Source organism: Tenrec ecaudatus, chromosome 3, assembly GCF_050624435.1.
Source record: "Tenrec ecaudatus isolate mTenEca1 chromosome 3, mTenEca1.hap1, whole genome shotgun sequence".
Taxonomy (NCBI): domain Eukaryota; kingdom Metazoa; phylum Chordata; class Mammalia; order Afrosoricida; family Tenrecidae; genus Tenrec; species Tenrec ecaudatus.
Window position 1 is genome coordinate 215535188 of NC_134532.1, and position 70220 is coordinate 215605407.

The following is a 70220-nucleotide window of genomic DNA, read 5'->3' on the forward strand; positions in this document are numbered from 1 at the left end:
CCACTGAGCCACCAACCCAATTTATTATCTCAAGTTCCCTTGTGCCAACAGCCCCACCGGAGCTCTGGGCATCTCTGTAAGGAGCGTTGCCCCCACAACAGTCTCAGGCCGCCTGCCAACCATGTCACAAACCCTGTCCTGCATTCCTGGAAGATTCGGCACTGGGGCAGGAGCCTTGTAGAAACTGCTACAACACTGCAATAGACTGGCCCTGGCCAAGGTTCTCCCCACTCATCCTATTTTTCAATACAAAGTGGGGTTTTGCGAAGGTTGGTTTCAACACCTACGCCTCCCCGCCCCCCAGGCCGTGTAATTCCTGGCACGGTCCATAGAAAGAGGCAGCGGGCGTCTCAGGTGCAGACACCCATTTCCTAGAAGCAAATCCTCACTTTCTCCGGAACGGGAGAGGCTTGGTACAGGGGCTAGGGTCCGGATGTTGACAGGATTCACAGCTTCATGCCAATTTGCTCCCAGCAGAACCAGGGTCTCTCCTTCCTCAGTGCCATCTACACCTTTGTAACATGTAAAGCCCCAGGCCCACTATACGGCAAGGACTCAGGTGCCATCCCATTTTACCGATTCTGAGCCCAAGTCAGAGACCCAAGTGTAAACAGATTGCCTTGCACACCCCCATTTGTCCCAGAAGATGTGAATCAGAGTGGGGTTCCCATCAGGCTTAGGTTTCTGTGCCCACTCCTCGATTGCTGGAGAAAAGGGGGTAGGGTAGGGGGGTGTCTATCGATTCCCAGGGCTGTTAAGACAATCTTGAGGACGAGTGAGTCAGAGAACATGTATCATTACGAAAATGGGACCAAGGAAAGGGATCATCTCAGAAGCACATCAAGTGCCAAGTGACAGAGCTCCAAGCTTCTGCATGTGCCACAAGGAGAGCCTTCTCAGTCAGAGCCGACATTGCTCACAAGCGAATCCTGAGTGTGTCCTCACACGAGTAGCTGAAGCGTAACGTCAGCTAAACACGAGATGCTAACAGTTGAAAATGGCAGATACTAGTGGGGGAGAGGGCAGTTTTGGAAAGTGGGTAAGTGCAGAGCCTTCTGACCAACCAGAGGAATGACCAAGCCCGCATGCTGGAAGAACTTAAAAAAACTACAATTGAACAGGGAGAGAGAGGGGTTCATTTGCCCTAAACTGCCTATGATGCAGCGAGATGACATCACCATTTGTTTTCCAGTCCTGATGACCAGTCCACTGCTTTCATCGGATCAGGCTGAGGGGCAGCTCCCCAGCCTGTAATGTCCAACACTGGACAAGGAATGGTCCTGAACAGAGGGTTGAGGGAGGGTGTCTGAGCTGGGACCCGAGGGTTGGGCACATCCACTGAACATTAAGGCTTATTCTGAGAACCCCTCCCACAGCTGGATGCCCATGGTGGCAGACATTGCAGAATCCTGTGCCCTGGGGCAGAGCCCAGCTGAGGAGCTGAGATGGAGGAAGAAGCCTCCCCTAGATGGCGTTGTGCAGAGCTGCCTGAGGGTGCAGAGCTGGATGGACCTGGCTGCCCAGGGAGGGAGGTTCAGTATCTGAAGCCACAGCAGGCCTGCCTGCCAGCACCTGGAGGAATGATTGTCCCCAGGCTGTCCTGACCTGGCCCAGGTATTTTCAGAAGACTAAGTTTGAGGGGCAAGGGTCTTGGAGACCCATCGCCCCACCCCTCCATCTCATCATCATGCTGTTTGCATTTCAGTTATTTCCTGGTCTGTCGATATGAAAGCGTTGGGGGGTCTCATTGCAGGCGTGGTACTTCCCGACAGCTGGTATGGCCATAGCAAGGAACCCTTCAGCCCAACAGAGCAAAGGACCCTGTGCAAGAGCGGCCAGCATCAGAAGTGGAGCCAGCTCGGGTCTAGTTTGACCTCTGCCCTCACAGGAGCCAGCTTTGTGGTGACTTATCGTTTGGGGGCAGGGGGCAGAGGGGTACTTCAGAGGACATCAAGCTGCATGGTGGCCAAGCTATTTGAATTAAAAAGCCTCTGGGGATCTAGAGCCATAGGGAAGATCTGACCCCAGAGAGAAAGCCACTGCCAAGGTGCAGGTAACCAGATGGCATGTTGCCCATGAGAAATCCAGCCTCGGCTTCTCGGTCTCGTTATTGTGAACTTTGACGACCACTCCAGACCCTCCACCCCACCCCCACAGGCTTCCATGCCTTCATCCAGCTTGCAGAGTGTCCCCCGCCATCCTCCATTCATGCACAGCCTGCACCTCTGCATGCACAGGCCCCTGAGCAATGATGCCAACCCAAGGTAGCCCTCTGGCGAGGACCGTGCAGCACATGCATTGGCACACGACCCAGGCTTGTGTACGACTCTTGACACGTGATCAAAACCCAGCCAATAAAAATTCACTATAAAGAACCAACAGGCTGTCTCCGCCAGCTTACGGGGCCACCGCACACCTTTTGACTAGCCCTTAGCTGACCGTCAGACCCTGCAAACCTAGTGACGACGATGTTGTCAGACCAGCCCCTCAGATCAGAAGGATATTGGACTATGAGCGAGTCAGTACCAACTCATAGCCACTCTGCAGGGCAGAGTAAGTGTCCTGTGTATTTCAGAAGAGCTCCTCTTTGTAGGAATAAGGAGCCCACCTTCCTCCAGAGGCGCAGCAGCTGGTCTTGAACTGCCCGCCTTGGGCGGCTCTCAGGGAGGCAGGCGCTCCATGACCTGCCTGCAAAGGTCTTTTCATTTGCTGACGGGGCTCAACTGCAATGAACGTCCGCAATTGAACATGCTATCATGAACACGTATGAAGCACGTGTTATCGGGGGACCAGTCGTTTGAAGGGGATGTCAGGCTATGGAGAGGGGCAGCAAAGAGCAAGCCCTGAGAAGATGGAACCACCACTCAGTCCTGCGTCACCCTCACTGTCATTACGCATGTTGTTGGGGCCGCACTGTCAACTCTCCTACTGTCTCTAGGGCCGCTATGAGCTCGTAATGACTTCACGTCCCCTAAAGGTGACCTCACCCTGACGAATAGTTGGGGGAAAGGGGGGGGGTTGTGCAAGGGGAGCAGCCATTATTTCTGCTTGGCTCTGCCTGCCCTGGCGTGGCCAGCCCCCATTTGGCCTGCATTCTTGACAAAACTTAGTGTGGTCTCTGCCCGAGGGTGCTTTCTGCTTCAGCCTGTTGCAGCAGCCCCACCTCCGCCTTCTGCCCCGCTAGCATGCCTTTAGTCCCCTGAAAGGACACAAGCCAGGGCTCTCAAGCCGCAGCCATGTGCCTAGCTTCTCCAGAGGCCGGACCCACCAGGAACAGCAGCCAAGCTCTAGACACCTCCGGAACATTTCCCCCGAAGAGCAGCTTCCACTCATGCACTTGGATTTTCCCACAACTCCCCAAACTCCCACCACTTCATGGTCCCAGTTGAAGCCTGCGTTCAGCACCAGGAAACAAGAACCACGTGTCTGCCTCCCTAACTGAAACCCTGACGAAAACACGCAGCTTTTCCCAAAAAGGGGGCAAAGCAAGGGCTTGTCACATCCTCCCCATGCAATTCTAACTGATGTAGACATTGAGGTTGACAGAAATCTCCCAAATCTTCAAGATCCTTAAACAGCAGGATAAAAATATTCATTACACCCAGTGGCAGCTTCCATTAATTAGCAAGGACTGACTTAAGCAATGTGTGCTCCTGAGCAGAGATTTAGCCGGCAATGAGCTTCACTTACTGGGGTGGTCAAGTAGGTTGTTAAAAGCAGGATAGGGACCATTCTCGCAAACTACCCCCCAAATCAGAGACAGATGCAGTTACATGGACAACCGCAATACCATGGTGCGAGACTGGGCTCTGGGCCCTACCCAGCCCATCTCACAGGCACTCAGACCTCAAGGGGCAGCTTACACAGCCGGGCACAGGCAGAGCCACCGGAACCTCACCCTTGCTTCATCAGTGCCCCGTTTACTAGAGCATCATGATAGGAGCATGCACAAAGGAAATGTCCGATGAACACGCTCCTGTCCTGGCATCACAGCCAAATCCCTGACCCTCTGAGGGGAGGACAGCGTGCACAGACCGACGGGGCAGTTTGCCAACAGCCAGCTCCCTCCCTCCATGGGGAGGAGGGGGTGCGCCCTCTCTGAGGGGCTTGTTTCAGGTGTTAGTGCTGCTGTGGATTCTCATTTCTAGTCCAGTGTGACATCGCTCCCTCTCCTCTGCTAACTATGAGCAAGGGCTGTGAGACCAGGTAGTGGGAGGCAGTCAGCCCAGGCACAGGGAGGGGGGGAAATTCTTAAATGATGTCACTGGATCAGAGATCATGGGCTTGGTGCTCTGTTCACGCCATGTCTAGACCATCTCAGTAATGCATGCACGTTCGCATCAGACACTGAAGGTGACATGTGGACTTTGTCTCCATCTCTGGGGACCCTGACAACTCAGGATCACGTTGTGTCGCCAGAAAAGCAATTGATGGGAGGGGGTGGGGAAGGAGAGGTCACTGAACTCTTCCCAACAGAAGTGACGCCTGCTGTGTGCAGTGCTGGGACCCCAAGAGCACAGAGCTTCATGGTATTAGCCAGAGCTTTCTTTATATTCTGTCCTATGCTCTTCCTCTTCCCAGCAGAATCAGCAGGACAAGGGCTTCAATGAGGACCATCCGGGCTGAGCTTCAGGACACCAGGCCACACCTGAGCCACAGGAAGGCCACTGGCATCATGGTGCCTGAGAACAAGTCTGTGTCTGAGCATCTCTAGAGCTTCTTTTAAAGCTTGGGGACGTTAGTAATCACCAACGACGGAGAGACCACCACTCCTGGGAGTGAGTCCCGTAGTACACCCCCTTGGAATGCAGGCCTGCTAGACCACCTCTCCACATCCAATACTCTCCACTTCTTACCCAGCTAAGTGAACTGGGCAACAGGAGAGACTGAAAACTGGGTCTCTCCCATTCCTCCAGTTGATCCCTTACTGATCAGCTTCAGCACTGGGACAGAGACGAGCGCCCCTTCCGGAGCCCCTTGCCCAGTCATCCCTGATAAAGACCAAGCAAGCACACCAAGGTGGCTAGAGACCACAGAAGCGTGAAAACTCACATCCTGAGACAAGGCCAAGTTGAGTTCTCAGACTGTCAAGCTCATTTAAGACCCACCTAGTTTTCCTGGCCTAAGAGATGGACAAAGCTCATGTCTACCATGAGCAACAGAAGGCTGGCAGTCAGTTGTGAACCCAGGAGCATGTCACATGTTATGCCTCATCTCAACCCGCTCAGGCCCAGAGTGCGCTTGCACAGGTGTGTAAACACATTTTGGGGTCAAACAAGTATGTTGCTGAAGAGCTGGGGGGTCCTGTTACATCTCTCAGGGAAGAGATACACCTCGGTCATTGGCTTTGCTCGAGAAAGAATTCACGCTGAAGCCTGGATTGTGAGCCAAGTGAGTGTTGAGAGTTAGGAGCAGTGTCAGCTTCTACAGTAAGTGGGACACAAGCCAGACCGTCCTCGGCACAGTTGCAGGACGGCAGCCCGGCTGCAGCAGCCACTGGGGAAGAGTGCTCGAGCAAAAACCCGTGGCTTTTCAGGGATCCCGTTGGGAGGCCTGGTCGGACCCATTGGCAGAATCAAATTCACTCGGCTTAGACGGGCCAATCCAGGTATAACGCCCACCTAGGTGTACCGCCTCTTCCTGAGCATGTGTAATGGACGTCCCGGTCCCTAGGCTAAGAGTTCCATTCCACTCTGTGCATTGCTCCAGTGTTTCATTGCTATGTTAGCACAGGTCTCTGCCGCCCAGGAGACGTCTGGCTACAGAAAAGTTCAAGGTCTCTCGGTAATATTACTGACTCACTAGGGCACACTTAAAAACTGCCGTGGGAAAGTGATCCAAGATTGGGCTCATCTCCCAGGTTTAAAATAAGCTCAAAATGGTTATCTTCCAAGCTTTGCAACACGTTTATTGTGGGATGGCTGCCCCATGTACATGTGTTTGAGACACGAGCCCAAGACTAGGACTGCCTGCTGATGCCACAGCTCCTCACAGTGGAACCCCCGTGGGCTGGCATTTTCACTGCACACCAACAACTGCAGCTCAGTCTTGGCAAGGTTTGGGGGTTCAGTGGGGATGAACCAGATGTACATCAAGGACATCAGCAAACTAAAAGCGCTCATCTTTCCCTGAGCTTTTTTAAAAAAATCATTTCATTGTGGACTCAAACAGCCATCAAAATCCATCCCTGAGCCTTTTAAAGCAAGATGCAAGGCAACGAAGCCAGATTTGGGGTGAGCTAAACAGGAAAAGGCCTTGTTTTACCAATACAATCCAGAGAGAACAGACCTCTCATCAGAGCATTGACTTCCAAGGGGACCCCCACCCCCTGGGCCAGTTCAATTTAAAGCAGAGCAGCAGCTCATAAGATAGGGGGAGATAGTTCCCCAACAAACGAGTTAAATTGTTCCCCGTGAAGGACACAAGATCACAAGAGGCTCATTCTGAAGCAGCTTATCACCCACAGAACAGCCACTGGGGAGAGGAATGGCCAGGAAATGGCTCCTAGGGATGGATTTCAACTCCATCCTCATGCACCTGGCTCTTGAGTAAGCAAGGACAGTCCTAGGAGAGTCACTGGGAAGCCTGCACTGCAGCCCTCATCCTTCCTTTAGTTTGTTCCCAAGCCCCAGTCAACACCGGAAGGGACCTATGATTCCCTCGGGAGGATCTCAATTTGGTGGGATCACCGAGGCGAGGGTTTCCTTCAGGAAAGCAAGGAGACATCACCCTCAGCCCTGTCTAGAGGCAGCGAGGGCATTGGAGAACCAGCTGCTCATCTTCAGTGTTATAAGCAGACACTGGTTTTCATTACCCATCAGCATGGCTCCTTGCTGTGGGCACCAGCAGTGTCCTTCTGTCTTGGGATGAAGGGGGCCTGAGCCAGTGCACGCAAACACCCTGGAAGGCTGCTGACAGACAGGCCAACCTGCCACTGCCTCTCGTACCAGGAAGGACAAGAATCCAGCCAGGGTAGAAATCTGCGCGGCAGAAAAGGGCGTGGTTTGCTTGACAGCAAGCAGCAGGCCCTTAAATGTTCACCAGCATTTGAAAACCAGTTCTATTGCTGGCCGTAGCCATTTCCACCAGCTCCTCTTGTAGGATGGCTCACTGGGCTCCTGCCCCGAATTGTACCACCCCCCCCCAACACCCAACCCCATGTCCTACCATCCAGGCTTGAGCCCTGGTGTGCTGTCGTTTACACACTGGACTTCCATGCTAGTGTCAAGACTTGTCCGTTCAAACTAGCCGCGCCAGCTTGCTCCCTGGGCCAGAGGCAGCTTTCAGGCCCTCGTCAAGATCTGTACTGTGAATACTACAAAGAGTTGGAATCAACTGGAAGACAGGATTGGTTTCGGTGGCAGCATGGGTCAGGCACTGAACCACAGGGAGAAAGGGTAACTGCTGGTGTTAGGGTCAGATTAATGTGTGCCACCCCACCCTGCCTTCTCCAGCACGATGATGCCATGGCCACTGAGCCACCCTATCTCCAGCTGCCTCCAAGATGGCCAGAGGTTGCTGAAGTTCATGTTCTGCCTACTTCCAACTATTAGTGAGCCCATGTGATGTCCTTTCAAAATCCTCAGCTCCGTGTGGCTCACACATCGTGCTGACCACACACACACACACACAAACACATTCCAAAGCACACCTGCAGTTTCATAGGTCGGGACATCACACACTTGGATGAGGCCACTGACCACTTTCCAGGTAGTTGCCACGCTCAATGCACCGAGTGCCCACGGGCAGTCCAAGGGAAGTGGACGTGCAGCCTTTTCTACCCTAGAGTTTCTCTCCATTGGCCACTTCAGACAACAGGGGCAAGCCAAGGCCGCCCCCCACATGGTCACAGCTTTTGAAATTTCTCCCCACGGAGTCCCACACACACATTTCCCTTCACCCTTACGGTCTTCCCCATTGAAGCTCACAGGCCTCCCTGAGGGTGAGCACGTTACAGGCAAGCCCTGTAACAGGGAGCTTGGGTTTCGGCCATAGCCAGCCAACCCCCCTCTCCAAGTGCCGACCCACCTTCCCACCCAGCCCCGGCCCGAGGATGAAGAAACCCCTGGTATCATCATGACAAGATTCATAGGGTGCTTCCTGCTTCAACACAAGCCCGGGCTTGGCTTCTGCCCAACTGATGCCCTGCTGAGATGGGACAGTGTCCCCCCAAAGCACTTGCAATTTACCTCGTTCACAGCGAGGAACACCCACCCAGTCCCCAGAGTTTTAACTGCCTGTCGGCTCCCAGAGTCTGCTGGGTTTGTTACCTGGAGCCTCTGTGTGGTGCTGCCTGGGGTGGGGCAGCTGTCAAGGGCTAGAGAAGCCCAGTGGACAGACCCCCACTACATCCACTGTGCTGAGGACAGCAAGGGTGCCAGCAATCCTGACAACTGGCTCTTAGGCTACTCCGGACAGAACACGGGAAAGCCCATGGGGCAGTGAGACCAGGGGGGCAGCTTCCATCCTTCCCATTGAAATGAGCCCCACAGGCCCTGAAGCTCAGCCCATCTCACCAAGATGCTCCTCTCAGAAACTCTGCCCACATCATTAAAGCACTGCATTTGTCCCTCCCTGACCACCTGATCGGATAGCCCACCAAGAATGACCCCAGCAAGAACAGCCTCTTGAAAGACATGGCCAACATGCTTGTGGTTTAACAGCAGGCTAAGGGTGGGGGGCTTCTGGGTCCATTCAAGCTGTGCCTCACCTGCCCCTCCCCTGGAAAGCTTTCTTTGCTCAGACAGAGGGTGCGGGTCAAGTCCGCCTTGATGGCCCAGATGAACTCTCCATCCCAGCTCAAAGCAGCAGCAGCCTTTCAAAGCCACTTCAACAGGTCGAGATGTCCCAACTTAACTTTTCATCCCAGTACAGGCGGCAGAAGCCCTGTAAAGACCAATTGATCTGGTTGGGATTTACACAGCTCCATCTGTGAGCTCGCCCATCACCTAGCCACAGGGCCTTGAAGGCCATGCCCCATGTATCAACAAGTACAAAGGGGGGGCGGGGGAGAACTGCCAAGTCCAGGACAAACTAGAGATCAAGGCTAAGAAGTGCCTAGAGCTCAGCTGTGGCAGATTTTAAAAAGCCGCCTTCTCACAGACACCCCAACCCCCCACCCCCCCACCCCAATGCTGTTCTCCTGACATGCCCAACCAATGCCATGGCGAATGGGCCAACCCACAGGCCCAGGTAAACCCCACCAGTTCAGCAGGAGCTAAAGTCTCATGGGTTGGGTTGGGCTTCATCCCTACTCCATGAACAGATTCACACCGAACATTAAACCAACCCAATCAAGCAGCTTGCATGAAGGAGGACATGCACAGCTTAGCATGGCCACAGGGACCAACACAGCTTCAGCCAGGGGCTTCCGGGCCATGCAAGGACACTTGATTTCATTACCTGGACAAGCCATTAGCTGTTCCTGGGTGGCAAGCACTAAGAGGCTGTCTAGACCATTAGAACACCACAGCTCTCGCCCCAAGCTGGAGGGTGTAGACATTCTACTGTCAAGATGAAATGCTCAACACTTTCATGCAGCCGATGCAAACTCAGTGAGCCTGTGAGGAGAGGCTAGAGCACCCTGCCCACCCGTGGCTTTCTCAGATGGAGGGGACAGGAGGAGTTAAGTCTCGTGTCGCTCACTCCTGCAGAGGAGCCAGTGGGTCCTGACCTTGCTTCTAGCGGTCAAAAGCAGGACACCATTGTGGTGCCTTCTTACCGCCATGCAAATGAGACGCAGCAATTCTCATTTATCATTCTATTGGGAGCTCTTACAGATATTAGCAACCCGTCGTTTAATTACATCTAGCAGAATTGTGTAACTGCTGCCACCAGTTTCAAGACTTTTTCTTCTTACACTCAGCATTCAGCTCCCTTTATACCACCCCCCTCCCTCCCCCGGAACCCCTAGGGGTATGTGTTTTTTCTGGCATGCAAAATGAGGTACACCACCCACCTCACACCAATGTAGATCTCAAAATTCAAAAACACACTGGAGAGCGCCAAGAGATTGCATTCTGGCACTGGTGGAACCATCCAACTACATACAGCCCGAGGTAAATGGTATAGCACACCTGCCTCAGTCGGGGGAATAAATAGTCGTGAGATCCCCCTATTGACCACACAGGAGCATGGACATGTGTGTTCACACCCATGTTTATTGAAGCACCATTCAGATATCAAGTAGAGGGGAAGAACTTGAATGAGTGCACATTGGTTTTAGAACAGGCATCCGGTCACCACTGTGGTACACACACACACACACACACACACACACACACACACACACATTTTGAAGAATGAGGAAGCCACGAACCGCCACATGGCATCGGTGACTTTGGAAGACATCGTGCCAAGTGAAAAAGCACCGAAAGGAGAAATACTGAATGGAGCCACTGTTAGAAATCAAGATAAGACCACTTTGAGGATTAGCGGGCACAGGAAAGTAGAGGCACAGGCTTACAGGGTAAGGCAGTTAAGAACGTGGACAAAGGGAACTACGTGTGGCAAGGAAGGGAAGGAGGATGGGCCGGTGGGCAGGGGGGAGCTATTGAGAGTTCTGTCTAAATTGAATATAAATTCACTGAGATGTAAGCCACCTAAATCACAAGTTAAAAAATCGAGCACATTTTTATAAGGACTTATCCAGATTTTTCTCCGAAGTCCAGGCAATAAGTCATCTCTAAAAACAACCCAATGTTGTTGACCATGCAGTCAGTGCTCAGGCTACCTCTATCTAAAAGTGGACATAGTGACCCACCAACTTAGGATGAACATTGAACTGAGCAAAACTGAAAAACACCCTCTAGTTTAATTATGTGAAGCCTCTTGGGGGTTTTGCACTGGGCTGCGACCTCAAGGTTCAAACCCAACAGCCACGCCAAAGGAGGAAGACAAGGCAGGCAGTGTCTGTCCAGAGTAGCAGCTACAGGTCAAATGCAAGGCCAGCCCTGAAAGACAGCCAGCATCTGGCTCCTTAGGAGGCACGAACGGCAAGACTTCATCTGACGCACTTAGAGGCCTCTTCAGAAAGACCAGTCACAGAAGTACATCATGCTCGCCGCCTTTAAGGTGAGAAGAGGCAGACCTGCAGCCAGATGGATTGACACAGGGGCTGCCGTAACGGGCTCAATCACAGACGGGCACAGGGCCGGCTGAATGTGTGTGTTACGCTTGCAGTCCAGGATAAGTCTTCAAAAAGGGGGAGGGAGAGCTCAATGTCCCACTCCCTCTCCTCTGAGGGCAAAGCACCACTCCCCCTTTCTCTCAGCACATCCCTGTATGTCCCAGGAACGCACCGTGTAAGGAACATGGCTCACATTGCTGTGTGCGTGCCAAGTTCCACATCCACAAGGCGCCATTCTGGAGGATCTGCCTCAATATACAGGTTCCCCAGAATGTGATGCTCCCCGCCCCACCACCATCACACTCCCTTGCTGGTAGTGAGCAGAGACCAGCATCTGCACGCCTGACATGGCGAACCTTAGACCACAGCACGTGATCACTCACAGCTGAAGTTAACCCATCACTAGCTTCCCTCACATCTTTCCCAGACGCAAGTGACGTTCTATCTGGGACCACATACTCAATATGGGCCACGAGCCAGCCTCTGCAACTGCAGAACTGCCCTACAGGGGGGTGGGGGGCGAGTGCAATAAGGTAGCATCCAAAGGGCAGTGTATATATTTTTTAATTTGCCAAGATTTTAAAAATCAGCAGCAAAAATTTGCCAAAAATAAAGCCCCTGGCATTTGGAATTTCAAAACCATTTGTGGTTTCTGGAGGTCAAGTGTACCGGGCAAGGGCACGTTCCCTGCAGGGGGCAAGAGCAGCAGCAGGCAACCTCGTTAGGCAAGCATGGTTTTGTGTGTAGAGGCACAAACCGATTCCATGACTTTACCCTTTCTGCCCCTTACAATTGTGCTTTCCAACACGGCTGGTCAACAACCACTGCCATTCTGAAGACAAACATATGCCCACACGGTTTCCCAGGAAATCTGTCAGTGATCCTCTAGCAGTTGACCTACTTCAGGAACGCTGTGATCAATCAACTTCTGTGCTTTAGTCCCTGGAGACGGTCTGCCAGTGTGCACTGCAAGCTTTACAGGGAGACCTCACCCAGGAAGGAAAACCACTCAGCTGGTGAGTCCATGGGAGTACTGTGCATCTCCCACAACCTTGGAGATTTTAAAACCTGTTATCTGCCAACACAGCCGCAGATAGGCAAGGCATGCACAACCATCAGTGTCTTTTCTGCCCTGAGCTTGGTTCGGTCCATCCATCCAGGGAGTTTCAGATGGTCACTTAAGCACACATCAGCAGACACGCTTCAGGAGTCTCAGCTACAGGATTGGGGGTGGGGGGGCTCCTGACAGGTAGGACACACCGTGGATGGCCCTGTGCACAGAACCACGCAAGCCTCGCTACCAGCCGTATGTTCTGTGCTGTGACCCAGTAGACTAGTCCTCGGGGCAGAGTCCCCAGGCAGTCCTCAGCCAAGACACCTCAGAAGACTTCCTCCACCCCCAGCACCACCCTTGGGCAGAGAGCAAAGCTGTCCCTTGCTGGTTCAACCCTGCAGGTTCCACCACAGCCCAGGGCAGCCTATTCCCTGCCCCTCGATGTGTAAGCAACGGCTCCAAGATGGACCACATTTGTCTCTTGCATACTTCTCCAACCAAGAGCGCCCCCCCCCCTTTTTAATTTCTTTAATCTACCCTCCTCCTCCTGTCCCCCCCTCCGGTCCTGGAAACCCTTGTTATTGGAGAGTTCTGCCTCCACTATGTGGAGATGTGCAGAGCCTAGCTTAGTTAGGAGCAGTTTGGACAAAGGACGTCGAAGGATTCTGAAGTCCACCTGGCTGGCACCCTGTGGGCACTCAGCATCTCTCACCGCCTGGTCAAGGGGACGTTGGCCATGTTGTAGATTCAAGGGAATAAACAATCAAGATCCTCCCTCATCAAGATCCGCACATTGAATCCAAAGTGAGTTTACTAACGTACAGCTCCACAGCTCCCTCTGCACAGGGCGCTTTAAACTTGGGTTCATTAGTATCAAAAACAAGGAAATGACCAGGAGACACACCAGGTTCATTTGCTACCTCAGCAATCTTCCCTGAAGACCTGTGGGCTTCTGCAAATCACCCCCTACACCCCCCCCTCCCTTTGGTGATAAAGGTTGTCCAGATTCATGCGCATTCCAAACCAAACACCCCTGCACTACAGCCCTACCCCTTTCCCACACGCGGGCATAGTGCACACCCCAGAGCAGACTGCCCAGGACCCCTCTCCCCACATCCCCTCCCCATGCACGAGGGCCAACAGCATCGTGGGCTTGGAAAGGTGTAGTGCAGGCCTGAATCAGGGGGTGGGATTTCTAAGGCCCAGCTTTTCTTGAAACCTTGGTTTTCTCCAGGACAGCAATTGTTGTTAGTCACTGCAGCACCAGAAGCAATCTGCACGGAGGGCATAGAAGTGTCCAACCGGGCGTGGGCCTGGGGAAAGGAAAACCTTCTAGAGGTTAAGGGGCTCAGCTAGCTGGGGACGAGCCGCACGGCTGTTGTCACTCGGGACGTCAAGGCAGAGAGCACACCACCCTCTAGGGCTGGGAAGGAAGTTGGGGTGCACTGAACACCCTCCCCACCAACAAGGGCAGGACAAGGGCAGAGGAGATGTCTTGAGGGAGACACTTCTTCCAGTGCTCCAACACCCAGCCCAGGTGACCAAATAGGAGGTTCACCCTGAACCACCCCCATGTCTGCTTCCCAGACAGATTTCCAAAGAGCCTTAGACCATGTTTTTGAGCCACCAAATTCAAAAGGTTGTGCAAGGAAGCCCGTCCCTACGTTGCTTATGAAACGGACAATAACCTTCAGTCACCCATCTAAATGTCGTTTCAGGGTCCTGCTAAGGCTCAGGGTCAGCCAGGGGAAGGCTGCCAGCTGCCGGGGAAGAGGGCATCCTGCTCCCATCTAGAGCTTTCTACATTCAAGGAGCAACTTAGTGCTGCCTGGAGGAGCGAAGGATGTCCAGACATACATACTTTTGGGACATGTGATGAGAGAGCGGTCCCTGGAGGCGGGCATCATGCTTGGTAGAGGGGCAGCAGAGGAAGGCCCTCCAACTAGTTGGAGCAGACACTACAGCTGCCACAATGAGCTCGAGCACAGGAACAATTCTGAGCATGACACAGGATCCCAGTGCCTGTCTTGTTGGGCCCATAGACCAGGACCGACTCAGTGGCACCTGTATCTCAGTGTTCCCTCCTCTCCTCCAAATTTGTACTTCCCAGTCCTTGGATCAGTCTGGTGTGCTTCCGTGGGGATGTAGCTGACAGATGGCCGCTTACTGACAAGCCCCTAAGACGGCAGCCACACGCTGCGTGACCGTTACTAACATCTTTTTAGTGATGTTTTATGACAGCAAGTACCCAGCAGTAGGGCCATGTCACGACAGGGACAGAACACTGGCTTCTGCCCTGGCCAAGGAAGACAAAAGGACTCAGCACTAGCCTGGTGAACACTTGCACCTTGAGCAGGCTGGCCCTCAGTGGAAATTCCAAGGCAAGACAGGACACCAGAGAACCCTGAAGCACTGCAGACATGCTGACTCAGAGCAAACCACAGCCAGACAAATTTGAAAAAGGATGTAGGAGGATTCAAGGACAAGGCCAAGGACAAACAGAACTGATCAGTTTGCCATCTACAACCTTTCCTCCCCAGAGAAAGCCCCTCCCCCTCCTTTTTTATCAACTGTGGAGGGGACGGCAGGACGCCTGCTTCCCTGGAACAGAAGTGCATCGTATCTAAGCTGCAAAAGTCCTTTTCAACTCCAGACCTGGGCTGCATTTGAATTTACTGCTTTAATAAAATGGGCAAATCCGATCCTGTCCTATAGTCTTGCTGTGAGTTGGCATCTACTCCGATCTTTCCTCATTGTCTCCGGTTCACTTTAGAGACACATCGCAATGGAGATGCATTTAGGCCTGCCCACTTGTAACTGCATTATTTGCGCCCTTGTGGAGTTGAAGTTTCCTATAGATTTCAGAAACAAGTTTCCTGATAGCTCATTGGCAAACATTTTCCCTGGTTTGGGTACTCCCAATTTGACCAAGTATCTTTCACGCATCCCAGGAGTCTTCATGGGCTCTTTTAACTTCGGTAACTGGAGCCACCAAGTGGCTGCACCCCCAGAACTACACTGGAAGGGTGATTTTGAAGATCAGCAGCAAGCCAGGCCTGTAGCTGCACTTAAGGCGGAGTTTAAAATGACCAAGCCCCTCCTCAGATAACAAAGATGAGGCATTCTACGGTGAAAGATTCATGGTTTCAGAAGTCCACAGGGGCAGATCTCACTGTCCTGTAAGATTGCTGGGAGTCAGAATCCACTAGATGGCATCTGCCCCAGGTTTGCCTTCTTGCTTGTGACCCGTGTGGAGAGTTGGTTTAGCTTGTGCTAAACTGGATTACTGGTAACACCATCAAGTGCAGGGTTGTGCTAGGTGGCTGGAGGCAGAATTAGGGGTTGTCCCTCTACATGCCAAAGCCTCCACCCTCTCCCACCCCCATTACAGGAAGTTGGAAGCTGCTTAAGGCTGGAGGGCATCAAGCTCCCTGCCAGGAAGGTGTGGTACACCTAGGTGGGCTTTTCACCTAGATTGGCCCCTCGGCCAGGTGAATTTAATTCACCCAATGGGGTCACCCAGGTTCATCTACCACACCCTCCTGAGAAATTCAAAAGGCAGGATTCCCCTTCTCCAGCAGCTTCTAGGCAGGCTGTACAGGTGAAGGTCCCTGAAGGTGCCTGTGTAAACACCTGAAGCTTCTGTTTTATAAAACTCACTTGGAGGCCGCCATCACTAACGCTGCCTCCCAGACCACCGCCTTTCCTGCAGGTCGCAGCTGCCGACCCGCCATGGCTCAGTACAAGGGCGCCGGCAGGAGGTGGGCCACGCCACGCCATGCACCTCCTGAAGCAGTGCGAGCAGGTGGAGCAGATGAAACAGCGCATCGCTGACGAGAACAGCATGAAATGCAACATCGACAAGAAGTTCTGGGCCCATTACGACGCCGTGGAGGCAGCACTCACGTCCAGTACTGTGGGTCTGGTGACCCTGAACGCCATGAAGGGCAAGCAGGAGGCACTGGTGAAGGAGCGGGAGAAGCGGCTGGCTAAGGAGGAGCAGTCGAAGGAGCTTCATTCAGCTGAAGCTGCGGGAGAAGGAGCGCAAGGAGGAGGCTAAACCGAAGATCTCCGGCCTGCCCTTCACCGTGGAGGAGATGGACAGGGAAGAGGTGGTCACCAAGACGAGGAAGCTGGGCAAGAACCCGGATGTGGACACCAGCTTCCTGCCTGATCGAGACCGGGAGGAGAAGCTGCTGCGGGAAGAGCTGCGGCAGGAGTGGGGAGCCAAGCAGGAGAATTTAAAGAGTGAGGAGATCGAAATCGCCTTCAGCTACTGGGACGGCTCTGGGCACCGGCGCGCCGTCGAGATGCAGACGGGCAGCAGCGTGCAGCAGTTGCCGGCCCGCGCAGAGCAGCTGCTGTCCGTCAAGGACCCTCACTATCCCGCACCATCGCAGCTTCTCCGACTTCATGGTCACCGAGGCCACGGGGCAAGAGTGGGCCCCCCTCTAACTTTGTTCACGACGACGTGCGGGTGCTGAGCGACGCCACTGTGGAGGAGTCGCAGCCGCACGCAGGCAGGGTGGTGCTGCGGGGCTGGTACCAAAACAAGTACATTCCCCACCCCCCCAGCCGCTGGGAGCCCCACGACCCTGAGAAGTGGGACAAATACACGATCCGGTGAACACCCGGGGGACGGGGAGGCCTGGCCTCGTCTGGCTTCCCCACCAATTCCTGCTTTCTCGTTGACAATAAAAAGTGCCCTGTCCAGAGCTGGGGCTTGTGTTGTAAAACAAATAAAACTCAGGTGCTAACTCTTGTGGCTGGGGGAAGCCACGTGGCGGCAAAACACAAGCCCACGTTATCCCAGAATCTGCTGCGCATGAAGTTCATGCAGAGAGGCCTAGACCGGGAAACCAAGCAGCAGCTGGAAGAGGAGGAAAAGATCAGTGAGGAGCACTGGTACCTGGATCTGCCGGAGCTTAAAGAGAAAGAGAGCCTCTTAGTCAAAGAGCTGAGTTTTTTGCAATGCGAAGACCTTCTCTATAGAAGAATGTCCTTCGGAGGATTTAATCCTGAAGTTGAGAAACTAATGCTGCAGATGAACTCCAAGAGCAGAGCCCAAGAAGTTGAAGATGAAATCATGGAGGTCGATGTGTCAGATGAAGACATGGCTAGAAGATACGAAAACCTGGTGGGGACTATCGGAAATAAGTTCACCAAGAAGAGACCGAGCCAATTACAACGATGATGAAAATGGGAATATGAAACAAGATGTTCTTAAACCCCAAGATTGAAGTGGCTGCCTGCAGAGGCGCCTCAGGAAGAGCAGCCTTTTGGGGAAGCTCTGCTTCTTGCGGTGTCATCTTTGGAAAATACTGTTCCCAAAACAGAAGTGTGACACACATCCTTTTGTCCGATTGGGGTTTGTTGAGAAGGGGCTTTACACTGCCTAGCTTCAAATGTACATATCATTTTCATGAAGATGTTTGTGACCTTGGATTTTTAAAAATAGAGCTCTATGAACCCTGTCCCCCCTTCCATAAATCTTACTGTTTAAAAACCTAACTTGGATCACAATCCAGGTTTCAGAGTGAATTCTTTCTCGAGCGAAGCTAAGGACTGCCAATTTCACCCCTAAGAGTCAACACTGCATGAGCACTACCCCACCCCCACCCCTCTGCTGCAGGCCCACTTCATCCATTTGACACTTGCTGCTGCACTTTCTGAACCAAAGAAGCCTCGGTGGGGTAGTGGGTCATGTATTGGGCTAACTACTAGGAGGCCATTCAAACCTGTCAGTGCCCACACCACCCACCCCTCCCAGAGGCAACAAAGGCTTCCATTACTCATACGGGAGCCCCCTCTTTGGTGCCATGGTGATTACCCACTGAGCTTAGATCCACAAGATCTGAAACTTAAAAACAGCCCCTCTGCATGTAAGAGACCAGGGGTGGAAGAGGTTCTACTCCTGTTCAACACTTGTGGAAACACAGGCAGTTCCACCCTGCTGTAAAAGTCTGTAAGTCAGCATTGAGATCCCAGTATGTATTTCCATTGTCCAAAAATGGGCTTTGAAACACACAAGGTTTGATTTACACCACAGACGAACTCAAGGGCAAGTCTTTGGTTTGTTCAGGGGAAGACTGCTTTCTCTGCCCCCCCATCCCTTGTGCCAGTTAGTATTTGCCACACAACTTCTGGCTATCAGTTCATGAAGCCTATGCAGGCCATGCATCCTAGTGTTTACTGCTGAATAAAGAAAAGGCCAGTACAACACACACACCCCCCTTTTCCAGGGAAGGTTTTCACTGGTCTCAAGGACCCCTCAAACTTTTGGAGCACCCCCTTGTGTCCCAGGGCATGCAAATAGCCAACAGGAGCATGCTAACACCGGTCAACTCCGCACCCAGGTGAGCACAGCCCCGCAAGGTTGGGCAGCCAGCTCAAGCAGAACAGGAACCTGAAACGCTGCAGCTGCACTGTCAGCCTCTGACAGCAACCCCCTCCTCTCGTACCCCAACTCCTCTTGAAGTGGAAAATAGGTTTCCCAGCACCCCAAAACTTGTTTCACTTGAGATCCCACGCTGTTTTGCAGTCCCTCTTTTCTAGCAGTGTCCGAGCCAGAACTACCTGAGATCAGCTGCGCAGTAAAAGCCCAGTTAGGTCACTTCCCCCTTGGTTGGGAGTTAAAAAACACTTCTTAAATCCCTCCCCCACCAGACTAGTTCTTCCAACCAGTAACAGCCCTTACGGCTGCCCTCCCCCATGTTGTGCCTCTGCCTGGGGAATTCCGGTTTTCCTACAAGGACCACCATTTTTAAAAGCCCCTTACAAGCTCAGTCTTCACAGTGCTTCATGAGAAACGGCAAGTCATCTGGCTTGAGTATGGGCCTTGCACCAACTGTGCACAGCCATTAACACAGGAGAGGTGGGAGGAAGGAGATCGCCCTTTTCAAAAAGGCAGCTAAGAGCAGGAGACACTTATTGGTAAGTCTGCTGAATACAGCAGACCTGAGCAAGCTAGCCAGGTGAGCTGCATGGGGGAGGCCAGGGAGGCCCAGGAGGAGGAGGAGCTTGGGGCATTCCTGGTGTTGCAGCCTTTAGCCTAAGGCGGCGGATACAAAATGGAGCCCGGTACCTCCAGGACCTTAGAAGGCTGTTATTAAAAGCCATTGCAGGGTGTGAGGAGAAAAGGCACTTTTCCTTCAGTACAGGTTGCCCCTAACGGAGGGAGAAACCCACTGGCGGTACACTTCCGCTTCACAGAGCCCGCTTTGAAATTGGAATCCGAGTGGGGATGGGGCCTTTGGAAGCTCTGCCAACAGTGGTCACAATAACCAGCTGCTTCCTAGGCAAGAAGGCTCACCAAAACTTCGGGGATTTGCAAACTACTAACCATGTGAGGCGCTTGAGAATGTGGTGGGCAAAGTTAGCAGTTCAGAGAGAACAGCTGCGGCCTCCTGTTTTACCAATTCCAGAACTCCTTTCTTTTAGGGCCACTCTGAGTCAGCATCTACTAGACCCCAGTGAGTTTTCTTTGGAAGCTGAGATTTCAAAACTTATTCAGACTGTTCGTGAAATAAGTTGGAAACCAAGGCAAAAGCGATCTGGTAGGGCCAGCTAATTAGGTAAAACCCAGGTTTTTGCAGCCAAAATTTCCTGGTGGTAGATATTTAAGGGAGGAAAGGGGTAGGGGGGCGTGGTATCCTTGTTTTTTTTCTAGCTTGGGATCTGCTGACCTGAGCTACCCATGAATGTCTCTAGGGCTTTCCTGTCCTTCCCCCAAGCCGGGAACGGACCTCCCCAACGTGGGCTTTAAATAACCACACCAGCACCCCACGACTTCCCCCCACCGCCCCCGCTTCCCTTGCCCGCCCCACTTCCCTCCCCGTTTTGCTTTCGTTTTTACGAACTAAAGCTTCGCTTTCTTATTTTCTCAGTTTCGTAGCTTAAGGGCGTTATCAGCGCCCTTTAGTTCCGGCCACGAGGCCCGCAGCTGGAGCGCACTTTTGAGGGAAAGCCAGCCCCCCTCGAGCGTCTGCAAGCCTAGCAAGCTCGGCGGAGCGCCCGGCGCGGAAACCGCCGCAGGCCCGGGACCCGCCGCTCCGCCCGGCGGCTGCCCCACAGCCACGCGGACGGGGCCGCAAGAAAGCAGCCTCGGGCCCGGCCCGCCTCCAGGCTCGCCCCCTTTTCCCACATCGCCAAGCCCGGAGCAAGCGAACACTGGCTGCGCAACCCCGCTTAGCGTCGCCGGTTCCACAAGCCCCCCGGCTTTAAGACTCCCATCTGAGAACGGGCCCTCCCGGCCTTCGCAAGAGCCTTCTTCAGCAAGGACTCCCTCCCGCATTGCTCCCCAGGACGCTTCTGCGCGGAGGGCGGCGGGCGCCGCCTTTTCACGGGGCCGAGGGCGGGGCCAGTGACGTCACTTCCGGGCGGGTCTCTTTCGAGTCCGGTCCCGTCAGCGAGGGAGGGGGGGGGAGGTGGAAAGGCCGTGCTGCGCATGCGCCCCGGGGCCGCAGCCGCCGAGCCGAGCGCTTGACTATATATGGTCAAAGCTGGGGGCGAGCCGCGCGCGGGGCCGCGCTTCCGGGTTCGGGGCGTCCGCAGCGGCAGCGCGCAGGGCAGGGCGCGAGCCGGCTCCGAGCCCCGGCGACCGCCCCCAGCCCGCGGCACGCCCGGCGCCGCCTTCCGGCCCGTCCCCCGCCCGCACTTGGGAGTGTGGATCGCGGCGCGGCCTGTGCGGTGCGTGCGGTGCCCTCGGCGAACGCGGCGCTAACAAGTGGGCGAGGATGCCGCACGAGATCAGTAAGTGCGGGCTCGACCCCCAGCCCCCCGCCCGGGACCCTCGGCTAGCGGCGGGGACCCCCAGGGCGCGGGAGGGGGCGGCCGGGCCGGGGAGCCACCCAGGCCGCGGGGGTGCCGGGCGGCCACTCGGAACCTGCGGGGCCCCTGGACTTGTGGCCGCGGGCCGGGCCCAGCGGAGCCCCGCTCCCCTGAGGGACCCCCGGGAGCGCGGACCCAGCCGAGGCCCGATGCCTGCGCGCCCTGCGAGCGGCGGCCACCCTCCCGGTGGCGGCAACAGGTGACCGGCCGAGGCCCCCCCATGCCCGTGCCTCCCAGCCGGGCAGGGGCAGCCCCTGCAGTGCCCGGCGCGCTTGTGTCTCCGCAGAGAAAGTGTTCGCCAGCCTCCCCCAGGTGGAGCGGGGGGTCTCCAAAATCCTCGGCGGCGACCCCAAGGGCAACAACTTTCTGTACACCAATGGAAAGTGCGTCATCATCCGGAACATCGACGTGAGTGGCACCCCCTCCCCGCCCCTCCCCCCGGCGCTGGGTTCCGTTTCTGGGCGCTGCCCTGCTGAATCCTACATGATTGCCCTTGGCGGGGCCCGGGAGGGTGCCACGCCCCCTCCGCTGGGGACCAGGTCCGGAGCCCCAGAGCCTGCTTCCAGTTCTCCCGCCCCTCACCCGCTTTCCTCGTGGGGAGCCGGAGACTCGGGCTCTTGGGGTTCTGGAGTCGAAGGAGCAGCGGACCCCACCAGTTGCTGCTAGACTTCGGGGCGGTTGATGACGTGGTCCTCTGAGAACCTCGGGTTCCACTGAAGGCTGCCCTGCATGAGGGGATGCCCCCCCCCCCAGCCCAGCCGGTGATTAGGCACCGTGTAAGCGGGTGATGGGCAGCCATTAACACCGGAGTGCACCCTGGGTGACCCGCCGTGATGAGCACCCAGGCCTCTGGCTTCCCGCCCAAATTCACCCCCACCCCAGTGCCCAACAGGAACCAGTCTATTCCCAGGACTGCAGGCCTCCTGTGCCCAGGCTAAAAATTCGCCTAGAGCCAGCTTCTTGGGAATTCTTTGCGCACTCAAGGTTCATCCATCATTCCCGAAATGGCCGAGTCCCTTTCCCAGCCTCCGAATTCCAGGCTTGCACATTTGCTGGCTTCAGTCCCTTTCCCAGCCTGGGGGTGTAGGGAGGGGCATGGAGGGGGTGGGGGCCGTGCTGAGTGGATGGCTTTGATTAGGCTGCCAGCACTACTTTCTGTGGTTTTGGGGGGGGGGTCTTCACCCACCAGCAGCACCCCGTTTAGGGGTGAAGGTCCCTGGCTCTGTTTCCTCCCTGTGAGAGCAGCCCCAGCCCCCATCTTCCCAGGGAAACCCTCCCTTCACGCTTGGCCCGCTGCGGGGAGCAGAAGCTTTTGCTGCCACCTTGCCCAGGCACCTCCAGTGAGGATGTGGGTGGGTGTGAATGTGCGCTGGGGCACTCCCACCACCTCGGCTCCTCTCAGGATTCCTAGAAAGCACTCGTGAGCTCATAACAGGGGAGCGCACTGCTGCCCAGGACTGGGATCAGAAAGATCCGGGGTGTGGAGTGGGGTCCTGCTGTTGAGAAAGCCCAAAACTGAGCTAAGCAGGTTCTCATGATAAGGAACCGTAGTAGTGCAGTGGTTAAAGTGCTCAACTGTGAATTGAGGTGGGTGGGGGGGGCCAGCCCTTCATGGGCTCTTTGGGAGAAGACACTGGGAACCTGTGCCTGTAAAGGTTTGAACCGAGGAAACTCCATGGGGCGGTAAAGTGGGGCGATGGCTGGCTGTGAGTCAGCAGCCACTTCCTGGCACCCAGCGGCAGCCAATTCATAGGTTGTAGTGGCAGTACCATTCCAGTCTGTTCTGGCCACAGCCACCCTTTGTGTACTAGAATGAAACCCTGCCCGGTCCTGTGCCCTCCTCACATTGTTGCAGCCACTGTCACTGCCAGTCCACCTCGTTGAGGGTCACTGACATTCCGCTTTTCCAAGCAGGATGTCTGTCCTTCAGGCATCTCCTGATTCCCATGTCCAGAGACACGATTGACACCGGGTTTGGCAGATAAAAACCCACTGAGCCCTTTGAGCAATGCAGAGCAGACGACTACCTGCTCATGCCCTCCCCGCCCAAGGTCGACCTGGGTGGTGTGAACCCCCTAAGGAGAAATGGCCTTGCCAGCCTCAGCTCCATAGACCGAACCAGGATTCGCAGGTGACTTAGGTTGACAGAAGACATGCCTGGGGAATGTATGAGAATCACCTGGGGGTTCTCAGACCAGCCGCTCGTTCCCTATACACGGGTGGAAAGGCTGGCTCATTAGGGCCAGCACTGCCCCCTCTGCCATCTCAGCTTCCCCTGGGCTAGGATCGGCCAGCTCGACCCCTGGCTTGGTCTCGGATCTGCTGGGAGTTTGTCTTAGGTCCTGTTCCTCGTGTTGCTTCTGCCTGGAGGTGCAGGCCTTGCTCACATGTGCCCCCAGGTTTCTTGTTTGGATGTCACCTTAGGGGAGCTCCTGAAACAGCCCCGCCCTCTGCCACTCGGTGCTCACCTGCACACAAGGCAAGCTAGCTAGCAGGTCCCCACAGCCTTCTTCAGGTGCACCTGTACAGCTGGGCTATATATGCCCCTGTTCAGTGCTTTGTCCTCCCAACTACAGCCTCCCAACCCAGACCCACTGCCATCCATCCAGTTCCTACTCAGGGTTTTCAGACCTGACAGTCTGCCTCCTCTCTCCTAACGAGCAGCAGGTGGGCTACACCGCCCACCTTTCAGTTAGCTCAGCACCTAACCCTCAGTGCCACCAGGTGCATGGTGAGCTGTGGAGAGACCTTGGAAGCCCTCTGCCTGGTGGGGATTACAGGAGGGAGGGAAGCTTTTCTGGTGAGTGGGAAAAGGTGGGGCCTTCCAGTGGCAGAAGTCCCCTGCGTCCCTACGAACAGCTGCCAGTGCATCCCTGCTGACCTGGAGCAGCCTCTGCGGGCTTGTTTGTTAACTCGGGTCCCATTGCCACACCCCAGAGTGGAAAGGCTCGTGTGCTAAAAATCACAGGGTGATGTGGTCACCTGGAGACAGGTTACAGAAACTCAACCGGTGTGGGTACCAACTGGGAGGGTATCCTGCACTGCTTGTACCTTCGGGGCTTCCTCTGAGCTTGATTGTCTTGTGGGCAGTGCCACCTGAAAGCCCTTGTGTCCTCTACCCTCCCCTTGCCCAGAGAGTGGAAGTCTCGCGGGAGCTAACAGTATGGTCCTTGTGGCAGACACAGCAAGGCACGAGCTGGTGGGAAAGTGGCACAAACCTTCCCTTTGTGACACAAAACCCAAGTCTGAGAAGCAGTGAAGCCAAGCATCATGAAGTTTGTTGGGGTGGTGGTGGTGGGGTGCTTCTGCAGGCAATCCTTGATTCCAGAACTAAGGGGGCGGGGGGCTCGTGCACCTCGTGTTGCCAGGGTGCTTCTAGGGTGAGACGAGACCTGGTGATCTGGAAATGGCCAGTGACAACCCCCTGGATCATAGCAGTCCGGTCTGCGACTGTTGCACCCCGCCGAATCTCCTGGCCAAGGGGTCACATGGCTGGGGCTAGATTGGCGGCTGCTCACAGCGAGAAGAACACTGGAGGGGGCTTCAGAACGTGTGTGGGAGAGGGACCTGAGTGCTGCTGAAGGGCCTCCCCAAACTCTGAAGCCCCACAGCAGTTTGGTGTGGCTGCAGGGCCCGGCCGGTCACTGGGGTGCTCTCCTGGAACCACTGGGTGCTGAGTCGCACTGGAACTTCTGTGCCGCTGCTACCTGAAGCAGGGCCCGGAGCTCAGGCGGCTAGACAGGGACTGACCAGTCTGCTAGGCGTGCAGCACTGCCCGAGGGCGCTCATGGTCTTGGTGTGGGTGGCACCAGGCAGCAGAAGTGGACAGAAACGCAACCAGGCATCCCTGAGTGGTGAGAGGTCAGGACCTGGCGGCCCAGGGCTGCGGCCAACTTCCCTCACGAATGAGGACTGGGCCACAGCCAGGCGGGGCATTGGGGATGTGGTGCGGGCACACATCCCTCAGTGCTGGCTGTGGCCCAGCTTGTTTTCCCCAGGCTGCTTTCCAGGTGTCCCACGAGGGTTCCATGAGGACTTGGGGCTTCCCTGTCCCATTTCCTCCACACTCCCCCGGCCACTGCCTTCTGTGCTGTGCTGAAGACAAGTGGGTTCCGTCTCAGGTAGACCAGGGTCTGCATTGCAACCAGCCTCCTCGTGGAAGAGATCACTTGGGGCTTGTCTGTTAGGGGGGCGGCCTTCCCCCTGGAAGCAGCGGCTGTGCGTGCAGCTGCGGGGTCGCTGGGGAAGTCCTGTGACGGACCACGAGACCCATGGAAAAGCCATCGTGTGAGGTCTGCAGTGGAGGGCTGCTTCCAGGCCCACCAGCTGGCACCACCCACCCTTCGGTCTTTGGTGGTCTGTCGCCTTTATTCAGGCTGCTGGAGCATCAGACTAAGCCACGGGGTCCCCAGTCCCAGAGTGGGCAGTGGCTGGCTTCAGTTGTCACAGCTGGGGGAGGCCTGTTGGTCTGGGCTGTCGAGGTGATTTCAAACTGTAGCAACTGCACGTATCAGTGTGGCACTGCCCGCAGCCCAAACCAGCCCTCTGACTCACAGTGACCCTGTAGGGCAGAGCGGGCTGCTCCATAGGGTATCCTGGACTGCCAGTCGGTTCTGGGGAGCCCTCCTGCTGAGCAGCTAGTTATGGCCCGAGTGCTTCAACCAGTGTGCTATCAAGGTTCCTTCAGCCGCCCCATAACCCTTACTGGACACCGGAACTGCGTCCTGGGGGAGCCAAGCTGTGAGCCTTTGCGGCTCCCAGCCCCGTCTCTACCAGGGAGCAGCCGGGTTTGATCTGACCTTTTTGCCATAGTAACTCGGTGCTTACCACAGGGCCACGGAGGGTGGGAATGATTTGACTTGCCTCCTCTGTGCACCTAGGTGCCCCTGCAGGTGGTCTGGGTGGTCTTCAGGACTGGGGGGCGGCTTTATGAAAGCTTGGAGGGGAGAGGTGGGCCTGCAGCCCTGTTCTGGTTGGGTTGTGGAAGTGGCCTCATCCCCACCCTGCCCTGCCCAGCAGCCTTCCTCCCAGCCTTATGGCCTCAACTTTCTCCCAGTATGTAAATCTCCCCTCCACTCCCCCTTCCTGCTGCAGTGGGTTGGTTTGGAGCCAGATACCTGCTGAGTTGCTGAATGTGTGTGTGTGTGTGTGTCTTGGAGTCTGCAGGAGGCAAATGAGGTCATCCATTTATAGGTAGGGGGTGCTGACCTCTGTCCTGGCACGGGGACGTCCGCCCTCAGTCACTCCTCAGGGCAGCTCTCCAGTGCAGTTCTGTGGGGGAGGACAGGAAGGGAGTTGCCCGGGAGGCAGCCAAGGCCCTCCAGGGAGGGCACCTAGGGCACCTGGCTCCTTGGGTGTGGCTGGAAGGCAGGTTGGGGGTGGGGGGACAGGACTCAGGCAGGAAGAGAATGAAGTTTCCAGGACCCATGGGCCACCAGGACTGACCTGGCTGCCCTGCTAGCCCCGAGTTGAACATCTGGACCCCACATGACACCGAGAGGCAGAAGGACTGCACTGAGTTCAAGGCCAGCCCTGGCAGCTGGCTGGCTGGCTGGGCATGCCATTCCTGTCTCCAGGCTTGGTTCTTCGTTACATGGCTGTCATCTTTGTAGGGGCTCTGGGAGGACAGGGAGGGAGCTGTTAGGATGCTTAAGGGGTGTCTGGAGGCTGCAGGGTGAGGCATGGGGTGGAATTGTACCTCAGGATGGTGCAGGTTATTCCCAGCATAACATCAGGGTTTCCTGGTCCTGGGAGAGTTGGGGCTAGGGGTCCTTTGGGGAGCAGGCTTGTACTGTAAGCCAGCGGGGCAGTGGTTTGGTGGCAGGGGTGGGCCCTGCTGTCTGGGAGCTGGGCTGCGCACTGTTTGTATGCTGTGGCTGCCAGGGCTGGCACGCAGCCCTAGCACTGATGGCGAGGACTAACCACGGCCACCCATCTTGTGTTAGGGCTTAGCTTCTAGGTTCATACTTGCCTGGTGTATTTTCCTGTCTGGAAGGGGGGTGGTGGCTGAGGAGCCTTTTGGAGGAGATGTTCGTCACCAGTGATTGGGAGGACAGCCCTCAGTTGTGTTGGGTGCTCTGGTCACAGCCGCTGGTACTCCCAGGAGCTGCTGGTAGGGTTCAGAGAGTTGTGGAAGGCGCCCTAGAGAGAGGCAGCTCCCCTCCCCACAGCCCCCATGGAGGACGGGAGGGAGCAGTCATGGGCCGTCCACACAGTTGTCTGTGAGCCTGTCCTTCCCGGGACCCTCCCTCCTCTGCTGCTGCTCCGCTTTACTAAGCACAGTGACTTCCTCCAGGAACTAGTCTTTTCTGTAATGTGCCAAGAGTGCGAGGGGAAGTCTAACGGGCCTGCCTCTGAGAGGTCTTTCCTGCTCTACTTGTCTGCTACTCTGCCTGTTCTGCCGCCACGTGTCCTTTGTGTTCTGCACCGGCACAATCATTCAAATAGGAGCCCTGGTGCTTAGTGGTTACATGTTGGCCCCTGACCTGAAAGATGAGCAGTTCAAGACCCCTAGCCGCTCTTCTAGAGAAAGATGGTTCTTTCTCCTGCCATAAGCAGTTACCATCTCAAATTTCCAAGAGCACGTCTACCCTGCCCTCAGAGGTCCCTGAGTTGGCATCCACTCGATGGCAGTGAGTGTAGTTCATGGGCATCCAGTCTGCCTTATCTGTTGATTGAAAGGACCACAGCTTGGATCATCAAAGCGACATCGTTGTCAGCAGTTCAAAACTACCAGCGAATTTGAACTGTCACAGGTAGTCTCAGAAATTCACAGGAGCAGCTCTGCCCTGCCCTGTAGGGTGGCTCTGCGCTGCTGGCGTGGACCCCGTGGTGTTTGATTTGGGCAGCAGATGGTCCCTGCAATTATCACATCATCAGTGCATCTTGACTGCTGTTTCCAGGGTGCTGATTGTGGAGCCATTGAAGCGAGATGCCATCCCTCCCTCCTCACCGCCATTTACGACATGGTTTAGCTTGTTCGGAAGGTCACACTGGCCTGGCCTTGGCTCTGGGAGACAGCCAGGGCCTTCTCTGGGGGCTGCTTCAAGGCTGGTGTCAGTCTGGTTGGTGTGACCTCTGGCATGCTGTGTTGTGTTGTGTCATCCTTCATGGGATTCCCTGTGGCTGGGAGTGGCTGCAGATGAGGGAGTGAGTTGGGGCCCAGGGGTACCCTTGTGGGCATACTGAGGGTTTGATTGACCAGGGTGCACCGAGCCTGTGAGCAGGTCAGGGCCTGGCAGCTCCTGGCTTTTCTGGTGGGCCCGCATCACTGTAGGGTGTCGGGGGTTGCCAGACCTCCTTGCTGTCTGTGGATTCCATCCATCCCGGTGCCTTCCTGAGAGCAATTCCTTGCTGTTTCTGCTGGGGTGCCCAGGGAGGCGCTGTATACAGTCAGGGGCAAACCAGGCTCAGGTAGGGGCTGGCCACCAAGGCAGTCTGGCTGAGACCCGCCGGGGTGCTGGCTGCTGTGCTTAAGGCAGCTCAGTTCTGGGGAGTTCTTCCAAGGACTCGCTCCAGCTCTGCCCTGGCTCTCAGGATCACCTGTCCAGAGGAGCAACTAGGTGTGGGGAGTGTCCCTCATCAAGGCTGAGGCTGATGGGAAGTTTGGCAGGTGGGGGCTGCAAGCACAGGGTCTCTTGGACTTCCCATGTGGCAGGGCGAGGGGACGCAGTGTTGTGCTAGTAATGGCCCAAGAGCGGTCCCCTGTGCTCCAGGCCAGCCCCTCCGACCCCGGCAGAGGCAGACACCGTGACAGGCCTGGTCCTGCGCACTCAGACTCTCCCCCGTCTCACCTACCCTGCCCCAGATCAATCATCCACTCTGCATTCCAGCTTCTGACTTCCAGAATCCAGCCCAAGACAGGAAGGAAAGAGAGGGGGCAGTGTCAAGACTGGGCTGAGTGCTGGTTCCTCCACGGTCCATCTGAAGCAGGGGTCCTCAAACTTTTTATACTGGGCCAGTTCACTGTCCCTCAGACCGATTGGAGGGCCAGACTATAGTATTTTAAAAAACTGAACAGATTCCTATGCACACTGCACATATCTTATTTTGAAGCAAAAAAAACAAAGGGTAAAAACACCCGGCGGGCCGTAGTTTGAGTACCCCTGATCAGGATGGACCCTCTGGGACAGGGAAGCAGCCCCCGTGTTGTAGATGCCTGCACGGCGTGGGAGGGCACTGTGTGTGCTCAGCTCTAGCTCGCACTCGCTGTGGTGCCGCCCACGCGGCCCCTGTGTTGTGAGTACTCGCTGTGCCTGAGTCTGTGGCCCGCCCACCACGGAGCCTGCCACCCCAGCCCCGCCAGGCATGGGGCAACCCTGCTAAAGGCCAGAGGAGGGTCCCCTTGGACCCAGGCTGGTGTGTGTGGCTCAGTTCTGCACACAGTGAGTGTGAGCCCCTCGGTCAGCTCTGGCTGTGCTGTCCCCGCACCCCTCATCCCAGGTGACTGGTGCATTACAGAGGAGAACCGGCCCCAGGGCTGTGGGGTGTTTCTGACTCACTGGGGCCGAGAAAACTCTGCCAGTGAGCCCAGCAGACCTGCCTCTGTGAGTTCCGAGACTAACTCGACAGAGTAAAAAGTGTCCCCTTTCTCCCAAAGAGCAGCTTGGTGGTTTCAAACTTCAATCTTGTGGCTAGCAGCCCAGTGTATAACACTGGCTACGGCCCCTCCCCCCCAGGGGCAGATTCCCCCAAATCACTTTGGAGCCTCAGTCGTTGCCTCAGTGCTGTGGGTTGAGAGTCAGGCAGTGTGTCTTCCTGTGGAGACTGGCCATCTCGGGGCCCTGCGCAAGGAGCTCTGGGAGTGCTTGCTTGGTGATCTCTGCATTGGGGCAGTGGGTTAGTCATGGGGCTGCTGACCAGAAGGTGAGAGGTTCAAACCCCCCAGCTGCTGCGCTGTCGAAGGACAGATGTAAAGAGGTGCAGCCTTGATGACCCCTGGGCTAGTTTTGCTCTGTCCTTTGGGGTCACAGGAGTCAGGGTGGACACCAGCTCGATGACAGCTGGGGAGAGACGTGACCCACGGGTGAGGGGGGGGCTCACAGGAAGGTCAGAGGAGCTGGACAAGAATAATATCAGCTGTGGGGAAGGTGACGTGCCCAGGGCCATGCTGAGCGCGCTGGGTGCTTGGAGCAGGTGGTCCAGTGGTCAGACCTGGTGCTCAGCATGTCGGTGAGATGGGGTCACTGAATGCTGCTTCAGTGGTGGCTGAAAGAGCCCTGCACGTGCCATGGGTTAGGTGTTGGACTGCGGACCAAAGATGGGAGCAAGGGAGGAGGCTGGCTGAGCCTGGAGCTGGGCAGGCCAGCAAGCTGGGGGGTGGGGGAGGGTGTCATTGAGTGGGAATTGAGCGTGGGCTTGCCTCTGGAGGCAGGGTGGCCATGCCTGTGTCACTGACTTGCTCCTGGGTCTTGTCCCTGCAGAACCCTGCTGTTGCTGACATCTACACAGAACATGCCCACCAGGTGGTGGTGGCTAAGTACGCGCCCAGCGGGTTCTACATCGCTTCTGGAGGTACCTGAGCTGGTGGGGCAGATGGAGTTGCCGGTGGGGGGTGGGGTGTTGAAAGGGCATCAGAAAGGCAGCCCGTTATTTCTAACATGCAGCACTCGACCTCGAAGTCAGCAGCGGTGCTGCTCTTCCGCCAGAGGGGCCTATTGGTGCAGCGGTGTCTGCTCAGCAGGGCAGCAGTTCAAACCCACCAGCCCCTCCAAAGGGGACAAATGTATGGTCTGCTCCCATGAAGATTTGCACTGGTGGAAACCCGGTTGGGGTTGGGTGGGGGGGGGCAGTTCTGTGTCCTGCAGGGGCACTGTGTGTAGGAATCAACTTGTTGGTGGTTTGTGGGGTGTTTAGAGTACACACTGGGTTGCCGGCACGGGTGTGTGTGTGCGCGTATACGTGTGGGTTTGCGAATGAGAATTGTAGCTTGGTTTTGTGTCAGCTTTCCTCACACTTCTTTCCAGTGCCTAGTGCTCGGCTGCCCTCAGAGCTCACGTCTGTGTGAGTAGACTGTACCCGCACCCAGCTGTGGGGGCCGAGTCGGAGGAGGGAGGAGCTCTGCCTGGTGGCTACCTTGTCATGCCACCCCAGCTGCCTACAAGGCCGGTGGGGCCTTACCATGTACATACAGGACTTAGAGGGTCTTACGCCCCCATCTCCTATCCATCCACCCCACTTAACTTTCCATCTGTTCATTCATTTTCTGCCTGTCCATCTACCCACTCTCCCATCAGCCATCAACTCTACTCAGTTCACCTCTTCATCATTCTTCCATCTATCCACCTACTTCCCTTCCATCTGTCTGCTCATGTATTTGTCCTCTGTTCATCTATTCATTTCTCCACCTATGCGTTCATCCCCCATTTATCCTTCCATGCATGTTTATCTCCATTCATCTATTCACCATTGTCTCTGTGTCCATCTATTTGCCCACTTACCTTTCCTCTGTCCACGTACTCATTGTCCATCCATGTGTTCCATGGCTCCTTCACTCAGCGGGCATTGATTGGTAGCCTTGCCCATGCGTGCACAGGCTGTCTTCAGCACCAGGGGGAGACTGGCATGGACGCGCGCGCGCGCACACACACACACACACACACACATACACACACCCTCACAGGAACACCTGGAGAAGAACGGCAGAGAATTGCTAGACCTGCCCAGCTGGGAGGGGCAGAGCCAGTTGCAGCCACCTGGGTGTGAGGTGGGAGCTGCGGCTACATTGTGTGCAGGACACTCACTCCCTGCCGGCAGGGAAGGGTCTCGGGGGCTCTGGAGATGACCTGGGCCCAGCTTTACTGGCTGCCCGGTCTCAGTGGGATGACCGATCTCCCTGGCCTTCATATCTGTCAGCCGAGGAGAAGCCATGGGACAGCACGTCCTAGGCACTCCACACCAGGCAGGCTTGCGCTGAATAGGTGTGGTTCATTTCAGCCCAGTGAGCGTATGTACTCCTTGGTTCTCAGCTCAGTGCGCATGCAGCCTGCCCGGTGCCTTTGTAGGCTGTTGAACCCAGAGCCAGGTGCTCGAAGAGAGTCAGCCAGGGCCTCCACCCCTCAGCCCTGTGTTCCCTGCCCTGCAAGCCCCCCTCCCGGGGTCCCCAGAGACCCTTGGCCTTGGTAGTCCGTGCAGAGTGGATGGTGGTGTTGCAGAAACTGATGCGCAGGACCAGCCTCAGCAAGACCCCATCAGCCTGGAGCTGGTGGACGGGGCGAGGCCTGGCACGCTGCCTGCCGTATTCCAGCAGTGGGGAGGGCTGCCCCTGCGGGTCCTGAGCAGAGCCCTGCGCCACAAATAGCATGGTGTGTAGGGGGTAGGGGGAGCACTGTGCGTGCTGAAGGGTCACAAGTACTTGTGCATGTGTGTGCACCTGGCTTTGTAGGGGAGTGTCAGGATTTGTGTGTACATGTGCTTGGGAGTGGATCTCAGGACTGAAGAGGGAGAGTAAGTGCGAGTGAGTACTTGGAGTGGGTCTGCAGACTGTGAGAGAGAGAGTACGTGACAGCTGTGAGATGGGAGGCAGGCGTGAGGGTTGGCCAGCGGGGCCTGGTGTGGACATGACTGCCCAGCGGCTATTCCCTTGCAGCCACACTGTTGGCTGACCTCCCCTGCTGGGCTGGAGCCAGCCCCATCCAGGTCCCTCCCAGAATGGAGCAGGGGCTCTGGGATCCCTTGGTAGCATTGCCCACATGGGGTCAGGTGCTGGACGCACTGAGGGCAAGAGCCTTGCCCCTTCTGCCTGTGCCCCAGCCCTGCTGGCTGGCTGGCTGCGTGTGCCAGTCAGACGCCCTCTGCAAAGCTGAGAGCTCCGTGCTGTCCCATACACGGACTGTGCCCATTCCTTCCAGCCGAGTTGAATGTGTGGTGATGGGGTACTCATGATGGTGTGGGACGAGGTCCCACCCCCCAGCACACTGCTTTCACCCTCCAGCACCCCCTTTTCTGGGATCCTAAGCCAACCCTGGAGGGGCTTCTGTCAGGATCACGTGTCATGGGGGACGCTGACTTCCGGGAGGTCCAGGTTTGAAGTGCCGGGGGAGGGAGTTGTCTGAGGCCCACGCGCCCCTGGAGCCTCTCCAGGCTCTGGCCGGCCAAGTGAAGAGTAGAACTGTTCCCCAGGGACCTCCGGGGCTCCATGACCTCCGGGAAGCAGGCAACAGACAGGATGTCCCCCGTGGCACTGTGAGCTGGGGGGATGCATCAGGCTTTTGGTTAGCCATTGGGTGCCTTGCCATCCCCAGCGGGGGTGGAGGGATCTGTGAAGGACCGGCAGAGGGTTGTCCCCACCTGGCTTCCCTGGTGCAGGCACCTGAGCTTGCCTTGGCCTGCATGGCCAGGCTGACGTGCCCCTGGCCCGTGTGTGCGCAGACGTGTCGGGGAAGCTGCGGATCTGGGACACCACGCAGAAGGAGCACCTGCTGAAGTACGAGTACCAGCCCTTTGCCGGGAAGATCAAGGACATCGCCTGGACCGAGGACAGCAAGCGGGTCGCTGTGGTCGGGGAGGGCAGGGAGAAGTGAGTAGCGCCTCCCCCCACCTCCCCGAGGGTGGGGGTAACACCAGCCCCTGAGTGTCCACAGCAGGGGAACAGGCTGGGACAGGATGCTGAGCTGCTCTGGGCGCTGCGTGGGGGTGCTGAAGACCGGCTACCCTGTCCTCCCTTGTGGCAGCCCTGAGTGAGGGGACATCTCAGGTGTCTGCAGAATGCCTCACAGGAGCTGCCTACCCCGCCCCACCCACCCTCACGGGGGGGCGTTTCAGGTGTACACTGGGTAGCAGGAGGGCTGGGGGCAGCCTCCTTGTGGGCAGTCGAAGGACACCTTTGAGGCCGGCTTCAGCCAAGGAGCCTTTGTGGCTGTCATGAATTGTAGTGGGCTGCTGACCGAAAGCATGGTGGGGTCAACCCACGCTGAGGAAGGGAAGACCTGGTGTTCCCCTCGTAAGCGCCCAGGCCAGAAAACCCACAGGCACAGCTCCCTGGCACGTTGCCCCAGGGCTCCAGCTGAGGGTGCCTGCCTCTCCTTCCTCTTTACCTTTCATGGAAGCGATGGGACTGGGAAACTCACACACGTACACACACACCCCACCACCACCCCTGCAAACTGCCTGCTGGCACCTGACAGTACAGCAGGGCACCAGCCTGCCCTGGGTCACCCCGTGCCCTGGCTCATCTTGGCAGACCCCGCCCTTGGGCATCCCGAGCTCTCTGAGGGCTGGCTTTCCCATGCTGTGCAGGGGTGGGTGACGTTCTCCCCTCTCCTGCCGGGTGAAGGTTTGGTGCCGTCTTCCTGTGGGACAGCGGTTCGTCGGTGGGTGAGATCACAGGGCACAACAAGGTCATCAACAGCGTGGACATCAAGCAGAGCCGGCCGTACCGCCTGGCCACTGGCAGTGACGACAACTGTGCCGCATTCTTTGAGGGGCCGCCGTTCAAGTTCAAGTTCACCATCGGAGTGAGTCGGGGCTCTGGGCAGGTGGACTGGCTGGCTTGCACTGGGGACACATCACACAGAGCAGGTCCCGCCCCCAACTAGCTCTGCACAGCCCAGGCGGCATCTGGAAGGAGGGGGGGTTCCCTGGATGGCTTAGTGCCATGGCCAAACAGCAGTGCACCTGTGGCTCAGGCATCGGTGGCCCTGGTCCCCATCAGGTAGCGCTGGGGACAGCCTCTGAGCAGACCAGGGCATGGTGGGTGGACTGAGTGGCCTTGGGAGAGGGTTCCTGCAGGCCTCAGTGAGGCCGGTGCAGCCAGTAGGGACCGAAAGTGGCCCATCCTCTCGGGCAGACCTTGCCTCAGCCCAGAGAGAGGGAGCCCTGTGCACCGGGGGACCCACCCAGCCACTGTGGGGCACAGCAGGTGAAGACTGGGGCTCGGGCCCCTGTTCTCTCACCAGGAAGGGACCATGGTGTGCAGGGTGAGTCGCCGAGTTGGAAACTCAGGTCCTGGTCCAGGCAGGAGGGTGTACGTGGCTGACCAGGGTTTCTGCAGCACAAGGAGCTGCCCTATGCCATGGAGGCCCACTGCCTGTGTCCATGCTGCCCCCCTTCCCCCTCCCACCCTTGTCTGGCATCATTTCTTCAGCCTCACTCTGAGGAGGGGCTGTGGTGATGGAGCCAGGGCGACCTGGTCCTCCTGGGGGTGATGTAGACAGCCTGGGGGTCCTCTCTCATGGACATCCAGGCACCACCCCTGCGCTTTTGGGACGGGGGGGGGGGGGTCGCTGGGCCTTCTGAGCACCTTGGGATGAACAAACGTAGAGCTCCAGTTAGCTGGGGTGCAGGTGCCCGCACAGCTGGGGGCGGCTGTTGGAGGCCGTCTTCCTGTGGGCTGAGTGCAGCGTGGGTGAGGTAACGCAGTGCCCGGTTAGTTTTTCTTTCGCTGGTGTCCTGGCCCCGGACTCAGCTGAAAGCAGACACTTCCATCCTCTGCGTGTCCCCTGAGCCTGATGCGAGCCCTGGTCTTATCCCAGCGAGTCTGTATGCCCTCAATCAGGAGGTCATCCTGAGGATGGCTGTGGTCCTGGCCCCTCCCTACACCCCCACAAGATGTGTCAGTGGGAGTCGCCCACGCTTTGCAGGGAAGCTGCTGGGAGTGAAGGGGCCTGGGCTTCAGCGCAGATCAGAGACTCCTGGGGGCGCGGGCAGCGTTGCTCATATGGTGTCTGTGCCGTGTCCCTCCAGCAAAGATCACCAGGCCTTTCTTCCGGAAACCTCTGGACACTGTCAGACTGCCACCCCTTTGCTCTGTGCCCAGAACGTACCGCTGCCCCAACCAGGGCCACTCAGCCTCCTTGTAGCCAGGTGGACAGAGGCCATTTCAGGCTGGAAGCCAGTGCCTGGGGTCTGCCAAGGCTGGGGACGGAGGGGCCTCAGCAGGTGTTTAGCCGTTTATGTGGGGCCTGGGAGGAGGTGCTAGAGGTGGGCTTCTGGGGTCTCACTGAAACGGTCAATACTCACTCAGGCTGGCTGGGATGGCTTCCCCAGCCCAGTGCAGTGAGCACCGTTCAGCAGCTGAGGCCAGCTGCCCAGGAGGGCTGTGGTGGGGCAGTCCCAGCCACGTGGCCCCGGGAAGGGGAAGCCTGATTCCCCACCCACTCCCCCCATACCCGCCCAATGTCGCACGCGCGGCCCCCCCCCATTCCCCCCCCCCCCCCCCGAGGCTATTTTTACCTTTCCGTCTATTCCAGGCAGCTCCCTGCTGCTTCCTTCCTGGGCTGTTTCAGGGCAGACCTCCTGCCAGTCAAGCATGAGGCCTCTATCCTTCGCAGAGTAGCAGAACCCTGGTGCTTGGGAATCTGCGGGGTCCCACTGCACACTCAGGCTGTGCCCTGGGGGCTCAGAGGGAGCATTCCCTTGGGTTCAGGGGACAGTGGGGAGATGAGGGACGAGTTCATAGCCGAGGTGAAACTGGGCTGATGGTACACACCCAGGAATGCCCCCAAAGTAGGGGCTGGCCACAGGAATAGCCTGTGGTCGCCTTGTAGTGTCACCTGGAGCTGCATGGTGTCCACTGGGAGAGCTCGTGAGTGGAGCCGACTTCATGTTTGCAGCAGGCATTCCAGCACCTCAGTGTCCAAGCAGGACCTGTTGTCCAGGTGGTAACTGCCCTTTTCCTGCAGGACCATGGCCGCTTTGTCAACTGTGTGAGGTTCTCCCCCGACGGAAACAGGTTTGCTACAGCCAGCGCTGACGGCCAGGTAAGGCAGTCCTCTGACCCACGCAGGGGCCAGCAGCGGCAGTGTGGCAACTGACTTGACAGCTGACTGCCCTGGATGGGGAACAGAGCTGAGAACCCCCACTCCCACAGGGTGGGGGTCCAGGGCTGGCCCTGGGCCAGACACCTTCCTGGGGGTCCCCTTCCCTGGAGCAGCTGGACTCTCCCTGGAGTAGCGCTCCTTGCCCCACACTGATTGCACGAGCCCAAGCCGGCTCACCCACTGATGGAAACAGTGGATACGGAAATGTCCCCAGTCTTCTGTGCTGGGCACTGATGCATATGCACACTCGGCTGACCCACATGTGTCTGTCTCATCCAAGATCTACATCTACGACGGGAAGACAGGGGAGAAGGTGTGCGCCCTGGGAGGGGACAAGGCCCACGATGGGGGCATTTATGCTGTGAGTCTGGCTGTCCACAGTGGGGGAACTGGAGGGAGGGTGTCACTTCCCTGCCTGAGTCTCTGGTTCGTTCATCCCTCGCCATGGGGGCCATGCCATTCTTGTGACCAGATTAGCTGGAGTCCTGACAGCTCCCACCTGCTCTCTGCTTCCGGGGACAAGACGTCCAAGATCTGGGATGTCAGTGCGAATTCCATCGTCAACACGTTCACCATGGGCACCAATGTCTTGGACCAGCAGCTGGGCTGCTTGTGGCAAGGGGACCACCTACTCAGTGTCTCGCTCTCGGGCTACATCAACTACCTGGACAAGAACAACCCCAGCAAACCCCTGCGCATCATCAAGGTGAGGCTCCTCGCTGGACTAGGAGCTGCTCTGCCACACCTGCTGCCCTGCACTGCCCAGTGCTGGTGGGTGGGTCCCCTGTCTGCTCCAAGACTCTGGAGTCTGGTCCTTCTGCCCAGCTAGTGAAGAAGCTGGCGGTTTCCCCCCATGCCCCATTGTAGAAGGCGGTGACAGTCTGTTCCTTGGCCACCCCCGGAGTGGTTCTCCGTTCTGGGGAGCTGACTCCACCAATGGGTCTGGTTTTGCTCTGGAGCTGGCCAAAGGCCCGGAGCAGAACCCTTCTAGGTCTCCCAGCTTCTGGGGACCATGGTGCCCCAGTGGCTGCCACTCCTGTTGACCTACCTTCATTGGCCATCTTCCTGTCTGTTTGCTAGTCGGTGGGTTCTGGGCCCACCTCAGCCATGCAGGTTGACCCCATCTGGGGCTGCGTGATTCCTTCCCCAGCTGGGTCCCACCTCTGGTCTGGCTGTTGGCCTGTGACTGGTCATTCACTCGCCTGTGAGGCTTGAGAAGGAGGGATAAGGTTGTCAGGGACGGGCATGGCCAGGCTTGTTGCTGTGTGGAGACTGGGCACGTGGGCGGCTCACCAGCAACAGGGCCCCCCACCCCTCCTGTATGCCAGGCATTAGGAGGGAAGGGTCTGAGGGAGGGGGACCCTGGGGTCTCATTGCTACCACAGCCTCACCACTGTGCATGTCTGAGCCCAGGGTGGGGTGGGGACTGTTCCGGGCTTTGTCACTTGACCAGTTTCCAGTCCTCTGTGGCAGTGTTCATCTTTCCTGCATCGGTGGCCATATGTGGGACTGGGGCGGCTCTCTCCTCTTTGCCCAGAGACTGAGTGTCTGTGGGAAGTAGTCACCCCGTGGTCCTTGGCTCACCCGCCCACCTGTTCCCCACAGGGTCACAGTAAGTCCATCCAGTGCCTGACGGTTCACAAGAACTCCGGCAAGTCGTACATCTACTCGGGGAGCCACGATGGGCACATCAATATCCTTTGTTGCTGCCCCCCAAGAGCCTGGGGTGCCTACCCCTGGCAGCCTGCTGAACTGCAGTGGAAGCCCGCTGCTGGGGACCTCAGAGTGGCAGCGTACAGCAGCAGGGCGCTGCCCACAGGCTCGGGCCCTCGAGGAAGGTCTGCACCTGAGTCCTGGTCCTGTTCTCAGTTGGAAGGGGCCCTCGGGCTGGGCCTACACTGCCCCTGAGGAGCCTGCCCGCTGCCCGTCCCCAGCGCCCACTCTTCTGCAGCTGCCCCGGACTCAGGCTTTTCCTTAACCGCCTCCCCACATTACTGGGATTCCGAGACGGGGGAGAATGACTCCTTCGCAGGGAAAGGCCACACGAACCAAGTGTCCAGGATGGCCGTGGACGAGGCGGGCCAGCTGGTCAGCTGCAGCATGGATGACACCGTGCGCTACACCAACCTCACGCTGCGCGACTACAGGTGCGTGCTGCCTGGGGGCCCTGGGTCTCAGTATCTGGCTGGCCCCATTTCTCCTACTGCTGACTGGTTGGAGATTTGCCCTGATAGTCAATGGCAGGACCCACCCCTGGGCCTGCCCAGAGACTTGCACACGCAGCTGTGGAATCTCCTTTCCTGTGGAGTCACTGGGGCGGGGCCTGGTTAATGACAGACCCCCTGCCCACCCTGCCAATGGAAGTTACATAGTTAATGACAGCCCAGGCACACACACGCTCCCACTGCCATGGAGGTCACTGAGGTCGGCCTGCATGGTGAGCCTGGAGGGACCCTGCTGAGGAGGACCTGAGGTCACCCGGCAAGATGGGGAGCCAAACTGAGTGGTCAGCCCCCACTCCCACTCCCACTACGATTTGGGCTCATCCACCCACAACTTTGCAGAAGAAAGGCCTGGCGCTGTCCCCTGCAGGTCCTCTCTGACGAGGGGAGGGGGGTTGAGGGCCCTGTGCTTCAGCTGCTTGATCCCAAAGTGCTGCAGTATTGAGTACAGGTGCTTATACTCTTTCAGGGGCCTGGAGGGGGGTGGGGTCTTTCAGCCCTGAGTGACTCTCCTCTCTCCCCCCCAGTGGTCAAGGGGTGGTGAAGCTGGATGTCCAACCCAAGTGCGTGGCTGTCGGTCCCGGGGGCTACACGGTGGTCGTGTGCATTGGGCAGGTACGTGGCCAGAGGAGGGGCTTGGGTGCCATGCCTTCCCCCCAGGCACCCTCAGAACCCCACCCGAGCACTGGCTTGTTCCCCTGAGTTGGTGCTTCCCAATATCCACTCACTGGATCTGCAGAGGCCCAGAGAGGCCAGAGCCGGGGTTTGAACAGGCCGGCTGAGAGAGGAGCTTCTCACGGTCCCCAGAGCCCTGCCTGCCTCAGAGCCAGGTGGTTTCAGGCCTTTACGTCACCTCTCTGAGCTCTTGCCAGCCGTCCCTGGCACACTCCTGTGACAGTTACTGGGAAACTGTACTCCTTTGTAAATGAGGCCAAGGCAGGGTGTCCCCCCTCCCCCACACAAGGGCAGCCGCCACTCGAGCAGCGAGGCTTCCTCGGGAGGTTGTGGAACGGAGCGCCCTTGACAAACACCAGGCTTGACCCACTTCACACGGATCTGTCAGCAGCCCTGGGCGTCCCTGCCCGGCCAGGCAGGTGCTGAGACAGCTTGTTGGCAGCCAAAGAAAGCTCCCATTCAGGGTCCCCTGCCCGCTCTGAGCCGAGCTCCGTTGGTTTAGGGAGTAGGGCTTGTGCGTGTCCTAGACAAATCACCTTCCTGCCAGGTGCAAACCACCTGGGTGCTCAGCAAGGGTCAGAAGGCATCGGCAGCCACAGACGGAGTCCCCAGGGAGGAAAGTTCTGGAAGGTCCAGCGCTTCTGGGACACTTGGACTCTTTGGCCGGCCGTCATGGTGGGAACATGGGATGCCACCGTCCTCTGCCTTTCAGCCTGCAGACCCGGTTTCCTGTCTGTCCCCCTGCCCCCAGCGCAGCATGAGCTGTCCGAGAGAGGCTGGGCTCACTTGGGGCCTAGACCTAGGGGTCCTTGCTGGGCAGTTCCCCAGCAGCCAGCTGCAGCCGAGCACCAAGAGGAGAGCCCTGCGGGCGCCAGGAGATGGGTGGGGGGCTGCCCAGTGCAGCTGGGGAGGCACTGCCCGGAGGCCACAGCTCTTCCTTGGCTCCAGGCACACGGGGCAAGGCGTGCGCCTCACCCCTGTCCCCGACCCTCCAAAGGAGAGAATCCGTGACTTGGCCTGTGTGGGGTGTCACTTAGTTTGGTTGGGGGAGTTAGCAGGAGGCAGAGCCTGGAGTTCACATGAAGCCTGGACAGAAGCTGGGGAGAGGGGACAGGTCCATTCATGCCTCCTGCTGGGCTCGTATGTGCTTACCACATCCCAGACCTGTTCCTTTGAGCCCAACAAAGACCTCGTTGATACTTTTAGGGGAGCTAAAAGATTTTAAAACACAGGGGTCCCACAGCCAGACCAGAAAGTAACATTGGTAGCAGAAGATTCAAACTGTCGAGGATTTCACTTGGCTAGGACCCCGTGTGTCCATCCATTCGTCCGTGCGTGCTTGTAGAAGCAGCAGTCAGATGAAGGTCAGGTGCACAAGACCTGAAGCGAAGGAGTCTCAGCACTGAGGTCGAGACTGATGGGGGGAGTCTGCAGAAGAACTGGTGTATTTGAAGTACGGTGCTGGCCAAGAATATCGAAACTGCTGTGGAGCAAGGAGAACAAGCATCTGTCTTGGGAAAAGTGCAGCCAGGTGGCTCCTTAGAGATGAAGTTGCCGAGACTTCTCACACAGTCCCTGAAAGATGACATCGTGCTTGGTACAGTGAAGAATCTCGGAGAAGGATTGACACTGATTGAAGCTGGGGCCTAAGCAGAACAGACCATGCACCACCACCACCACCCACCCCCCGTAGTTCTCTGCTTTCTGCAGCCAGCACAAGGCCATTGAGACCGGGGACACCACGGCAACAAAGTGCTGGAGCTGGTGATGGTGGCGCCTAGTGGTTGGGACACAGTGTGGTGCCGCTCGCCTGAGGTGTGCCGAGCTCACTGCCTAGCCTCGGTCGTTGCCGCCCTCGTTAACATAAACCATAGGTTCCCACACTCACTTGGCCTGCCGCCCCCTTTTCAGAAGAAAACCTATTCTGTGCCCCAGGGCAATTGCGGTGTCTTCACTGTAGCCCACTCTGGGATACAGTGCACCTGCTCTTGGAGCTCCGCTCCCCTCCCGAATCCTAGCACCCACTTTGGGAAACACTGAAGTGACACACTGCCCTGTGACGTGTCTGATCCCGAGCGGCTGTTGTCCTTTTGGTCCCCTGGAGATGGGCCTTGGGAGTCATGGTGACTGGTGCTTATAGGGAGGTGCTGTGATCTGTGAGGTGGGTAGTTCAGAACCACATGCTGCTGCTCAGGAGAAAATTGGGGCTTTCTGCTCCTGTAGAGTTAGTCCGGGAATCCCACAGTGATCCTTAAAGAGCATGGTTCCCCAGCTTTCAGTGATTGGCTAAGGTTTAGCTGCCAAACTGCTTCACCTTCCAGAAGACATCTGGGGAGACTGGTCTAAGGATTGGCTTCGGGGTAGTAATCCCTGACTCCATCCATCCTCCACGTTGGTGTTGGGTGCTGTCTAGTCAGTTCAGTCTATGAGCTGTGACCCCACAGACGGAAACACTGCCCAGTCCTGCACCATCCTCTCAACTGTTGTGTTTGAGCCCGTTGTCCTGTCCATCTCATTGAGGGTCTTCCTCTTGTTCGCTGGCCCTCCACTTAAGCAAGCGTGATGCGCTTCTCTGTGAGTGATTAAGATTCTATTCCATAGCCCCCCCCCTTTTTTTTCATCAGAAGTCTGTAGACTGATCAAAACACAGCAGTGAATATTGGTTTGTGTACTTGTGTGATCAGCCCTGGACAGACGAACGGGATATATCCATGCAGCATCCCAAGGCCAGAACCCAGTTCGGTAGTGCAGAACCAGCCCGGGCCCCTTCCCACCTACCTAACAGTCCGATGTGGATGTGCCCTGACAGCTCTATGTCTTCTTTCCAGATCGTCCTGCTCAAGGACCAGAAGAAGTGCTTCAGCATCAGCCCGGACTACGAGCCCGAGGTGGTGGCGGTGCACCCTGGCGGGGACACGGTGGCTGTGGGAGGCTCGGTAAGTCCCAAGACTATCTCAGGAGAGAAGGGGTACGCAGAGCCAGCCTGGGAAGGGAACATGAACCCTGAATGTGGAGCCTGCAGCCCACTGGGGAAAGCCCTTCCCCAGCCCTGTCCCAGGGGCCCTGCAGCAAGTGGGCAGCCCCAGGGCTGCTGTGGTGTCCTGCTGCCCTCTACCCTGCCAGGCCTGGATGGAGCAGAGGGAGGGGGCCAGCCCCGGGGGCAGGGGTTCCCAGCCCGCTGAGAAACCAGAACCTGCTTCTCCAACATAGGTTCCCATTGTTTCCCCAGCGAGCAGCGGCCATCGCCTTGCCCCCCCCCTTGTCCCCGTCCAGTGGATTGAGGGGGAGGGAAGTTTGCCAGGGGAGTAAGAACAGTGATAAAAATAGTAACTAAGAAGAAACAAGCAACGGAGGAGGGAGGAGGGAGAGAACAATAGAGAGACGGAGAGAAGGAGGACCAGGATAAGAAGACACGAGGGTAGGGGGGTCTCGGGTAGGGTTGCGCCTTGTGTGGTGTCCGAGGTCAGGAGCAGCTCCTGCCGCTTTGCCTGGTGGCTGACCTTCAGTGGTGTTCCCAGAAGGGGCTCTCCTGCCCCAGACGGTGGCCGGCTGCAGAAGGCGTTCTTGCCTCTGCAGGGGTCACCAGGGGCCCCTCAATGGCTCTCCCGCCTGTCCACTGAGATGATGTCCATGTTCCTCCAGACGAGGGAGTCACAAGCACACGTGGCTTCAACCGTGGGGCCAGGCCAGCCAACTCCCCTGATTGTCTCCTCTTTCCTGGCTACCTACTTCCTGGTCTCAGTGTCCCCCCACTTCTCTGTCTCCTCTGAAGCCCTGGGCCCCTGCTTGTCACTCACGTCTTTTATTTGCTCTGGCCCAGCAGGCTCTGAGTAGGATGCCCGCCCAGCCCACTGAGGCCACCTGCTGGTGCAGGGTTTCTGGCTCAGGACACCTGGGCTGGAGAGGCAGGTTCTCGAGGGAAGTCAAACTAGAATGAACTGGTTCAAAGCCCCCGAGTCCCCTCATCCCCCGAAGGTTACTTGTGTGTTGGTGGTGGCTGACTTCCCTATCCTCATCCCCCCAGGATGGGAACGTCCGTCTCTACTCCATCCTGGGCTCCGCGCTGAAGAGTGAGGACAAGGTGCTGGAGGCCAAGGGCCCCGTGACGGACCTGGCCTTCTCCCATGATGGCGCCTTCCTGGCCGTGTGTGACGCCAGCAAGGTGGTCACGGTCTTCAGCGTGGCTGATGGCTACTCGGTGAGCTACCCTCTCTGCAGCGACCTGGGACCCTCTCTCTGCCATCGGGCAGGCGGTGGTGGGCTCCAGGGCCATGCTCTCTCAGCCCTTCAGCCTTCAACAGGCAGGCCTGCTTGTCCCCCTCATCCCAGGACTCAGGCTCACCATGTTGTTCGCCCAGTCCCTAGCTGCAGACTGAGCCCCTGCCTTAGTGTGCCTGCCTCGTGTTGTATTAACAACCTGCAAGGTCAGCAGTTCCAAACCATCAGCTGCTTCTCTGGAATAAAATGGAACTTTCTACTCCCGTAAGAGTTAGGGTCTCAGGAACTCACAAAGGTGGTCCTGTTGGGACCGAGTCGGTGGCTGTGAGTTCAGTGTGGGTGCAGAGTGAGAGGCCTGGGCAGCCTGAGGTTGGGGAGGCACGTGGACTGCATGTGCGCTATGCCCCATGCCCCCCTCCACCCCCGATGGCAAGACTGGGTCAGACTCCAGGCCACCCTGTGACGTGGTGTGACAGCTGTTCTGGGAAATGACAGGCCTGGAGAAGTGACTCCCACTGGGCCGACCCCACGGGAGGCTGAACCGATGTCTGTTGTCCCAGTTCTCAGTGTGCTGGGGTTGGGGGGCGCTCCACGGGGTGACCTAAGAAGTCCGTGGTCCCTGGGAGGACTCGGTCACAGCCCCCTGCCCAGGGAGAATTCAGCACATGCCCCTGCTGGCCCCTCATGAGGCCCTGTGAGCCGGGAGTGCAGGCGCAGCCTGGACTGCACCTCGAGGCTCTGGGAAGAGCCTGCCCACTCTGGGACACCTTTGTGGCTGAGGATAGAACATTGGCCCCTCGGATCTGATAAGCCACCCCCACTCCCACCCCCTGTCCACCATTCACTAGGAGAACAACATCTTCTACGGCCACCACGCAAAGATCGTCTGCCTGGCCTGGTCCCCGGACAACGAGCACTTTGCTTCCGGCGGCATGGACATGATGGTGTACGTGTGGACGCTGAGCGACCCCGAGACCAGAGTCAAGATCCAAGGTAATTCCTCGCCCGTGCCAGCCCTGTCCTCAAGCACTGGGTGTCCCTGGTGGACGCACCCCAACAGGGGAAGGGTCCCTAGCTCTCAGCCAGTGAGGCCCTCTCTGCCAGGCATGGGGTGCAACGGGGTGGGGCTCCCCACATAGGAGACTGCTGAGTGAGCGCTGCCCACAGTGTCCTGACCCCTCGCCATGATGGCCGAGTGGAGTGGGGACTGCTCGTGCCACTGAGGGATCCCAGCAGCAGCCTTGGCTGTGGCGTGTGAGCACGCGGGGGGATCCGGCTCACCAATGTGTTGTGCTGGCCCCATTCCCACGGGCAGCACCAGCTGTTATCACGTGGAACCAGTGTGGAACCAGTGACTGGTTCCCATTCGTGGCATACACCCCTCCTCAGTCAGCCCCTGTGTCGTCCCCGGCTGAGGGGCGCAGGCAGGCATCAGGGTCTGTGAGGATGGCCACAGCCCTAGAAGGTGGGGCAGAGGGAAGGAAGGGAGGGTGGAGGGCAAGCCTGGAACTGGGCCAGGTCCTTCGTCTACTCTGGGGGTCACAGGTGACCAGAAGCAGCCCCCACAGATGTCCCCTGAGGTGTGGGGGGGGGGGGCAAGACTGCCAGGGCTCCCGGCCCAGCCGAGGTGTCATTTCAACAAAGCCCCTTCCTCTCCCATCTACAGACGCCCACCGGCTGCACCACGTCAGCTCCCTGGCCTGGCTGGATGAGCACACGCTGGTCACCACCTCCCACGACGCCTCTGTCAAAGAGTGGACAATCACCTACTGAGGTCCCCTCGGACCGGCCGAATCAGGGACTTGAACCTTCATGCCGCGGAACCCGCTGTCCCCTTGGTGTTTCTGTATCGTGCCCGCCCACCTGCCCCGGGGAGGCCGCCTGGGACGCCTCTGGCCTCTCCGGGGCAGCCATGTCAGCCCGTGTCCTTCTGAAAGCTTTAGATGGTAACGTTTGCACAAAATAAAGCGAGCACTTCAACCACGTGTGGAGCGTGACTAGTGCCCGACCCGCCGGCCCTGAGCATTCCAGAGGCACGCACGCCGCACCCCTGCACACAGGCTCGGAGCCCACCCTGTGCTGTGCCTGGTGGGCAAGTAGGTGGCACCCAGCGCCCGCAGGGCTGGAGGAGAGCAAGCAGCTGAGCCCCGCTGGCCAACTGGCCGGGCTGCTCCCAGGTTTCTGTGCTCGTGGAGGTGGCGGGTCTTCCTGTTCTGCTTTGTTTCCACGTGTCTGACTTGCCTGTCGTGTTTACATGTCGCTGCTCTGCCCCCTGCCCTACCCTGCCCTCTGCCCCCAGGAGCAGGAGGGAGTTGCTGGCAGGAGGGAGGAAGCAAGCTGCTACCAGTCTCCCTCCCTGTGGCCAAGCCTCCCTCGGAGTTGGAGTTGGGGCCTCTGGTGGTGGGACTGCCAATGGCCCCTCCTCCCCTCCCCTGGCACCCGTGAGATCACTTACTTGGAGACTGTAAGAGCTGTCTGAGAAATCATTAAATCTTTTCTCTCCTCTTTTGTGTCCTTGTGCGTTGCTGTGTGTGTGTGTTGGTGGGGGCTGGGGGTGGCACTGACTCTGGGATCCTTGTTACCAGGCTCCAAAGGAAACACTCTGGACCTCAGACTGGCAGGCATGTCCACCAGGTACCACATGGAAGCCCAGAGAAGGCACCTGAGTGCCTGCTTCCTGTCCCTGCTGTGTGGGAGGGGCCCGGGCCACAACACCTCCAAAACCAACCAGATGGCAGGCATCCTCCCTTCTCGGTCAGGCGAGCCCACGTGATAGAGTTGTCCCAAGCACACCCCGCACCCTTCAAGGTTCTGAATCCCCAACTTAGCTGTGCAGCTCAGCCAGGAATTAACCCTTGTGCCTCCAGGGCTCCTGGCCAGCTCTGGTGTGTATGGAGCAACATGAGTTTTCCCAGAGTATTTGGCTAGAAGGACCAAGGGCCCTGTAGAAGGGAGTATAGTGCAGTGTTTTTAGTTTGGGGGTGGGGGGGGTGGGGTGGTATCAAAGCTGAGTAATTATTTTTCTGTAAAGGGGGTGATAGACCGGTACCGGAGAAAACAATTCCGGGTTCCCCTTAAAAACACCCTATTCTCCAGAGGGAAGGTTGTGAATCAGGTGCAACCCAGATGGAAAGTGTGCCCCCTGCTGGCCTCCTGCGCAATCGCTGAAGCTGGTGCTCCTGCCCACGTCCAGAGCACGGTGGTTCCAGGAATGGACGAGGCCCTGAGGAGGCGATCAGATGGCGTACCTTGCCATGGGAGCAGACAACATTAACAGCCACGCTCCACTCTGAGATAGCCCGTCGCCTGACCCGGGCGCCCCCGAGGGGTCGGTTCCAGGGGGCTGGTTGAAGACCAACAGGGGGACGGTGACGTCTGTGGCGTCCATGCAGTGGGACAGGGCCCTGGCCGGCGTTGGCACTCGGCCCCACAGGACTCCCAAGGGCTCCCAAGACTGAGTCTCTGGAAGTGCAGACCCTCACTCCCACAGGGCAACTGGTGGGTTCAAACCGCCAGCCTTGTGAGCAGCCCAGTGCTAGTCCACCCACTACCAGGGTTCCTGCATCAGATTGAGGTCCTCAGACATTGTGTTGCACTCGGGGACCAGCTCAGAGGGAATCTTCCCCGCACTAGCATAGATTGCAGGTACCAGGGGCCATCCCAGGCCCAACCCAGCAACAGCCAGCACTGAAGGACAGACAGCTCTGTTTTTGGAGCTGCCCATTGGCCAAACCCTGCAGGAGGCCAGAAGCCTGCCTCCCCCCTGTCCTGCTCTGGCTGCCTTGGTGGCTGGCCATCCTAGCAGGGGCAGCGCTGTACCTGTCCACCAGGACACCACCACTGCCCCAGCCCTGGTCTTTGGAAAAGCTCCACCATCCCTAAACCTCGCCTCGTGACCTCCCCTCCTGGTAATCCCACTTCATGGCTCTCAGTCTCCTGCAGTGTGCCGGCAGGAGGATGCAGGGAGAACGGAGAAGGGAAGGGAGGTACTTGTGGCGGTGGTTACGCATTGGGCTGCAGTCCGTAAGGTCAGCTGTTCAAAGCCACCAGCCACTTGGAGGAGGATGGGGCTTTCTACTTCCGTAAAGAGTCTCAGTCTCTGACACCCACAGGGGCTGTGCTACCCTGTCCTATTGGGTCACCGAGTCACATGGACCCCGGGGCCGTGAAGTAACTTCCATCTGAGATGCAAGGCTTGTGCCTGCAGTGACCTTTGACTTCCAGCAGCCATGACTGGCTCCACGGTAGCTGTGAGGTGCGTGGACCAAGCTGGACTTAGGCAGGGAGAAGGGCAGGGCCAAGTGCTGATGGGCCCCTGCATTTCCCAGCTTCTGCCTCAGATTGGGACCCAGGGACTGAACGGAAGTGCCAGGCACTCTGGACTGGCCCTAAGCCGTGCTCTTTACGGCATCTCCGGGCCAAGAGAGGTAGAAAAGCCAGCAGACAAGGCTGAGTCTTCGTTCAAATGCACCAGTTCTCCCGTCTTCCTTAGTCAGTGCTCTGGTTTCACAGGCACGTGTATGCCTGGCTCACTGTCTAGTGATGCTGCATCTGGGGTCCTGTTTGTCGTTCTTCAAGTAGTCTTGACTTCTGGGGACCACCTACTCCAGGCAGCCTGCTGGATCCCAGCTGGTGCTGACCTCCCTCTGGGTACCCAGGCTCCTGCTGGGGCAGGGCTGTGCACGACAGTCGGAAACTTAATTTCTGTCTTCACAATGATGACGATCTTTGCACTTGCTGATTCCTTTCATGTCTCTGACAACCCATATCTAAGTTACTGTTGTGACCAGGAGCCCTGGGTGGACGGTGCCGGCGGCTAGTGTCAGAGTGCTGACTGAGGTTGGGGGTTCGAGCACACCTGTCACTGCACAGGAGCGATGCCATTGCTCTTGCGTCTGAGCCTGGGGTTGCAGCCACAGCGTCCGTCCATCTCCCTGAGGCCTTTTCCGCCGTCCTTCCACTTTACCAGCGTGATGTCCTCCTCCAGGGATGGGCCTCTTCTGACACCGTGTCCAAAGCACAGGGGATGAAGTCTTCCGTCTCTAAGGAGCATCCTGGCTGTACTTCCCAAACAGGTTTGCGTGTTCTTTTGGCAGTTCACGGGATTTCCGATCCTGGACACGATGTCAGGACCAGGCAGTGTTTGGCTATGTTGTGCGTAGGGTCGTCGTGGGTTGGAACCGACTTGACAGCTCCCACTTCGAATGGGAGCAGGATGTCAGTGGCAGTGACCACTCCCCAGTCTCCAGTGGCCCACATGGACTTCTGCAGCCTCGTCCTCACAGCATGCAAGCTCAGCCGCATCCATGTGCCAGGCCACACTGTTGTATGATGGGGTGAGGGGAGCATCCTGGGCATGCAGGTTGTTCCCCTCAGCACTCCCTACCCCAGTTGTGACAACCCTCCCCCACCAGAAAATAAAAACCTGCCGCCATGAAGTGGATGCTGACCCCCGGAGGCCCCACATGGTCACAATGGAACTGAGGCTAGAGGGTTCTCGGTGGTCTTTCAGAGGTACACTGCCAGGCCTTTCTGAGGCATCTCTGAGTGAATTCAAACCACACATCTCTCTTAGCAACCAAGTTGTAAGCTGTTGGCAGCCCAGTTCTCACCACCACCGAGTTGACGCCGTCTCGACACGACCCCAAAGGTCAGCGGAAAACTGCTCTGAGGGGGTTTCCGAGACTGTAACTGGGAATAGAAAGCCACCTCTCTCCTGTTGGGGCAGCTGGTGCATTTGAACGGCTGACCTTGTGGTTGGCAGTCCAACATATAACCGATTATGGCACCATTGGCACCCCAGAGATGCCAGCAAGCCTCCCGAAAGGACAGCGGGGGGTGGGGGATGTAGACACCCAGGGACCTGTTTAATACCTGAATCTCACTCTGTACCTGTGTCCGCATGGAAGTCCTCTTCCACTGGGAGGCCAGCTGGTGTCCCTGCCTGCAGTGCTCAGCTGAAAACAGCAGAGGGCAGCCTTGAGTGTGGCTAGTCTGGGCTGCACCCCTGCATTTGCAAGAATCAGAGCCAGGAGAGGACTACAGGGCACCAGGCAACAAGACTGCGGACCCGGACCTCAGACACACTGGCTGGGCTTGCGTGTTAACAGCCTGGAAAGATGGTTTCTCCCTTCTTGGCTCTTGCTGTCGATCCCGGGACATCCAGCAGACAGACGCCACCGGCTCCACCTCCCTTTGTTGAGGATGGCCTGGCCATTGGGTAGACGGGACTACTTCACAATGACCTTGTGCAAGATGAGCCCAAGAGAAAGCCAGTCTGCACAGGGACAGCCCAGCTCCCCAAAGGCTTCTCCCTGTGCAGACCAGCCATGAGCACCATTCCAGTGCCGCAGGGCTGGGGAGCAGGGCCCCATGCATGGGCTTCTTCGCAGCCTCAATGGATTCGTTCCAAAGAGATGTGGAGGGACAGTGTGGAAGTCTCCTTTTCTCTCGTCCAAGCCACCTGGCAGGCCTTTCCAGTGTAAACTTGCTCTTTCCCAGGAGGCATGCAGTGCCTGGATACTGCTCCGGTTTCCTAGGGGAGAGATTTTGTTTCTCCTAGGGCGTTGCCCCGTCATTTCTCCCATTCTGGTCATGGCTCCACTTCACGCACATTCGATACGTTCAGATTTGTTCCAGCTTCACCATTTTAACTATGCCTGAAGGGGGGACAGTCTGTTTGAAGCTCTGCTTCTGCAATTGGACATCACCGTGAACTTAAAAGGCACCCCATGTTAGTCCAGGTAGACAAGAGAAACAAATTCATAGACACTCATGTGTATAAGAAAGAGGTTTGCATACAAAAGCAATTGACTATTGAGAAAATGTACCAGCCCAGTCCGGATCAAGTCCATAAGTCCAATATTAGCCCACATATCTGCTACCAATCTATAAAGTCCTCTTCAGACTCACAAAATACATACATTACTGCCAAATGCAGGAGAATCACAGGCCAGTGAGTGGGAAGTCTGGTTCCAGTGGTGGTGTTACCGTCTCAGCACCGGCAGTAGTCTCTACGTGGCTTCTCCTGCTCCAGAGGTCTGGTTGCATCCGGGTAAGTCCATGTGGCTTCACCAGCTCCCAGGGCGTAGCGCCTTGTGTCTTGTCAGTAGAGTATCTCTCAGGGAGTGAGTCTTAAGTCTTGTTGGTAGAGTCTCCAAGGGAGTGAGCAGAGAGAAAGTACCTCTTGCCTCCAGGGAGGAAACACAGGAACAAAACCAGGACACTTAGGATTATATATCTTTATAAGAGGATAGATTTATACAATATGAAGGTTTGGTCCACACAGCAGTACAGAGGGCTCAGTTCAACTCACTTCTGTGGAACAGTTAATATACTGGAAGTCCTTCAACTTGGGCTGCCGAGTCCAAGGTCAAGGAAGCAGACAGCTGAGTCTTCCTTCGGGCAATGCAGGCAGTCTGGCCACAGGCAGCAAACAGCAGGGCAGGTCACCAAGTCAGCAGCTCAGGAGCTTAGCAAAGCAGGCCTGGATGGGATAGCGAACTCAAGCAATGCAAGATGACAGGATCCACCAACCTCAAGGTCAAGCACTGTATACACCAGCAGTGTAGCAAAGCAGGTCTTGAAGCAGCCTCAAGCTCTAGCGACACAATCTATGGATTGACTGTCCCACAGGTAGTGTAGCTCACAAGTTGAGACAGAGAACTAACTAAAACAGCCACAGGCTGGTCCAGTTGCAAGAGAGTGAGAGGCAGACCTTGCCGATCCATTTATCTCTTGGCCTTCCAATCACACTGCGACCTGATTAATCCCACATGTTCCTATTGGCCAGGTTGGCACAATAAACCTACCTATCACAAAAGATGTCTAAGGGGCATGTCTCAAGGGTTCTACTGGTCTGTATCAGAGTAGTAAGTCGGTTCTTCTTAAATGATTTTGAATTCTATATATTTTTCTCCCACTCTATAGGACAGTGGTTCTCAACCTCTGGGTCTTGAACCCTTTGTGGGTCGAACGACCCTTTCACAGGGGTTGCCTGATTCATAACAGTAGCAAAATTACAGTTATGAATGGTTGAGGGGGGGTCACCACAACGTGAGGCACTGTATGAAAGGGTTGTGGCATTAGGAAGGTTGAGAACTGCTGGTCTAGGACCTTCTATTGGGATCCAGGCAGTCAGAGTCCCAGGTAGTGGCACCCAGGCACTCCAGTCCTGGTCTCAAGGCTAACAGAGGCTGTGCTCCCTGTGGCCCCTTCGCCCTGCATCCTGAGTCCCTGGAACCTTTTGATTATCTCCACTCTTCTTTGCTCCAGCTGGGAAAGGACCTAGATGTCTGCTCACAAGCTATTTTCCTTTTAGCTAATTTGTTTATTTTTAACCGTTTCACAGACATAAAATTCATTCAAACGAGGCATACACCCCCTCGCCACAGTCACTCCCAGGACGTTTCTTCTTCCAGTACCGGAGGTGGCTAGCTCATTTCCCACCAGCCTCCCGGACCGTGTCCCTTTGGACCTATTTATCCATTGTTGTCTCCATGGTTTACCTAACCTGGGTTTCATAGACAGACCATCATACGACAGCTCACAAGACTTTGAGACCCAGCCACTAGTCACCACAGTAGAATGTGGAACGTTGCCTTTGTGCACTAGCCTATTGGCCTACCTGTCTCTTGAGACGTGCACCCTCAGTCCCTCAAGACCTGTGGTGATGGCTAAGAAGTTTGCATAACTTTGCCCCTGGGCACCCTACTGTGATAGTTAGGTATATTGTGCCAACTGGGCCAATAGGAGCGTGTGGGCGGAGTTTAATCAGGTCACAACGTGATTGGAGGGCAAGGAGATCAATGGGTTTCCAGGGCCCGCCCCCTTCTCTCTTCCTGGTGCTCAGACCAGTGTCAACTGTGAGCTGCACTACCTGTGGGCCAAACCCATGGATCCTGTCACTAGAGCTTGAGGCTTCTTTGAGACCTGCTTCACTGCCACACTGCTGGTGCGTACGTCACCGTGCGTCTCTGCAGCTCCGTATCCATCGGGGCCTGCTTAGCTAAGCTCCCGAGCTACTGACTGTTGCTGAGCCTCTACCCTCTGCGTTCTGCTGCCTGCGGACAGACTCTGCCTTTCTCGCCTGAGCAAAGACTCCGTTGTTTTCTGCTTCCTTGACCTTGGACCGGCAGCATGAGTTGAAGAGCTCTCAGTATGTGACCTGTTCCGTGAAAGTGAGTTGAACTGAGCCCTCTGTACTGCTGCGTGTACTGATTAGCTATTACATTTCTTTTTTCTGTGTAAACCTATAAGTGTCCTGGCTTTGTTTCTCTAGAGAACCCTGCCTAACACGGCTTCTATATGCAATATATCTGCAGCGAATACAGATTTGTATGTAGGAAGGTCCTCCCCTAAACTTGTATATACTCCTGGGTATATTCCAACACCTGTTTAGGTTACGTATCTTCTCATATATTCACTCTGTGTTAGGCCAGGTTGACTAGATTAATAGATCCAGAGACACTCATATATGTATAAGGAAGAGCTTTATATCAAGAAGTAGTTATTTATCAGGAGCATCCTAGCCCAAGTCCATAAGTCCAATGCTAGTCTGTAAGTCCTCCTTCAGACTCACACAGTCACATGAAATGATGCAGAATGCAGGAAGATCACAGGCCGGTGGGGGCAACGTCTTGTAGATCCAATGGCAGTGGATGCATCTCCTGGGCTCTGGCAGCAAACAGGGTCAGCCAGCAGGAAGGTGAAGGCAGAGAGAGAGAGAAAGATTCCCAGGACCCTACTTATGATAAGGCCATCCCCACAAGGAGGCACCATCAGGCCGCGACCCGATTGACAGGTTGAATACCACAATTCAAATGCATCGATTCTTCTACAGTCTTCTTTATTTAATACCCCACTTTCTCATGCATTTGAGGCAACTGAAAATACCATGGCTTGGGTCAGGTGCATCTTAGTCCTCAAAGTAACACCCTTGCTTTTCAATCCAGATTTATAAGCATATTATGATTTTGTTCCAAGAAGACTTTAAATGAAAATAGATTCCTGGTGATGCTGTCAAATAGGCTTTGGACTGCTGACCACAAGACGGGCCGTTCAAATCTACTAGCTGCTGCTTAGGAGAAAGAGGAGGCTGATGGCTGGCCCCCTTAAAGGTTTGCAGCCTCCACAACCTTGTGTTGGCAGCAACGAGCCCTAGGGAGACTCGATAGCACCTAGCAGCAGCAGCAGCTTTCTTTGGTTTCACAATGAAAACCGCTCTCTGGCCCAACTGGATCCACACAAGATCCCAGAGCTCCCATCTGTTTTAGGAGACACGTGACTAGACAGTAAGTGTGGTAGAAACAGTGTCCTCAGTCTGGTGGGGACCGTGCAGATCACGTAGGGTCACCGCAGAGCTGACTGTGACCAATGGCAAGCTATGTGTGTCAGGGCAGGACCTGGGGGAACTAGATTACCAAGTCTTTCTTTGGAGGGTACTATGTGTTAGAGCTTAACTTTCGGGGCACTGAGTTCAGGGAAGGATATGGGTTACAGTGGAATCCCCAAATCCATTGAGGAGTCTCCACACGAATTCTGGCCCCATTGAAGATATCCCAAAGGCCCAGCTCTTCCAAGGCGCTCCTCAGCTCCATCTCCCTCCTCCTCTCCTCCTCAAGGGTCTCCCCTCAAGTCCCTGGGTTCCAATTCACTGCAGCATCCCACGGAAACTCGGGGCACTTTGGGGATTTGTCTCACGGGGTGATGGGCGCTGTGCAGTCCAAAATCCGAGGGTTGGGGAGGAGGTGAGCCAACGGCAGATCCAGAGCTGGAAGCCACTCATGTCCGACCGTCACAGCAGCTCCTCCTGCTTCCACCATGACTCGGGCCAGCCGGACAAGAGAGGCCCGGCATTCCAGGCAAGGTGACGGCCGTGTGGAATGTACGGCGGCACCATTGTAGATCCAAGGAGGACCACGAGCTCGGTCCGGATCACGCCTGGTTCGAAAGTGGACTCAAAGATGGCCTCGAGGGAACAGAGTGTGGCCCGATTCACACCCATTGCTCAGGTCAGGCCTTAATCCCATCTTACTGCTATTCATTCATAAAGAATACGCTCCACAATGGGACTATCACCACACGAGGTATAAAAGCCAGATTATATCACCTAAGGAATTAGGGCTAGAAGGGCCATATTTATTCACTTTAACTCATCACTGTCATCGAGGAGATGTGTCTTTGTCTGGTCTTTACTCATTGGGCTGTTAACCACAAGGTCAGCAGTTCAAAACCAGCAGCTGCTCCATGAAAGACGAGGCATTCTATTCCCATAAAGAATTCTCTGTCCTGTGGGGTCACTGGAAGTCAGAATCAGCTCATTGGTAACGAGGGGGTGAGAAATGTTCTTCTTAAATTGGGTCTGAGATTCGAGGTCTCTTTTGGACCTTAAAACACCTCTAGCCTCTCAGTGAGTTGCAGAGGGCATTAATTTTTTTGTAGCAGTAGGACTCCCACAAGCCTGTTAACCCAGCTGAAAGAGGGGTGCCTGATGTTACACCAGAGGGAGGGCCAGGACCCTGTGGGAGCAGGTCCGTGGTTCTCAGTCTGGGGACATTTGGCAACGTCTGAGGCTATGTTTGAGTCACAACTAGTATGAGTTTGGGGTGCTGCTGGCCTCCCATGGACACTGCTACCACCCTACAATGCACAGACAGTCCCCCACATAAAGGACTGCCCAGGCCTGCTGTCCACAGTGGCCCCAGCCAGGCTTTGCAGCCCTAGGTTGGGGTGAGGAAACACTTAGTCATGAAGAAAATTAACCGTCCCCTCCCGTATAGCGGGAAGAAGTTACACCCAAACCAGGAAGTAGCCCCAAAGAGGCAACAGGAAACTGTCTGATGAACTTGAAAAACCAGTTGGGGGAGAGTAAGACCAACAGACCTGGGGGAATTCTGGAGAGACCAACTTGACCTTGGAGGTAGATCCAGGACATCTGGCCCATGTGGACTTAGCAGGCTTCAGATCTGTAGGCTGCTGGGTTCTAAGTGATCACAAATTCAGAGGCTCCTGATGGGGATTCTAGTCAGGCAGCTCTAGCATAAGACCGGCGAGGTGGTGAGTGTGTGCCTCGAGTGTGTGGCTGGGACTGTTGTCGATGTTTCACATAATAGGAACTCTCCGACACACGTTCCTGTGGGGACCCTGCGGGGAGGGCCAGGGCCAGTGCTCTGGGGAGCAGAAAGCCTCATCTTTCTCCTATGCCATGGCTGGTGGCTGACTTTGCAGCTACTAGTCCAATGTGCACCCCAACACCACCATCCGTTATCCTCGTTGTAAAGTGCACATGACCTGTCAGAGAGAGGGGTGCATCCAGGCGATAGCAATAGTAGGTGACATTCCTTATGTCCTAAGACCCAAACCCACGGCCACTGAGTTGATTCCAACTCGTACTGAGTCTTGGGATTCCCGAGATTATCAGTTTTTATGGGAGCAGACAGCCTCGTCTTTCTCCCATGTAGTGGCTGAAGGGTTCGAACCGCCGACCTCACTGTTGGCAGCCCAATGGTTAACTACATGACCAGCGGTACTTATAAATAGGGGTATATTCAGGTGGGATTCAGCCAGTTGGGCAGAACCAATACCTAATTTTTGGTGGTTGCATGTCGGTGAACTGGTGTTCAAATGGCACTTGGAATCAGGGTTCTCTCTAACGTGGGAAATGTTTACATTCTCTAAGGAGTTTACATACCTTACTCTTTTTTAACACTCAGCTGCACAACGACTCATGCTAAGCGCCCGTAGTAACATTCATGCCTTCCGTAGGTATAAACAGTTAGATGGAACTATGCGTGCATATTTAGTCATTTCATAAAACTTGTACCAATGAAACCTACAACTTTCCTCTAGTTCTTAAATCCTTCCTCCCCCACTATCATGATCCCAATTCTACCTTACAAATCCAGCTAGACCAGAGGATGTACACTGGTACAGATAGGAACTGGAAACACAGGGAATCCAGGACGGATGAACTCCTCAGGACCAGTGGTGAGAGTGGTGATACCGGAAGGGTGGAGGGAAGGTGGGGTGTAAAAGGGGGACCAATTACAAGGATCTACATATAATCAATCCCCTCCCTGGGGGCTGGACAACAGAAAAATGGGTGACGGGCGATGTTGGACAGTGTAAGATATGACAAAATAATAATTTATAAATTACCAAGGGTTTTTTTTTAATTTTAACAACTTATTGGGGCTGATACAATTCTTTTCACAGTTCATACATATACATACATCAATTGTATAAAGCACATCGTACAGTCTTTGCCCTAATCATTTTTTTCTCTTTTCTTCTTTTACATTTTATTAGGGACTCATACAACTTTTACCACAATCCATACATATAAATACATCAATTGTATAAAGCACATCCATACATTCCCTGCCCCAATCATTCTCAAGGCATTTGCTCTCCACTTAAGCCCCTTGCATCAGGTCCTCTTTTTTTTTTTCCCTACCAAGGGTTTATGAGGGAGAGGAGTGCAGGGAGGGAAGGAAAAATGAGGAGCTGATACTAAGGGCTCAGGTAGAAAACAAATGTTTTGAGAATGATGATGGCAACAAATGTGCTTGACACAATGGATGGATGGATGGATTGTGATGAGTTGTTCGAGCCCCCAATAAAATGATTTTAAAAACCTCATTGTAAAGAAGATTCACAACGTAAAAATCCAGTTTTTTAAGTTAATGAGCTGGAGAGAACTATGACAAAGCTAATCAATGATATAGAGAAGACGTAAATAAAATACAGAGAGTAAAGTAAAAAATAAAGAAGTACCGCAGTGACCCTGGTGGAGTAGTTAACAAGGTCCACAGTTGGAACCCAGCAGCCACTCTGTGGCAGAAAGATGAGGCTCTCTGCTCCCATGAAGATTTACAGCCCTGGAAAACCTACAGAAAGTTGCTGTGAGCCGGAATTGACTCAGTGGCAGTGGGTATGAATCATCGGCCTTTGTAGCAGCCGATCCATATGGTTGGCAGTTTGAAACCACCAGCAGCTCGGGTGGGGGGGGTGGTGGTGAAGAGACTGGACTTTCTACTCCCACACAACAGGTACCGTCTTGAAAACCCACTGAGGGTCTGTGCATCAGCACTGACCCCTTGGCAGTGAGTTTGTTTGCTTGGTAGTGGGGAGATTGGTGAACCAAATGGGAGCTGTTTCGAGGACCCCCATTCCTGGATGGTTTATGCCACCGAGGGAACCCCGTTCTCTGTCACTCCCTCTGGAGTTTCCTGTTGTTTACCACTGACGATCTTGGCAGGGGTGGAAGTTCCCAGGCTTCCCTATGGCCTTTCCTTATTGGAATGGCCAATCTCTAGGCCAAGGAGCAGTGTGGCGGTTCTTCCACATGTCCTTTCTGAATACACGGTCAGAGTCCAGGGGTGGGAGACCAGAACTCTATCTGTGATCTGATTCCCATTGGCCATGCGTACACCTTATTGTGGTGGCTTGATGCCGTCGAGCCAGTTCGGACGCACAGAGATCCCAGAGCGGAACACTTTCCAGCCCTGCCCCACCCTCGCAATTGATAGCGTTGAGTCCGTTGTTTCAGCCACGGTGTCAATCCATCTCCGTGAGAGTCTTCCTCTCATTCGGTGCCCCTCTACTTTACCAAGCATGGTGTCCTTCCCTCCTGACCACATGTCCAAAGTCCATGCTGGTTGCTTTCAATCCACTGTGCTTCGAGTCGGCTCTGACTCACAGTGACCCTACCAGGTACCAGAATGAGACACTGCCCAGTCCGGCACCGTCTACACAACTGTTGTTGTCGGAGCCCGTTGTTGCAACCACTGGGTCAATCCATCCCCTTGAGGGTCTCCCTGTTGTCCACTGACCCTCCTTTCCCACACGTCATGGCCCACGCCCAAAATCAGTGAGATGCAGTCTCCGCACCCTTGATCTAGGCAGCGCTTGGGCTGTACTTCCTCCAAGACTCCTTTACTCATTCGTTCTTCTGGTAGTTTATGGTGTAGAGAATTGCGTCTCTACAAGAGAGGCTGACGTCCTCAATCTTGGTACCTGTGAAGGTGACCTCGTCTGGAAATAGGCCCCAGGCACACCGGACCAAGTGCTTCTTGGTCTGAATCCACTCCCATGATTGTACCACTGGGTTTTCATTGGCTGATTAATAGATGTAGCTCACCAGGCCTTCCTTCCGAATCCGTCTTAGTCTTGGAAGCCCCTCGGAGACCTATCCAGCAGGACAGCAGCAGGCAAGCTTCTGCTGGCAGAGGGGAATTGGCAGGCCATCACGCCTGGGTCTTCTGCACGGGAAGCCAGCCTTCTACCCCTGAGCCATCAGGGTCGGGTAAGGAGAAGGAAGTAACACCAAACATATCCAAACGAGGAACCACTGTGAACCTTGTTCCGCATCTCCTTTCTGATTGTGCATGTGTGCTTTCAGTGGGTGGTTCAGGGGATTCTGGACCAAGCATTTAGGCCCAACCCGCCTGAGTAATTGGAGACTGGTCACGGCCACTCCAGTGCCCATTCATTCCCGGCATGAGCCTGCGGGTGTTTACAAAAGGCTGGCTGAGTTTGGGGCAGAAAGAACACAGCCAGCCTCGAATGGCTTTGATCCATGTTATCCAGGCATCTACTCTTTCCAGCCCAAGTCTGCTGCTCCGGGTCACTTCTTGCTTCCTGCTGCTTTCCTTCCTTGGAAGCTTGGCAAAGGGCCACCCCCTCCCACTCCTAGAAGAAAAAGCATCTGGTTTGGGTTCTAAGTGAAATGCCAGAGCAGGTGTTTGGCAACAGGAAGGGGCCCTGGGAGCACTTCAGTGCTTTTTATCTTGATCTAAGAAAGTCAACTCCCTGCAGTTCCTGGGGAAGAACTGCAGATTCCAGAGCCTGGATCCCCAAAGGGAGAGGCCCCACCTGGATACCTGGGTCTGTGGTGCCCTGGGGAGACGGTTTCAATCTAGAGGCGCTGCCTGTAAGAGAGGACCCGTGCTCCCTCCCACTCAAACCTCCAAGGTAGGAACGCTTGCTGTCATCTTGATTGCCGGAGGGAGGCAAGGGGAACAGAGGTGTGTTCTTGGCAGGGGCAGCAGCCCTGGGACCACAAGAAGCCTTCGGAATGTTCCAAACCAAAACAGGGCCACCGAGCCTGGGCTTTCCAGTACTAAAATGTAACTTGGTGGTAGTCACGGGCTCAAACATCACAACCATTGTGAGGCTGAAGCAGGACCGTGTGTGTGTGTGTGTGTGTGTTGTTTCGTTCTGTTATACTTAAGGAGCTCTGGGTCAGGACAAGCTTGATGACACCTGACAACAGCCACAAGAAGCAGATCTCCAGGTCTGTGGTAGGTGGGGTCCTCTCGAGAAGCAAGCATAATGACGCTTGTGTTTGTTGACAAAAATGGCCTAAGACAAGAAATGGCCGAGACGGTGGTAGCAATCAGTCAGCCCAGTCGGGTTCCAGGCAGGCTTCTCCTGAATTGTGGATGCCGATAGACAGGAAGTAGGATGACAAAGCAGAGGTACTGGGACGCACGGGCTGGCGGATGCAGAGGTAAATGAATCCAAAGTTGACTGAATGAATCCACCACCAGTAGTCCACCGATGGCCCCTGGGACCCACAGGAGATGCCACAGATCAAGGAACCACACTCAAGATCCAGCTCAAGTAGAAGGTGAAGAGGCAAAGAGGATACGACTTGGCTCCTTCTCTTTCTTATACAAAAGACCACACCCCTAAGGAGGTGTCATCAGGCTGTGACCCGACTGATAAGTTGGGCTCCATCCCTACCCAGGAGTGTCGACTCAACCTACTCCCTAACCATCCCATGGTCTGTCTTCCACAGCACAGCTTTAAATGAGGGTCCATCTGACACTGCTGTCCAAGAGACTATTCTCTTCCCTCCCGGAATCTCCCGACACATGGATCCCTGCAAGGCCAGGAAGACAAAAGGAAAAGGTGGTCTTGGAGAGCGGTGATGTCTCCTGGCTGTGTCCATGGAGACTGCCCAGAAGCACCTGCAGTATTGTTTCTCTCCAGCAGGGGCAGCTTGCCATGCAAAGACAGAAGGAGACCACACCCGGTCCTGTCCGGTCCTCACTATTGTTCTGTTTGAGTCCATTGTTGCAGCCGCTGTATCAGACTATCTGATGGCTCTTCCTCGTTCTCTCGCTACTTTGCCTTCTTCAGGGACTGGTCCATCCTGATGACACAGTCGTTGTTCGTGGGACAAAGTCTGGCCAGCCTCGCATCTTAGGAGCACGCTGGCTGTACTTCTTCCAAGACAGATTCGTTTGTTCTTTTGGCAGTTCCACTGTTCTGCGCCAGCGCCATGACTTCCTATGCACTGATTCTTCTTCCTCATTCCAGGTCCAACTTTCACATGCGCACGAGGTGGTTGACGCTGCAAGGACAGGGCTCAGGTAGCCTTAGTCGTCAAGGTGACACCTCTGCTCGTCAGCACTTTAGAGAGGTCCTTGGTTGCAGCTTTGCCCTTGCCTAGTGTGTGACCTTTACTCACCACCTCTCCGACAGCAGCTGCGGTCGTAAAATAATCTGTTGTCAATTTGAGAGCATTAAGAGTGAAGGGGTGGAGTTTAGCCTTTCAATGTGGTCGCAGCTGATGACCTCATTTGGAGGCACTAGGAGATAAACAGCTCGCTGGAGGTGGGACACACAATCCCTCCCTGCGAGATATTCCTGAGGAGGAGCCTGATGGAGCTGCGCTGATGCAGCCAGGGCCCTGGAGCTGGGGGAGCCACGTGGAGACCCACGCCAGTGCTGAGATGCTTCTACCACCACTGGACCCACAAGACTTTCCACCCACTGGCCTGTGATGTTCCTGCATTATTGCATGGCTGCATGAGTCTAAAGAGGCATTTATGGCCTAATATTGGGCATAGGGGCTAATATTGGACTTATGGACTTGATCTGGGCTGTTTTCTCAGTATTCAATTGTTCTCGTAGACAAAGCTCTTTCTTACACACACGAGGGTCTACGTGTTTGTTTCCCTAGTTCTACCCTGACTAACAAGGCAGCCCACTGTGTGAAAAGATTGAGGGCTTGAGGACACCAACCCTTGGTCCCAACCCTAGTTTGGGCATTTCCTGTGTGACCTTGAGTGAGTTACCTCACCTCTGATCCCGCTTGCTGTTGGGTACGAAATCAATGGCAGTGGTGCCGAGCTCATACACGGGACATGTAGGAATTGCTGGTGCGGAGTGACGTTTCAGACCCAAACCCACTGCCAGCGAGGCTGCTCCAGCTCACCACGCTCACAGGCCAGAGCAGTTCGGCACGGAGGCTGTGCATCTCTACGGAAGCGTGCTGCCCTCTCTGTCTCCTGCAACCATCAGCCTTTCGCTTAGAAGCCCGATGCTCAACGCTCCGCACCTCCGGGGCCCCTTCCCAATGCCAACTCCTAGTGGCCCTCTAGGACAGGATAAAACTGGCCCCCTGGATTTCCGAGGCTAGGACTCATTGCAGGAGCAGAAAGCCCCATCTTTCTCCCACTGAGTAGCTGCTGATCCTGCAGTTAGCTCAGCAGTCCAGCGCATAAACCACTCCACCACCAAGGACTCCCCAGTGAGCCTGGATGGCAGAGCAAAGTTATCTTTTGGGGTTTCCAAGGGTTTGGAAATCCTTATGGGAGCACAACCTCATCTTTCTCCCAAGGAGCCACGGGAGGTAGGTTTGAACCGCTGGCCTTGTGGTTAGCAGCTCCAGGCACCGCCCACTCCTCCACCAGGGCTTCTCTGAGCCAGAGGCAGCAGAGTTGAGTTTTCAGCCCACGAGTCAGCGGGAGCGAGAATGCAGGTGCTTTCTTGCAGCTCTGTTGCCTGGCATTTGGTGCTCCCTCCTGATTCATTTTGCAGATTTGATGCCAACAAACAGGTCATTAGGCGGTCTTGGCAGTAAATGCCATCCTTGCAAATATAAGCCTCTTGCCAGCTGTCAGTTCCAACTCACAGTGACCCATAAGACAGGGGAGACCTGCCGCTGGGAGGTTCTGATACTAATTCAGGGAATCATTGTTTTTCTTTATTTATTTTCAATAGTTTAACTGCAAGGCTAACACTCTTTAAGGGGAGGAGAAAGCCTCATCTTTCTCCAGCAGAGCAGCTGGCGGTTTTGAACTGCTGACCTAGCGGTTAGCAACCCAGTTCATAATCATTACACTACCAGGGCTCCTTTGTCAGGACACAGGTGGGGTTTGTTGCTGTTAGTCCCATTCCTCAGATGCACCAGGAAGGGGCCAGGCCAAGCGATTAGGAGTCAGAAGGAAGAGCCAGGGACACCTGGGCGCTGCCACAGTGCTGAGCTCCCAGGCAGTGTATTTTCCCTGGAAGACAGGATCATCCCAGGGCTGAGAGTGTACAGAGGACCCGAGGTGAGCCCCAGGTGTCATCTCTGACCAGGCAGAGCTCAGGGAGTCCTGGCAGCAGGTGTGGGAGACAGATTTAGCTGTGCCCTCTGCTCAGTCAGTGGTGGGAGGCTGAACCCCAGCCGAGGGCACCAAGGCCAAAGATGACGTAGCAGAGAAAGCTGGGACCGGTGCCCAGAACACAGCTTAATAGTCAGCGCTGCCCCGGGGTTGCAGAGAGCCCCATGCGAGGGTGTCCTTCAGGATGCGACACTCAGAGTACAGGAGGTAGGATGTGAGTTGGGCCTAGGGAACGTGTGAAGCGTCAGCTGATGGCTTAGTGGTCCTGAGCCTGGCAGTGGAAGGCATCAGTGTGATCCCCAAGCTAGAAAGCCAGTTAGAGTAAGCACCTCCCACAGGCCTCCAGAGCATGGCAGAGAGAGAGAGAGAGAGAGAGAGAGAGAGAGAGAGAGAGAGAGAGAGAGAGAGAGAGAGAGAGAGAGAGAGAGCTGTATTCAGATGTCATCAGGTCTCTTTCTGGCTGTGTGACTGACCATGGACCAGTAGCTTCACCTCTCTGAGCCTTGAGTTCCCACCTGCTATTGGGCACTAGCAACTACAGGAGCCCTGATGGCATAGTGGTTCCTTGTTGGGTCGCTAACTGCAAGGTCAGCAGTTCAAAACCACTATCTGCTTCTTGGGTGAAAGACGAGGCTTTCTACTCACATAAAGATTGACATTCTGGGCAGTTCTACCCTGTCCTAGAGGGTCGCTATGAGTTGGAATCAACTTGGTGGTAGCTGGTAGCAAGTTTGAATTTTTAGGACCAACTGCTGTTCTCTGCACTTCATTCTCACCCGCACTGTCACTCACTGCTTTCAGCCCTGTTCAGGGACAGGGAATGGAGGATAAAGGGACTGGACTCAAGTCATCCTGGGTGAAAGAAGAGCCAGTATCCAGCTAGGGGCTGATTACCAATCTGTCGTGAGCCAGCGCACACACACACACACACACACACACACACACGATGGGAATCATTTCATTACAGATTAGTAAGTAAACACAAGTTAGCCGGAGCTTACCTTACTTACTGGACACTCCCGTGTGTGGCAGTTACATCATCTCCTGTCTACTTGAGTGAAGGGGTGGAGTCTAGCCTGTCAATCAGGTCATAGCCAATGAGTCCTCTGTGTGGGCATGACCCTCTCCTGAGGATTCTGGGAACTCCTATCTTCCTCCCTGGAGAAGGGACACACAGATTCTCTGCTTCATCTTCCTGTTGACAAGACACATGGAGCTACGCTGATGGAACCAGATCCCTGGAGCTGGAGGAGCCACGTGGAGACCCACGCCAGCACTGAGATGCTTCCACCACCACTGGATCCACAAGACTTTCCACCCACTGGCCTGTGATCTTCCTGCATTCAGCATCATTGCATGGCTGCGTGAGTCTGAAGAGGAATTTATAGTCTGGTATAGGGTATATGGGCCAATATCAGACTTAAGGACTTGGTCTGGACTGGGCTGGGATGTTTTCTCAATATAAAATTGCTCTTTTCTATAAAGCTCTTTCTTATACACATATGAGTGTCTATGAATTTGTTTCTCTGGTCCACCCAGACTAACACATCTGAGTAGAGGGTGAGTTGTTTCTCCAATGAGGAGGATGTGTGTGTGTGTGTGTTACATAATCTCCTGTCAACTTGTGAAAGGCTAGAGTCTATTCTAGCCTGTCAATCAGGTCATAGCCAATGAGGCCACTGTGTGGGCAAGGCCTTCTCCTGAGGATTCTGGGAACTCCTGTCTTCCTCCCTGTTGTCTGCTTGACATTCCTCTTGACAAGCCACGTGGAGCGACAAGACTTTCCACCCACCGGCCTGTGATCTTCCTGCATTCGGCGTCATTGCATGTGTTGTGTGAGTCTGAAGAGGAATTTATAGGCTGTTATAGGACACATGGGCTAATACCGGACTTATGGACTTGATCTGGACTGGGCTGGGATGTTTCTTAATATACAATTACTCTTTTATATAAAGCTCTTTCTTATACACAGATGAATTTCCCTGGATTCGTTTCGCTAGTCCGCCCAGACGACCACAGGGGCGAAGGAGAGACTTCAGCCCAGTGGTGGCCTGTGTGTGGTCCACAGCAGCAGAGAGGAGGGTGGGGGTGTCCTGGGTGCATGTGGTGTCTGCTGGGGAAGGAAGCAGACGAGTTAGACAGTGAGAGGCAGCACTCCCACGTTGCTAGACAGGGCGAGACCACCTAACAAAGAATCTAGTGTCCTTATCCCCTCTGCCGCAAGGAAGACCATTTCTGTTCTTTTCAGTGATTTGATCCCAACATAATAGACTTAAGTTACCATAAGCCACCAAGCACAGAAAATTTAATTTTTCCTGGGCACTGGACACAAGGTGGAAATTGAGTTAGACGTTCATCGACTTCTCAGTGCTTTGGGGGAGTCAGGAGGAATCGGTGCTACGGTTCTGTGTGAAGCTGTGTAACTAACTCGGGCTCAGCAGGACGGGATCGTGGGTGGTCCTTTCAATGGCCTCACACCCACGTGAAAGCTGGACCGTGAAGAAGGAAGACAGACGAGTTGATCTGTTTGGGTTATGGTGCTGTGAAAGACGATGTGATAGACCAGGCACTGCCGGGAAAACGAGGTCCTCCGTCTGGGAGGAAGTGCAGCCAGCCGGAGTGCTCATTAAAACAGAGCCCGGTGGCCTTCACCTTGCTTCATTTGAACGTATCAATCATTAGGAAAGACGGATGATTAGAAAACGCCATCATGTCTGGCCAAAGTCTGTGCCACCTTGGCTGCCTGAAGTGGGTGGCTTTCACAAACAGGAATTTCTTTTCTCGCAGTTCAGGAGGCTAGAAGTCTGAATACAGAGCACCTGCTCTGGGGGACGGGGCGGGGGGGGGTGGTGAGGAGACCCTCGACAAGATGGATGGACGCAGTGGCTGCAACAATGGGCTCCAATATAATTGGGTGGATGGCATCGGACTGGGCAGTGTTCCCTTCTGTTGTGCAGAATCGCTATGAGTCAGAGCCAGCCGGCAGCTGTGAGAGAATAAATCTGTTTGTGAAAGCCACCCGCTTGTGGCGATGCGGTTCTAGCAGCTGCACGAGAGAATGAAGGCAGCCACGAACCGCAGGGAGAAGGTTGCTTGGTGGTTGAGGGTCGTGGCCAAGGGGGCAGCATCCTTATCATCCAGCGGGGAGACCTGGGTTTGATTCCCAGCCACGGGCCTTCATGCACAAACTGTGACCCTCTCTCCGCGGAGGCTTGCCTGTGGCCATCATGTGGAGCCGGTGCCACGGGAACACCCAGACTAAGACAGAGACCAGGAAGAAAGACTTGGCGAGCTCCTTCTGGAAAACCAGTCAGTGAAAACTGGACGATCACAAGAGCCTACGTTGTGATAAGTTGGGGGTGCCATCGCCATGACCATTGCAACAAGGAGGCTCAGCAGACTGCCCCTGCCCCTGCCTTCCCTTGCACGGTCTTACATTGTAATGGGTGGCCTGCCAAGAGAGAGAGTCACGTGTCCCCATAGGGACGCGTGACTCAGGGCTCAGCCTGGTTACATAACTCCCCAAGGTCACCCGGCAACGTCACCAGGATTGGAAGTGAGCGCGTCTCTGAGGTCAAAGTCCATGAGCAGGCTACTCACTGCAGAGGGATGACCCAGGAGCTCAGCCGAGGAGAGGCTCTGTGGCCGGGCCTGAGGGTGGGGCAGCAGGAGCCCGGCCTCTCCTGTTTCCCAGGGGCCTGGCCTTATCACATTGATCCTCGAATCAACCTTAGGAGTCCTTACTATCAGCAGCCCCACCCCGGAGCCCCTGGGTTCACTCTCAGCCACCAGCTGAAGGGTTTGAGGTTTGAGTGCCACCCAGGAAAGGCCTGCCAATTGAATTCTGAAAGATTGAGGATCAAAAACCACATGGAGCTGAGAGCAGAAGTCAGAGGGAGCTACTACCACCAAGGAAGAAGAGCCGGGCGTGGCGTGTTCCCTCTGTTGTCGGGGTCCCTGTGCTGGGCAGCTCCTAGACTCGGGGGGAGATGGCTGTCACGACACCCGGAGTTCTCCAAGGGATGCTGGGTCTACCATGTTGAGAGAAGACAAGAAGCTTCCCCCAGCGCCTACAGAGAGAGCGAGCCACCTTCCAGAGGCAGCACTCTGAATGTGGACGCCTAGCTTCCCAAACCGTGTGTTCAAACCTATGCCGCTGCCACTGAGTCCATTCCGACGCATGGTGACCCTATGGGCCAGGGCAGAACTGCCCCGCGGGTCGGTGCCTGCTGCATGCCTTATTCCTTTAGGGCACATGCCATGCACTGCCGTAGCTGGGCCTTAGGGTACTCCCATTCCCGTTGCTTGAGGAAGGACCGCCTTGCTTTCCACTGAGGTCACACAGTTCCATAGTCCCACCAACAGGGTGTGGAGCCTCCAGTTTCTACAGGTATCAATGTTGGGGTGAGGCGGCATCTCATCATTTTGGCTCGCACCTCTTGAATGGCTAGTGATCACGAACATCTCATCATAATGTGTGTTAGCCGCCTACCTGGCAGTCTGGCTCCATCATGTCTTGTATGGTCTTCTTGCTTCCTTTCGAATACTTACACCCACCTCCTCCCACCCTACACGCTCCCCTGCAGAGACGCCCCTGTGAAGACCTCATCCCAGCATCCACCTTCCACCTACCAAATCTAGAATCTTCTGCTGCTTCCCAGTATCTTAGGATAAGATCCCATATCCCTAACCTTGTCTACGAGGCAGTCCTTGGCCTCCTCCATGGCCATCTTTCCAACCCCTGATGTGTAGTCACCCTGTTTGCTCACAGCCCCAAGCGCCAGGCCCCTCCAGCTCCCAAGCTTTCATCCTTGCGACTCCTTCTGCCTGGACTGGCAATCCCTCCCCTCTCCCCAACATCCATGCCTCCAAATGAATGGCCACTCTTCTGACGAGGCCCGAATCTCCTGGTATTGCCACTTTGTAGAATCTACCAAAATGGTGTGTCTTAGAATGTTTAGTGCCTGACTCCCCACTAGAGGGTCAAGACCAGGAAGGCAGAATCGTTGAGGTCTGGGAACACCTTACTTAGAACAGAGTAAATGCTCCGTATACACTATTGGGTGAACAGATCAATAACTGTGTGAATGAGTGAGTACCAGACACAAAGTCCATAGAGCAATCATCTTGGGATATTCAATATGTACCCCACCCTTTCCTCCGCCCACACTTCCATGGCGTGTTCCACCACAAACAAACAAACAAACAAACACCCTGTGCCATTTAGCCAGCCCATCCCATGACAACCCATGTGTGCTGGAGTAGAAGAGCGTTCCATGGGGTTTGCAGGGATGGGTTTTGCAGAGATCAATTGATAAGCCTTGTCTTCTGAGACACCTCTGGGTGGACTTGAACCTGCAACCTTTCCGTTAACCAACTGTGTTAGACCAGATTGTCTAGAGAAACAAATCCAGTGACCCTCATCTATGCATAAGAAAGAGCTTTCTATCAAGGAGTATTTCTATATTCAGAAGGCATCCTAGCCCAGTCCATAAGTCCAATGCTAGTCCACAAGTCCCTCTTTAGACTCCCATAGCTGCAGGCTGGTTATGTAAAAAACCGAAACAGGAAGTGGGAAGATCACAGGCTTGTGGGTGCAGAGTCCCCTGGATCCAAAGTTGGTGGAAACGTGGCAGGGCACCGACAGCTCTCGGGGTCTGCAGCAGAGTCCCAGCAAGCAGGCAGTCAAAGTGGGTGGGTGAGGGGAAGCGGGAGAGAGAGCCAGAAGGGGAAAGAGAGAGAGAGAGAGAGAGAGAGAGAGAGAGAGAGAGAGAGAGAGAGAGAGAGAGAGAGAGAGATTGACTCTGTCTTGTTCTTTTACAAAAGGCTTAGGACATCAAGGGGGCATCATGGGTTGTGGCTTGATTGACAGGTTTGACTACACCCCTAACCGGCAGCGTTTAGTTGACATACTCCCTAATTACCACACCATTTGAATGACTAAGGGACTCCAGGAACCAAGACTTATTCATCTCGGCACCAGCAGTGCGAGGAATCTGAAAGGAAGCCAGGCTCGGGACATGAGGGATCCACTAACCAGCTACCCTCACACCGAGTCTCCTCTTAAAGGAACCAGTTCCCAAACAGCATTCCTCTGGACCCTTCATTGCTCAAGCTCACAATCCGTGCTTCCCCCACCTGGGAGCCTGCAGTTTTCTTCCCAGTAAGAGTCCTACTGTGCCCTCCAAGACTGCGTTTGGATGTCGCCTCCAAGAGCCAGCCCTTGGTAGAGAGTTGCTCGGGGTGCTGGGAGCAGGGAGATTGTCTTGATCATGATGAAGCCATTACACATCCTGCTTGCTCTTACTCCTCAGCTGGACTAGAGATCTGACTGATTCGATTGGACCCATAAGTAGCATGGCCTGTTTTCAAACTGGGCCTAGTTTTCACCCAATGAGGCTCTGCCGGGAATGAAGGATCAGTAACCACACATATCTGATCAAGTTCCGTTCCTTTCCACTTGCTAATTCCTCAGAAGTGGACACCGGAGTCCTTCCTGTTCTCAGTCTGGAAACCCCGTTGAACCCTGTTCACCTTGGGTGACCCTGCTGGGGGTGAGATGCCAGTGACAAAGCTTCCGGCACCACAGCCACATGCAAGTAACCACAGTACCAAATGGCAGCACATGGAGAGAAGTTTGAAGTTGTCAAGGAATTCATCTTGCTGAAATTCACCACCAGTGTCCATGGAAGCAGCAGTCAAGAAATCAAATAAATCTGTCTTGGAAGAAGTACAGCCAGAATGCTCCTTAGAAGGGAGCATTAAGTGAGACTCCCTCTGTTGTCCTTTGGACGTGTGGTCAGGAGAGATCAGTCCCTGGAAAATGACATCATGCTTGGACATGTAGAAGGTCCGTGAAAAAGAAGATCCTCAAGGAGAAAGCTTGATGATGGACACAACATATGCAGAAGACGCAACCTTGTTGCTGAAAGT

At 55.6% G+C, this 70220-nt stretch overlaps 1 protein-coding gene and 1 pseudogene across 1 annotated transcript; both read left to right on the forward strand.

The window, feature by feature from the left end:
* The first annotated feature begins 15914 nt into the window (after nt 1-15914).
* Nucleotides 15915-16809, forward strand: LOC142443747 (protein FAM50A-like; annotated as a pseudogene).
* Nucleotides 16810-20774: 3965 nt separating this feature from the next.
* Nucleotides 20775-46389, forward strand: WDR1 (WD repeat domain 1). Its single transcript, XM_075544538.1, has 15 exons — nt 20775-20933; nt 21298-21419; nt 30434-30524; nt 33381-33528; nt 34285-34465; nt 36632-36709; nt 37050-37130; nt 37242-37475; nt 38375-38467; nt 38765-38916; nt 39519-39606; nt 42495-42602; nt 43691-43864; nt 44733-44877; nt 45551-46389. The coding sequence occupies exons 1-15, from the start codon at nt 20918-20920 to the stop codon at nt 45655-45657; spliced, it is 1818 nt and encodes a 605-aa protein (XP_075400653.1). The 5' UTR covers nt 20775-20917; the 3' UTR covers nt 45658-46389.
* The last annotated feature ends 23831 nt before the right edge of the window (nt 46390-70220 follow it).

Excerpts from the sequence above, each read along its gene's own strand:
- WDR1 (XM_075544538.1), top strand. Across the intron at positions 30,525-33,380 it reads GTTCTACATCGCTTCTGGAG|ACGTGTCGGGGAAGCTGCGG; the intron begins GTACCTGAGCTG and ends GTGTGTGCGCAG. Across the intron at positions 39,607-42,494 it reads TGGTCGTGTGCATTGGGCAG|ATCGTCCTGCTCAAGGACCA; the intron begins GTACGTGGCCAG and ends TCTTCTTTCCAG.